This window comes from Nyctereutes procyonoides, unplaced genomic scaffold, assembly GCF_905146905.1.
Source record: "Nyctereutes procyonoides isolate TBG_1078 unplaced genomic scaffold, NYPRO_anot_genome, whole genome shotgun sequence".
In the NCBI taxonomy this organism is placed as follows: Eukaryota; Metazoa; Chordata; class Mammalia; order Carnivora; family Canidae; genus Nyctereutes; species Nyctereutes procyonoides.
The window spans coordinates 62052282-62123230 of record NW_026575126.1 but is presented as its reverse complement, the minus strand read 5'-3'; the positions used below and the strand labels follow the sequence as shown (position 1 = coordinate 62123230).

Sequence of the window (70949 nt, the reverse complement as noted above, 5' to 3'; positions counted from 1 at the left end):
GCAGGACTCTCTAGTGGTGGCCATGTGTCTAAACCTATAAACGTACAGCATCAAAAGTGACCCCCAACACAAACCATAAACTTCAGGTGCTGTGTCCATGTAGGGTTATCAATTTTAACAAAATTACTGCTCTGACCAGGGTGCCTGTAACTCCTGTGAGGGCATAACTTCCTCTTTATCTCACTATGAAGCTAAAATTGCTTTTACTTATTTAAAGACTTAGTTAAGAGAGAGAGCGAGAGAGCGCACGTGCACATATAAATGTGAGCAGGAGGCACAGAGAGAAGAATCCCAAGCAGGCTCCGTGTTGAGTGTGCAGCCCAATACAGGGTTCAATCTCATGACCTGAGCTGAAACCAAGAGTTGGACGCTTAAACCAAGGGTCAGACTGAGCCACCCAGGGCCCTGCTGAAACTGCTTTTAGAAAACAGTCTTTAAAACAAATGGCAATCCACAGAACGGGAAAAAATATTTCAGAATTTTATATACGATAAGGGATCGTCGACACCTAGTATAGAGAACTCACCAACCTGACTTAAAACATGACTTGAATGGACACACAGACACACAAATGGCCCATAAGCCCAAGAAATGACGTCACTAATCATCAGGGCGACGTGGGTCAGATCCACAGTGAGACCCCACCTCACACCCACCACGGAGTCCTAGACAAAGTGAGTGTGGGCGAGGACATGGAGAAACTGGAGCCCTGCACACAGCTGGGAAAGGCAGTCTGGCAGCATCTCAAAAATTAAACAGTTTCGATGCGACCCAGCAATCCCAGCACTGGATGCAGGGGCTCAGATATACACCCCCCGTGTTCACAGCAGCATTATAGAGTCCATCATGGAGAGATGGGTAACACGGTGGGATCCGTCCACACAATAGGTCACTGTTCAGCCTCAGAAAGGACACCTGCCACCACAGGGATGTACCCTAAGGACGTGAGGCCGAGTGACACAAGCCAGACGCAGGACACACGTGGGGACCCCATGCACACGAAGTCCCGGTGTCCTAAGACTCACAAAGAAAGTAGATGGCAGGGCTGGGGGAGAGGGCAGGGGTCAGTGTGTCACGGGGACAGAACATTCTGGAGCCGGTTAAGGAGAAGGCAGCCCAGCAGTGGGAATGTACTCGGTGCCCCTCAAGTGGACACTGAGAAATGGTTAAACAGCAAATTTTAAGACATGCGTATTTTACCAGAATAAAAAAGCAATCTGCCTTGATTCTGAGGTCAACGGAGAGGGAGCACTAGGGATGACAGAGCCTCTAGGCTGGGTTTGGCCGGCCCGAGATGTGGGGCCCCCAGAGAGCAGCATGAGCAAGCCCGGCAGTGCCAGGGGAGAGACCCAGTGCGGGCCGGGTGTCACACAGCCAGGCCCACTGTGTGCCCTCCCAGTGGGTGCCCCCTGCTCCCATCTTACCTAGCAAGCCCCCGTAGGACGACGTCTGCTTGGGTGGCACACCGAAGAACAGCTGCCCTATCCTGTCGAGGTACTGGAGGAGGCAGGGGCATGGGGTTACTGTGGGGCTGGAACATGCTGGATGCACAAGACCTCCCCCCACCCTCATCTCAGGTCCTGTCCTGTCCCTGAGGGCCACACAGGGACTGGGGATGTCTCCTCTCCAGCGGCTACCCAGCCCCACCCACCACTCACCTCATTGTACATTGGGTCCCGCCGGAGGGACGGCTGGTACTGCTCACACAACACTGTGAACACCGTCAGTTTGCCTCTGAAACAAGACAATGGGGCACACAACTCTTTCCAAGTGAAAATCACAGAACAAGAAAAGCGCCCGTACACACCCCCTGCACACGCAGGGAAGACTCACCCGTCTACAGCCAACAGCAGAAACCAGATGAAGTTGAGCAGGGGCTGCACGAATGGAGGGCCGTTCTCAATGGATGGGTGTTTCTGCGTGTACGTTGTGAAAACCACTGACGCACTGCTTTTGTTTTTTAAACAGAGAAACCTGGAAGTCATATCCTAGTAAGAGGGATGCTGAAGGAGGAAATGGCAGCACTTCTACAGAAGCTCACATGCTCGCTGGACACGGTGCCTCCAGGGGTGCAGAAAGCTGTCGGACAGCCCCCGGGCCGCCGCCTGCCCGCATGATCCCGCAGCTCTGGTGGCCTGAGGAGCTGCCGGACCAGGCTTGATGCTCAGATGAACTGCCCCTGGTGAGCAGGGCACCTCATGATTCCCACAATTTACAGGTGAAGAGATTAAACTGGGGAAGGTGACCATGTCCAAGGTCCAGAGCTATGACACTGCAGGGAGTTCTTGGGACTACAGCCTGTTTGCACCCATCAGGCCTGTCTGCATGAGCAGTCAGCCCAGGGACCCCTGGGAATGAGGCCGAGGGTGCCCCCAGACACTGTGCTGGGTGGGACGACATCCCCACAGTGGGATTTCACCGTGAGGAGGCCTCCACCTTGTGATAGTATAGGGAGGGACCTACGAGAAGGTGTTTGGTGGACTCCAGGGACTCTGCACCATATGCCACACGGCCAGGGGCAGGGAGCTCTGGGGTCTGAGAAATGTTTCCGTTTTACGGTAGCAGACACCAGCAACATGTCACTGTGTGGCGGACGTGGAAGCTCTGAGGTGCTGTCAAGTACAGCAAGCATTCTGTGACCCCAACCTCTTTAAACTCATAAGATGCTCCCTATCTCAATGCCTGGCCACCAAATCCAAATGTTTCTTCAGTTAGAGCACACTCGAGACGTCCTGAGCTCAGGCGGGTGGTATGGGCCCACTGGAGTGCTCGCTGCAAACCCTCCCTCCTGTGCTGAGGGTGCCAGCACCACCCTGGTCCTCAAGGAGGAGGAGGAAGCGAGGAGGCCTGAGGGGAGGAGGACAGGCTCGGGCTGCAGCAGGGGGTGGCGCTGGGGCATCACCACTCTCACAGGAAACCTTCAGACACACGAGATGTCTCAGAAGGTAGAAGCAGCCTCAGGGAAGCTGCAAAAGCATGCACACTCCTCATTCCAAGACACCCATCAAGTTTATCAAATACATGTGCCCTACAAAAAATAGTGGCCTGATATTAAAAAAACCAAAAACAGGGAAGAGGCAAAGTGAGAAAACAGAAGCTGGGCGGAACGCTCGTTCAGAACACTCACTTCCCTGCTGCCTGACTGAGGTCTCACCAGTCAGCCCAGGGGAGTTAAGGGGATAGCATGCAGTGTCCCTGACAGGTCTGCGCAGGCACAAGGGATGGAGCCCCGGGCAGCTGTGCCAGCCCAGATGTGACCGAGTAAACGTGGGTACCTACTGTAGCACCGCCTGGGCCACGAACATGTCCACCTCGCTGCGGAAGCCTCTGGAGGTCGAGTACTCCACCAGCATGTGGGCACAGCCTTCGCCATCCGCAGAGTGCAGGAAGTGGTACCGGGACTCACAATAGTTCTGCTCTACAAAGGGAAGGGGGGGCACCGACGAAGAGAGACATGTCAGCGTGCCGTCCCCTGCTCGCATTCACCTGCCTTCACTCTGCATACCTGGTCCACGCATGGGGCAAACACACACAGTGGGGGAGGGTGGGCTTCCAGCTGAACTGCTCCGCCCCGGTGCTCAGGGTCCCTGCGTCTGTGCTCATGTGAGCAGACCCACGAGGAATGGCCCACAGGGGACCCTCGGACTCACATGGCGGTAGTTCCATATGCTTCTGATGAAATGAGATGCAAGGCACACTGACCTCCACACGCAAATGCCCTGAATCTCGTGTGGCAGCTAGGACCAGGTCAGGCCACCTGTTCTCTCAAGAGCCTCACGGCCCCCGCCCTCCTGACACGCATGTGCTGAGCCCTTGGCCGGCCAGCCCTCCTGCCTCCTCCAAGGCACGTTCCACGTCCACAGATTCAATCACCATGTTCACGGTCCATCCCCCACAAAAGGCAGAGCTCCCCCTAGGCAGGGGAAGAAGACCTTCTGGATGAAAGTCCCTGTGAGGAGGGATAGGTCCTGCGTGCAGCAGGAACACGTCTCATCCCCACGGTGGCCCCAGAGGAGACCAGGGGGTCCCCCTCAACATGGGGTCACCTGGGAGCTAGTCAGAAATATGGAATCTCGGGCCCCAAACTGGAACCTGTGCCCCAACAGGTGACTCAGTGACATGCTCATCTCAGGGGCCTGTCACCCTGTTCCCTGTGGCTACACCTTTCAGCAAGGCATGAGACTTTAGTGCTAACAGCACAGCAGGGGACAGGCAAGGACGTGCTAGGGGGTGGCTCCTCCAATGCTCAACTGTTTGTAAGCGTTTGTTAAAAAAAAAAAACGACAAAAATCCCAATCTTCCCAATATCAGTAAATGACTCAGGCTGTAAACCTACTCTCCCCACTCATCACTTAAACATCTGCTACCCCGCACACTGCGGATTCAACACCCCACCCCTCCATTTCTGGCTGCCAGAGCTACACGGGCGTGCTCAGCAACCAACCATGCACAGAACACCCAGAGTGGCAGGTGGGCCAAGGCAGAGACCCAGACCACCTCCCCACACCCGGGCTTGTCTCCTGGAGCAGACTGGCCCACGCCCCTGTCCTGCTCCCAAGCCACCTGGTTCCCATGCATGTCCAAGGCTGAGGCCCCGTGCCTTAGCTGCCTGACACCTTCTACTGGGAACACCTGCTCCTGCCTGGGCACAGCTGCCCTCCAGACCTCGGCACCAGCTCTCAACGCCCAGCACGCTGCCTTTAGGACCTCAGAATAATTCTGATTCTGCATTTCTTTGTGTACCTGTGCTGTTTTGCCTCTCCTCACTCCCTTGGACCCCTCAAAATAACCTTTTGGTTTTAGAGTATCATAGAAGAAAAATTAGGCAAAACTACACCCACATTCTGTCTAAGCACACAGCTCCCTCCAAGAACTGGACTGGTACCCTTGCAGGAGCATCTTGGGCCAACTGTGGGCTCAGTTCCAGACCACCACAACAAAGCAAGTTCTGCAACAAAGTAAATCAAACTTTCTGGTTTCCCAGTACACATAAAAGCTATGCTGACACTAAAGTCTGATAAGTAAGTGTGCAAGAGCATGGTCTGAACACCAGGTGCTAAGAAATTGTAATCACCACCTGAGTTTTTGGGGTCTTCTCTATTTGCTGGTGGAGGGTCGTGCCTTGACGATGGTGGCTGCTGACCAATCAAGGTGGTTGTGCTGAAGGCTGTGGTGGTCATGGCAAGTTCTTTAAAATGATGTCTGCTGCACTGAAGGACTCTTCCTTTCACGAGGGATTTCTCTGTAGCATGTGATAACCTTGTACCAACAGGAGAACTTCTTTCAGACTGGGTGTCCTCTCAAACCCTGCTTCTGTTTTATCAGCTCAGTTTATGTGATTTGTCACAGCATCTTCACCAAGTGTGGATTCCATCTCAAGAAACCACTTCATCCATAAGACGCATATGCTTGTCCATTAAAGTGTGAGATGGTAGTTCAGTCCCACCTTCACGCTCTTCTGATTCTAGTTCTCTGGCCATTTCCATCACATCTGCAGTGACTTCCTCCACAAAGTCTTGAACCCCTTGAAGTCATGCATGAGGGCTGGAGTCAACTTTTAACAAACTCCAGTCACTACAGATATTTTGACCTCTTCCTATGAATCAAGGGTGTTGGTGTTCTTAGGGGCATTTACAATGATGAATCCTTTCTGAAAGTTTTCAATGGGCCTTTCACAGAACCATCAGAGGACTCCCTGTCTGTGGCAGCAATAGCCTTGTGAAATGTATTTGTTAAATAATAACACTTGAAAGTTGAAACGACTTCTTGATCCATGGGCTGCAGAATGGATATTGTGTCAGGCATGAAAACATTTATCTTGCTGCCCATCTCCATGAGAGCTCTTGTTTGACCAGGTGCAGTGTCAGTAAGTAGTAACATCTTGATAAGAAGCTTTTTTCCTCAGCAGGTCTCAAGAGCAGGCTTAAAATGTTTAGTAAACCATGGTGTAAGTAAATACACTGTCATCCAGGCTTTGTTGTTGGATTTACAGAGGACAGGGAGAGTAGATTTAGCATAATGCTTAAGGGCCCTAAGATTTTCAGAATGCTAAATGAGCATTGCTTTCAACTTAAAGTTACCAGCTGTATTAGCCCCTGACAAGAGTCAGCTTGTCCACTGAAAACAAGCACTGACTTCTCTCTAGGTACAAAAGTCCTGAAAGTCCTAGACAGCATCTTCTAATATCAGACTGTTTCATCTACGCTGAAATCTGCTGTTGAGTGCAGCCACCTTCAGTAATGATCTCAGCTAGATCTTCTGGGTCACTTGCTTATCATGCACCTAGAGGGTTACAGAGAAGGCTTCCTTCCTGAAACCTCATGAACCAGCCTCTGCTGCTTCTCCCTCTTTCTGCAGCCTCCTCACCTACCTTAGCCTTCGTTCACTACTTGGCTGTTTGATGCAGAGGCCTGGCTTTCAGGCTACCACAGCTTTGGACAAGCCATCCTCATTGAGCTTAACCATCTGTAGCTTGTTATTTAAAATGAGAGACATGTGACTCTTCTTTTCACTGGAACATGAAGAGGCCACTGTAGGGTCATGAACCAGCCCAATTTCAATACTGCTGGCTCTCAGGGAACAGGGAGACTCAAAGAAAGGGGGAGTCATGGGACCGGCTGGTCGGTACAGCAGTCAGCACACAAACATTTACTGATGAAATTCACCCTCTTCTAGGAACACGGTTCCTGGCACCCCAAAACGTACAATATCAAGGATCCCAATCACAGATCATTGTAATAAATTATAATGAAAAAGCCTACATGATCACTAGAATTACTGACTGTGCCAGAGACACCAAGTGAGCAAGTGCTGTTGGAAACATGGGTGACAATAAACTTGCTCAAGGCAGGGTAGCCACAAACCCTCCGTTTGTAAAAGATGCGGTATATATGAAGTGCAGCAGAATGAAGTATGCCTGAATGATGGAATACCACACAGCAAACGTGCCATGTGGATGCAAGCTGTGGATAGCAAACCAACACGGCAGCAGGTGGCTCTGCCTCATCGGACGCACCTGCCTGGAGCTCCCACTCCACCACCCCAGAGGGAAGCCTGGTTGTGGGCCTGTCCCTGGGCGCCACAACAATGTGGACACGAGCCATGGACATTCTGGGGGAGGACAGGACATGGAGTCTGTGCTTCTCACTCGGGATTTGTGCCTCAAGCACTATGTGTAATTGCTATATTTTGAATTTTAAAATCGTACTATTAGACATACATGCCCTGTAGCTGGCTCTTAACCAGTGAAGCCTCTGAAGGACTGCTGAAGCGTAAGTTTTGCTTCTCAGCTAGGGACACAGGGTCATGTTCCACTTTCTGCCTGGCATCTCCCCACACACTCCAAAAATATAGACTGGGCCAAAGGAGTGCTAAATAAATGCTCGCTGGCAACACAGGTTTGCCATAGGCGCTCCTGACTGCAGATCCGGCTGCCCGGGAAGATGAGGCAAGAGTCTAGGGCAGGGGCCTTTGGGGCTCCCCACCTGCCCCCCGCCAGGCTGGCCAGCACAGATGGCTTCCTGCCGAGAGGTTTCCTGGCAACGGCAGTGAGAGCTTGACACCCCAGCATCCTTAGGGTGGGACAGACAGAAAGTACACAGGCACCACGCTAGCTGTGAAGGCTGGGGTGGCCCAGGTATGGAGGAATGTGCGCCAGCAGGGGAGGGAGCCCACACTCGCCTTGGCCCGGAGGTGCCAGCTGCTCTCTTAGGCCCCACGTCCTCCTTGAGTAGGAGTGTGGAAGGAATTCTGCCCTCCAAGAAACTTCCTCAACAGTCTGGCCTGTGAATTCATTTCATCTTACAGGGTGAGGGTAGGGGTGGCATGTCAGTGTGGAGGGGGATGGAGGAGCCTCCTGCCTCGTGGGTCACGGGGGGGGGGGCGCACACGGCGGAGTGAGCGCCATGGCCCACAGGGGAGATGGGAGGAGGCCACATATGCTCACACAGCGGGCTTCCCAGCTGGGTTCGTGGCAAGCGCCCACCACACGTGTGCGTGCCACTGCACAAGAAGCAAAGCAGGAAGGTGTCCTGGGCCCATGGGCTATGGAGGAGACTGACCACCTCCTATGATCTGACCACCATGCCACTTGCTGGAAAGAGGCTGTTTCCAGGAGGAGCTTGCTGTCACAGAAGTTACTGGCAGAAGGTCACCTTCAAGCAAAGGAGGCGGCCCCTCTGCTCCCACCAAGGTACCTGCCAAACATCACCTCCCCTTCGCCTGCCCCCAACCCAGTGGGCAGCCGCTAACACCAGAGCACACAGGTGGACCCCCGGGACGGCTGACACAGTGTGAATGAGCTGCCTGCACAGTGCTCTTAGAATCTTCTGAACAAATGCTGTTCCAGGGCACCCAACCAAATGCCTTTTCCTGTGCCTGAGCAGCAGACTCAGAGCTCCAGGTGTGAAGCGCACCCAGAAACTGCCAGGAAACCCTTCGTAGACTGAATAGTCCCCACAAATACTTCCTCAGAAGCTGAAATAGATGTGAAGAAGAAAATACAGAGCACAGTGCCCTCAGAGCCCTCAGAGAACCAGTCCGGGGAGGATGTCCCAGAAAGGAAACTGGTTGGGGGACAGGGATGGCCAAGGCCGCCCCACGGAAAGCAGAATCTTCCCTCATTACTTGTGGCCCATGAGTTCAACACAAAAGCCAAAGGGGAGCATAAATAGGGATAGCTGTTCCTGGGACCACCAGCGCCCACCACCAAGAGATGCTCTGTGCATGGGGGTACTGGGCCTACCTTTCCACAGGGTGAGGGCCAGCAGTTGGTGGAGCCGAGGGTGACCCAGTTTCCCAGATCCTCCACTGGACCACTTCAGGGCTCGAGACACAAAAGCCACCCGCTCTGGAGAATTTGGGTCCATCAAACTGAACAATTTAGCCAGATTTTCTAAAACAACACAAACACAGATTCTTACCCAAAGAAACAGTACTTCTCAGCTCTCTGTATGCTGCATCTTACAAAAATTCACTAAAATAAAAGTTACTTCACTTCAAAACCTGGGAATTGGCATGCTGTGGTGTCCTCGTGCATGTACCCCTCCTGCCCGCCAGGTCCCAGGGACCCTCAACCGACCTCTCAGCTGCAGAGCCAACAGCCACACACTCCTTTGTCAAGGAGCTGAGTGGGGGTGTGGGCTATAGCAGGGAGCTGGCCTACAGAGGAGGAAGGTCTGGGCAGGTAGGGAGGTAACATGCCGGAGTACAGAGGCCAGGAGCAAGTCCCTCCTCCATCCTTCCAGCCAGGCAGCTCCTAAGAAGGACTTCCGCATTGGACATTTACCACACGGGGCAAGCTGGGCAGCCAGGTCTCTGGGACACAACCGGAGCGTGTGTTTAGGGGTATCACTACTCCATGTGTGAAGGTACCTCATGCATAGTAAGAAAGCCTCACCCAACAGCTCATCGGCCACCTCGACTTCAGCCTTCTCCAGTGACTCTAAGACCAGCATGGACAAGTCCGCAGCACTGTTTTGCTACAAAACATGGAAGTGAGTTAGGATCACAAAAACAGAGCTCTGGCTGGTTCTCAGAAGACACGGCAAAGCTGGGTGGCCGCTCCCGTCTCCAGCTAGAAACGCATGGTGGTGCAAAGCTAAGGAGACTCCTTTGAGCCCAGAGCTCACGTGGCAGTGCGTCCTGAAGGATGGAGACCCCAGCTGACATGCAGTGCACCCTCAGGTAGCACCCCACGACAATGAGGACAGTCGCCCAGCCGTGGACCGCACCAAGAACAGTCCACGGTTCTCCACCACGCCTCTCCATGGATAGTCCTCTTCCAACCCGCAGGCCCCAAACAGAGAAAGGGACAAGCCCGCTGCGTACTTGGCCGTGGCTGAAGAACAGCAGCGCCCCTGAGCACATGAGCTCCCGTGCCTCTGTGTGCTTGCTCTGTGACATGTATCTGTAAGAGAGAGAAAAGGAGCAGAGCCCCAGTTAGGTCCAGTGAGGCAGATGCTTCAGTGCAGACATCCTCCAACACACTCTCTTCATTACATTCACCCGACCCAATGGCTATAGTTTGGAGATTAAATGCTCAAGCTAAAATGAGTAAACATGAAAGCTTTACAAAGCAAACAATCCCGTACACACACTTGAAGGGATACAGGCCTCCTTCCAAAGATGGAGTGGAGCTCTGTTCTGTTTCCTGAGGCCCACCACCTCACCCAGTGGTCAGTATCCTGCCTACTCTGAGTCTGTCCAGGCTCCACGTTGGGGTGCCCTTGGGCCCCTGCTGTCAGCAACTTGGGCCTCTGGGGACCAGCAGACCCATGTCCCACATCTGACAGCAGCGCTGGCAGGGATGCTGTCCGTGCCCAAACGTGCCTGGAGCAGCTCAAGGGTTTCAGCAGAATGACCCAGAGAAAGCCTGGGTGACTTCCACCTTCCAGCATAGGCCGTGCCTGGGTGGAAGGAGGGGCATAAGGGATGGAGTGGCACACTGGGGCCCATCAAAGAACCAGGGGTCAAAGCAGCGCTCAGAGGCTGGGACAGTGGGAGCTCCTGGATGGAGACTCAGGGGGGATGGACACACAGCACTCACTGTGATGACTGCACCAACAGTCTCTGCGTTCCGGCTCCTGCCCCCGCACCACTAATGGAGGGCCCTTCCATCCTTTCCTACCCTTTCCCACTCTGAACACATTTCTCAGTTTCCTGAGCTGCAGACACAGAAGCACAGAGCAGCCAGAGCCTGACAAGTAACTAAACACAAACAACGGGATGATGATCTGCCTGCAACACACCAGCTGGGCCTGAGAGAAAGTCAGCAGGAAGCGGCTCCCCAAAGCTGACACTGGATTCACTGGCTGGAAGTTTAACTTCATGATCATCAGAAAAAAAATAGAACCAAACAGTCTGTGCCTCCTGGTCAAGACACAAAAACTAAAGAATAATACTATAGCAGCATCACTGAGGTGCTACCAAGACAGGCAAACACTGAACACGCACACCTGGGAGCGTGCCTGCAGCTCCCCCGGAGCAACAGGTCAGGTGGGAATATGAGTAGCCTAGCCGTTCAATTAACTACAGGAACAGGCTTTTCCTCAAAAAGGTTCCACAACCAGACACCCCCCCCCATCACATGCAGGGAAACCCCACAACCCAGGAAAGAAAACCTCCGCCAGCTGGCAGGGTACACGCAGGGCCTGCAGTTTCTGCAGCAGCACTGTTGCGAGCTGCGTCTCTCTCTCTTTCGCACGCTCACACAACCTACTCCCACACCAACCCAACTCATCCCAGTCTCATCCTGCTGGGAGCCATCCAGCACACGACCTGGGGCCAGCACTGCCACTGGCTATTCTGGAAAGACAAGTATTCAGAGGCACACCCCCTCATGCTGCCATCTGCGTGGACACATACACACTTATCCTAAGTGACCATCTTGCCAGGGAGCTGCTTACTTAAGACGTGACCAAACCCCAGGCTCATCTGACACAGAGCAAGAGACCACCTCTCAGAACACCTGATGAAAGCAATTGCTAAGAAGCAGGTGACAGCAAATCCCTGGGATAACAGGGCCTGCTTTCAAGCACCCGACGTAACTCCCTTCCTGGGGCTAGGGGCCCAAGGGGGATGAGATGATGTGCCATTTCCAGCACCTGTCCCCTCCAGGTGAAATCACCTGTTGCGGTTTGAGGAAAGTCAGGAAAAAAAAAAAAACCCACAAAAAAAAAATAGTGAAAGGCAACCCTGAAAAATGAACGTGCTTCTTTCTGCAGAATTCAGGGTATGGGAAGGGATTTAGTGTCTGGGTCCAAGGCCTGGGAGGGGGGCTGAGAGCAGGAGGAGCAAGAGCCCTCCAGCCAGGGCCCACGCACACAGCTCTGATGTCTGCACCCACACATGTAGCGTCGGCACACCTGGTGGGTGTGTGCTGCTGCCATCTCCCACCTAACAACTGACTGCGGAGGGGGTCAAAGAGAGAGGGCTGAGCAGACTCCCCATGAGGCTCCATCCCAGGACCCTAGAATCACGACCTGAACCGAAGGCAGATGCTTAAGCCATGGAACCACTCATGTGCCCACTTAAGTTTTTCTTTTAAAAATTTTCATTTGATTTAAGAGACAAAATCACACAAGCCTCAGAAAGGCCCTGAGGGGAGGCAAGCTGCTGCAGAGGCATCCCCAGGGGGTGATGGTGGTGGCATGGGCCAAGAGGCCCTCTGGCCATCCCACAAAACAGCCATGGAAGCCAGAAGGGGGATGGAGGATGACAGAGCACCAGTAACCCAACAGGCCTAGAAAACGGACTCCCTTCTCATCTTGGCGGAGGGAGGTCTGAAGACACCGGGCGGCCACCCACTGGCATCAGTACCATCGATGGGCCAGAGCCTCCAGCTAACCGCTGGGACTCAACTGCTACCCACACCTGAGGCCCGCACACCGACCAAGTCCAACCCACTGGACTACCCCATTCCACGTCCCCTTCTCCTTCAATGGCTGTGAAACACGACAATAAAATCAGGGCAATTTGGAGGCGCCTGCGGGGGGGGGGGTTCGTTCGGTGAAACATCAGCCTTCAGCTCAGGTCATGATCCTGGGGTCCTGGGATCAAGCCCCGTGTTGAGCTCCCTGCTCAGTGGGGAGCCTGCTTCTCTCTGTCTCCACCGGCTCTTCTCCCTGCTTGCGCTCTATCAATAAATAAAACCTTTTTTTTGTGTGATCTTAAAAAAAAAAACCAGCAATGCGGTGAACATAGCCAACAGGTGAACGGGTCACAAACTGTGGTCCATCCACACTACAGAACACCACTTGGCAACAGAAATGAGTTAATGCTTCACACGTGGGTAAATCTCCAAATAATCACTCTGGGTTTTCAAAACATACAAAAAAGAGGATATGATTCCACTTACATTATATTCTAGAAAATGCAAATTAACTTATGGGGCCACAGACAGCAGTGGCTGCATGGGGCCAAGGGGTATCAGAGAGATTCTGAGAGAGAGAACAGAACCTTTGTGGTGATGGATGTTCTCCATTAACTTGATTGGCTGCGGTTTCATGAGAGCATACGCACCAAAACTCATCAAACTGCACGTTTCCTGTTAACACTTCGATATAAACATATAAAACCAAGAACCTGGGGTGACCCAGTAAATCAGACTTGTTCAGAGCCGCACACCCAGGAGGGTCTCAGTGAGGCTGGAGTCCCAGGTCTATGGGGATGGTACCCTGGGAGTCAAGGACAACTGGAGGCTAGTTCAGATGGGCCTTATGGATGGCCATGAATGCGACCATTAACTTCATGCCCGTGTGGCCAATGGCAAATGATTTACGTTCCCAACTCCCAAGAGGTGTAGGTGTACCCCAGATACACCACAGGGGAGGCCAAGGCTGGTCACAGGTCACAGAGGACAGGTGAATTCCAAGCCACATCAAGGCCGGGCTGGCGGAGAGCCTGCTTTCCGTCACCACCCCCAAACACACTTTGGCCAGAGAGCTGATCCCCACACAGCACAACTGTCTCTGAACAAGAAACACTGTTTATTTTTGGGAAGATCCAGTTTTGCTGGATCCAGTTTTGCTGATTAATCACCGGGGTGAACATCTACACAGCAATCCCAAGAACAGCAAGCTCCTGGGCCAATCTGGAGCACTGGGAAAGCTCCCCCTCAGATGCACGCACCTCGGGCTGGTGAAGATGCCAGACCAGGGAGGCCTGTGGCCAGCTTTGTTCACTCCTACCCCGTCCTCCGAGCCCTGGAGCTCGAGCATGCCCCGGACAGAACCGCAGAGTCCCAGAGCCTCCCATCCAACTTGTCGCTGATGCATAACAGGAAAGTCTAGGCCTGAAAGATGAACAGGCCCAGCCCGGCGGCCCATCAGTACCCTACCACTACGGCTTGGAGAGAAAAGGCCAGCTAACTGACTGAACCCCTGCACCTGTGGTTGGGGCCCACCACACCGACCCCCCGGGGCCGAGAGGGATCAGACTGTCCCACACACATCGCGACTCAGGTCACAGCAGCAGCACGTCCCAACCTAGCCACAGCTACCGTGCAGCCCACACGAGGGTCACCACGGGCCATACACCTGCCGACGCGTCAGGGCCGCACGGAGAAACGCCCTTTATTTCAGCACGCGTGGTGCTAGTCCTCCTGCACCTGCAAGGAGTCCCGCGCCCCCTGCGCCCCAGGAGACCCCGTGCCCCAGCCCCAAGACTCACCCCACCCCCAGAACCCCTGGCGCCCCCAGCCCCCGGGGCTCGCCGCGCCCCAGCCCCCAGTACTCGCTGCGCCTCCAAAGCATCCTGCACCCCCAACCCCGGGCACTCGCTGCGCCCCGAGGCCCCCGCTGCGCCCCCAGAGCCCCCCGTACCCCTGCCCCCGGGGCGGGCCGCGCGCCCGGAGCCCCCCGCACCCCCTGCCCTCGGGGCTGGCCGCGCCCCCGGAGCCCTTGGCCGCGTGGGTGTGGGCGGCGCTCACAGGCGCGGCTGCTCCACCGCGGGGCAGGAGCACGTTTCACCCGCACGAGCGAGGTGCTCAGGGCCGTAGAGCCCGGGGCTCGGTCCGGGCGAGGCCGCGGATGGGCACCACCGGGCCGGGGGCCGGGCAGGGGAGGCCGGGGAAGGGACGCCGGGGCCAGGGTGGGGCCCCGGGTTGGGGGCCAGGGTGGGGGCCCGCCCGGCGTCCCGGGTCCTCCGCCTCCCGGCCGCCCGCCTGCTCCCACCGCCGCGGCGACAGACAGCGGCGCGGGCCAATGGAGGCCCGGGGCGGCGCGGGGCGGCCAATGGGAGGCGGCCGGGGGCGGGGCGCCGGGCTCGGCGGAAAGCCCTGGAAGGCGGCGGCCGCGGCGCCGCGGCTACCTGAAGAAGAGGGTCCGGTACATTTGGTGCGCCTCGTAGTAGTCGCCCTTCTCGACGCTGGCGCGCAGCTTGCCCTCCACGCGCTGGACACCGCCTCGGTTCCGGGCGCCGTTCCGAGCGCTCTCCTGCTCGGCCATCGCCGCCGCCGCCATCGGGCCGGCGCTCCGCGCAGGGCTGACGCTGTCGCAGGCGCGGTCGGCAGCGCCTCTCGGCTTCCGTCCCGGCGGCCGCCCGACGCCCTCTACGGTGGCCCGCGAGGAGCTGCGCGCAGCTGCAGGCGGGCGCGCCGGCGGGCGGCCACGTGACCCGGGCGGGGGCGCGGAGCCTGCCGGGGGCCGCCACGTGACCGCGGGGCGGGGCCGAGCGCGCGCACGTGACCGCGGCTGGGCGAGCTGGCGCCACAATGGCGGCGGCACGTCACGGCGGGGCGTCGTGTCCTGCCTGCCCGCCGCGGGTGTACCCAGCGCGAGGGACCCGCGGCCTCAGGCCGGCCGGGTTGGGGCCGTTGGGACGCCAAGATTCTGAGATGAAAGTCATGTTTCCGTGCCTTGTGCCGCCGGCCGCACAGGGGAGGTGAGGGGGACTAAAGCCGCGTCCTGTTTGGGAACCAGAGAGGGGTCGGAGTCCAGGTGACAGGTCACTGTTCGGGATCGAGCAGGTCCCCGGCTCCCCTGGACACAGAACCGCCTGTTGGCGCGGAGCTGGAGGGCGGGGGGACGAGGACGGGGACAGGGACGCGCGCAGAGGACAAGGATGGGAGGGAGCACAGCCCGTCGGCCCCTGTGAAGGCTCCCTGGATTGCAGGGGCAGCCAGCTCTCCAGATGCCCCAGGGTATTGAGTTCGGAGTGTTTCCTGTTGGCGCAGGTGTCGTTTTAAAGAAACGTCGACCCGTGGGGACCGGTTCAGTGGGAGCGGTGCCTGTGTGCAAGCGCCGGTCAGCTCCAGGAGCTGGTCCGTAAGGAATCGGGGAGACACAGAAGGGTCGTACGAGCGGCGGTGGACAAATGGACTGGGCAGAGGGGTTTGCAGAAGGGTAACCACCAAGGAATGCTGGTTGTCCCTGGAAATCCTCGGTCAGCTAGGCACCGGCCTCCAGGGGCCCTTCCCAACCCGGGGCGCTCCCTGCTCCTCCCCCCTTTGGCCCCTCGCTCAGCTCAGTGCAGCGCAGCGCAGCGCCTCCGGCACTTCTAACCCTGGGGAGGCTTCCAGATGAGCTTGTGTCCCACACCTGCCTTCAGTGGTGGCCACCCTCAGGATGCCCCCGTTTTCTCTGCCTCGTCCTCCTGTCAGGTGGCCTGTATAGAACAGGTGCCCCCAGGCAAGTAGGGTCTGGCCAGAGCCCGGGCCGCTGCATGCACCCACGGGCTGATCTAGAACCCCCCTCCCATTCCCCACGAGGGACGGTCCCTCCCCCACACTCCCGGGCAGGAACAAGGCAAACAGAAAAGAAATAGACCATTTATTATTCACTGGAAACATCACATGCACTTTTAAAAATTTAAACTCTTTATTTAAACATTTCAATAGCATCTTATCAATTTGGTGGCGGCAAAAGAAGCACTACCAAAGACTTTGAAAAGCATTTACAAAAATACCGTGCACAAAGTCCTATTTTGCATCTTTAAAAATAAATATTCAAAATATTTCCACCCAACTCCCAAATTTAGTTTTATATAGGAAATTTTGATTTATATATTTATCTTGTAATATCTGAAACATCTGTATACATTTTATCCAACTTAACTGCATAGGCATTATTTAATTCCAATTCTAATAGTGAAAAAAATGCTACTTTATGTAGTCGAGGACAGTTGTGCAGTACACACAAAACTCCAGTCAGCACCATCACTTTCTGTTTCTGAAAATACAGTGTTTATGAGAACACCGAAAGAACGGTCTTAACCCAATAAAACTTAAATAATTTTTAAAACATCTGTAACACTTTAAGTGCCTTGCAAATATTTATAAAGTCTGCTCAGTAAAATAGTCTAAATATTAAATATTATTAACAAAACGAGTCTCAGGAATTGAGAATGGCCAAAAGTTGTAGTTAAGAGGCAAATCCCAACTAGAACCAGGAAGAAAGTGCCACCGTGAGAAAAAGGATAACCCTACAGTGTAATGGTGAGCCACACTCGATGGTCTCCTCAGAGAACCTGAAAGGCTGAGAGCACATTAGTGTTCAACTTCGCAGCAAAATTTAAAACCTGATGCCACGCCAAGATTGGATTTCTGGGCTCCTGGGGTCCAGAGTTGTCCCCCCGTCACCCTCATCATGGGCAGAGCCTTGCTGAGACCTGCCTGCTCCATTCACCAGAGCTGAGATCCAGACCACCCTCCTTTACATCAGACCAGCTTCCAGCTCAGGACCACATGAGCCATACTGAGCCTGTAAAAGTCTGTCTGAGAAGGAGCAAACTCAGCAGAGAAGCCGTTATTCCACACCTGGGACTGATATTAACTACTGGTGCTGAACAGGAGAGAAAGTTCAGAACTCTGAAATTTGGTGACATGTTTTTCCCTGAAAGAAATGTGCACTGGATGGAACAGATGAAACAGGTCTGCCCCCAAAGTCCTTTAGAAGGGCCAGTGAAAGGCTAAATACCAAAGCTTCAACAACACTTTGACCTCTAACCTCACTTACTTTGTTCCTGATGGTGAGAAAATACAAGTATCAAGAGCTTTATGTTCAAAACCAAATCCCCAAAATAACATACATGTCTTTGTGAACCGCACGTTCAGACAGATTCCCAGAGATGGGCTGTGGCCAGCGGATCTCAGGGAAGCTAGGCATTCGGCATGCAGTGTTTCCTGTGGACAGAAGAGTGAGCCGGGCGCCAGCTCCCACCGGCAATGGGCAGCATTTATTGAGGGGTGGCATCACCCCAATGCCCTAGGTGCCCTGGTGCGGGAAGGGTTCCAGTGTTTGAGGCTATCCTCGTATATACAAATGTACAAGAACTGACAGGGGAGTCTTTACTTGATGGGTTCTCCATGAACTCTGAACCGATAGAGACATGTGTATTCAGGATGGCCCCAGTTGGAGAAAATCCGCAGTTCCACTATTTGGAAAGCTCCTTCAGGTCTTTTCTGAAATCAAAGGGGGAAGAGTACAGTTAATTCACAGTTAACACCCCAGGCCCAACCACTTCTCCAACTCTGACATGTGACAAGAAGCAGCCACACTGGAAATCATCAGTACCTTTGCTGTCTGTTGTAGGACACAAAGCTCAGATAAAACGGACTCCTAACGAGCCATAGATTTACCTTCAGCTTCAGGAACAGGACACATGTATGCAAAGCAAAATAGATTAGAACGGCTCATCCGGGAAGAGCCAGGAAGCTCAGATTGACTTTTCTCAGAGGGGGAGGCCCATGTTGTACCCCTGGCAGTGCTGAGGTCGGCTGTGTCCTGCCACCTCCACCCGCCACCTCCGACAGAAGGAACCTTACTGGAACGTGAAACATCTGGAGTGACTCCCCTTCTTGATCATACGTAAACTGTCCCAGAAGCTGCCCTTCCTCTTGGTATTCATCTTCTAGTCCCTGAAACCAGAACCATGTAGTCATGAAATAATGGAAGAAGGACCCCGAGTTAGCTAGGACTGCTTCCCCCTGGTGTAATTTCCAGAAGGCCTGTTAAATGCTAGGCCCTTTGTTGAAGGCTTCACATGACTCACAACAACCCTGCCAGGCAGGTATTCTTCCTCCTGTCACACAGGTGAGGAAAAGCCTGCTAGAACTGGCAAGCTAACGAGACTGGGGACAGACTATCCACTGCACAGACCCCTTTGTCATCCATGGGGACCCCGGGGCCTTCAACGCTCCCAAGTGGAACCCTGGGGATACCCAATGAGTCCAGGGAAAGGACAACAGGCCGCCTGGCACAGAGGGCAGATGGGGGTGCCAGGGGCTGGCGTGGAATGGGGACAGAGCCTTGGTTTGGGAAGATGAGGTAATTGGTGAAGGACAGCCATATAAATGCACTTCATCCAGGGAATGCATGCTTAAGACAGGTCAGGGGTTGACTCTGATGTGTGCTTTGCCACAAGGAGGAAGTCACCAGCAGGAAATAGAGGTGACTGTTGGAATGTGTCATCACAGGAAAGGACTGCTCAGTGTGGGATGCATGGAAGCAACAATGGGACACAGGCACATGTGGCCAAACAGCATCAAGCCCAATACTGAGAAGTGTGTCTGTAGGGGACACGTGACATTTCTGTACAAAAAAACCTCAGATATATATAAAGAAGCTAAGATCCCAAAATATTAATGAAGAAAAACCAAAACCAAAAAAAAAAAAAAAAAAAACCACACAAAAACCCATGCATGTAAAATGCACAGCAACACAGATGAAATGTGCTGTTTCCACCTTTCAGGTTAGCATAGATCAGAGTAAAAGGGTGCAGGGAGGTCAGCATGGTTACCTGCAGGCACCAACAGGTCAGCAGCCTGCAGGCACTCCAGACCCCCTATGGCCTCCACCACCCCTCTGGCACCCTGGGTGCTCTCTTTGCAACTTCTATGTTGAAGTCTTCTGTCAATTCAGAAGCATACAGGTGTCACAACTGCCTTTATGGCCAAACGGACACATGCTCTCTGCAAACAGAAGTCTCCAGGTCTACAACGGCTGGGTGGCAGTGAACAAGCTCTCTAAAGCTGCCCTTCGTGTGGGACAGCACTGGAGTGGCCCCCTCAGAATCTGATCTGCTTACAGCACTGGAGGCTGAGGGCGGACAGGAGCCAGTGACCCCAGGAAACTGGTGTCCACGACCACTTCCAATGGGCTCATCTTTGGGAAGGCCCTGGTGGGGACGGTGGGGAGGGAGCTGGAACCCAGCACACTCACATAGACTGCGAAGTCCTTGGGGGCACTGGTGATGTTGCCCGTGGGCGACAGCGTCTTTGGTATGTGCTCCAGAGTGAAGGCGGTTGGGCGGATCTTCATAGACAGCCTCACCACCAGGTACCCCTGGGAGCCCCTGAATGCCCAGCAGTTACCTGGATGTATGTCAGGCTAGGGAAGAGGCACAGAACATCGACAATACATCTGACCCTCAAACAGCATGAGGCCTGGGGCACTGACTCCCCTGCACAGTGAAAATCCCACCTGTATCTTCTGATGCCCCTCACACTTAACCCCAAACAGCCTATAGTTGACCAGAAGCCATAAAGTCAACTTTATGTACAGAGCACATAAAGTTGATCAACACACATTTTGTATGCATGTCATCTGCTGTATTACAATGAAAGAAGCTAGAGAAAAGACAACATTAAGGAAATCAAAGGAAACACATAGCATTGTATTTATAAAAACACACCTGGAAACCTGCCTGCTCAGCTCAAACCTCCCCCTTGTTAGGGGTCAACTGTAAAGGAACAAGTCCTTAAGAATGTGTCTTGACAATTTAAAACTTAAAAAACAGAAACAAGAAAACACTAATACTGAAATAGAAAAAAAAAAAAAAACCTGCTCAGTAAAAAACAATCCTAAGCAAAATCAAAAGACAACCTGGGGAAAGGCATTTGTAGCTTCAACCCCAGAGGGTGGTCGGCTTCACGTCCAGCACGGGCGTGTGCCTCCTCACAGTTAAAACAACCAGCACCCTCAACAAACGTGGACAAGACAAACCTGTTTTTTAAAAAAGTAAATTTAAATGGTCTTCAAATACATGAAAAGATGCTCCACCCTACATAGTAACAAGAGGAATACACCATTTAAATGGTGGGTGTTACCCTTTCTCACCAAAAGATGCCTGCCGTGGGAGCGGGGGAGCGCCGTTTGGCAAGAGCCAGCACAGCTCCTTAGGCATCGACCCCTTGACCCAGCAGCAATCTCCCGCTGTCCATCAGCTACACTGGCAAAAATACAAAATGACAGGCTTAAGGATAGTGGTTGGGAGATGACTTCTAATAGCAAAACAGGAGCCAGCATACCTCCTGACGGGCCTAGCTGATGTGCTGTGCTGATGAGAACACAGAAGGAGCAGCAGGGGAAGGGTCAGGGGCATGGTGATCCCCCCACAACTTGATTATGCTTATGTTCATTGTTGGTTTATCCTTTGTTCTTGGTTTATGCATATTTTCTGCCTGCCCTGTGAAAATGGACCTGGGCCGATCATGCTTTGTCCACAGATGGTGCTGCCGGGGCACTACAGGTACCCTGGGCCATGGAGGCGGGCTTTGCCTGAGTTCCACCGGGGTGGGACCGTTTGATGGGGCCTGGGGGACACTATCTTGGGTGACCCCCTGGGCCAGAGAAGTAGAGCCATTCCCATGTCTGCTGTTCCAGATTCTTTAAAAACTCTCCTTACTTCTAACTAGCCAATCACCTATTCCTCCAATCTCATTACAGGTAACAACAGCTCCAATTCCTGTGGGCATTCTCCTGACAAAGCATTCCCTCATTCACATACATCTAACATCTCAAGTGCCAGCTACTTCCAGATCACTGGATTCATAGCGTAATGGACACAATGTTGTGGGCCAGCGTGGAATTACTGGGAACATCAGGAGCATCAAGCCCTCTACACCGTCTGACAACAGCACCACCTGATAGCCAAGGCAACGCCTGAGGGGTCCTGGGAGCAGCCACCAACGGGTGCCCAGGGGAGGCAGTGGCACCCTAGCAGACAGCCTGGCAGGTGCTTAGGATTGCAGGGAAGCCACCCACATGCACCAGACATCAGCCCGGCTGCCAAGGACAAGAGGACCAGGATGGCACCCGGGCATCAAAATTTTAAGTTTACTGACTTTTTTTTTTTTTAAGATTTTATTTATTCATTCATGATAGACAAGGGCGGGGGGGGGGGGTGCAGAGACACAGGCAGAGGGAGAAGCAGGCTCCAGGCCAGGAGCCCGATGTGGGACACGATCCCGGGACTCCAGGATCATATCCTGGGCTGAAGGCAGGTGCTAAGCCGCTGAGCCACCCATGGATCCCCAAGTTTACTGACATTTTATGTTTAGATTAATCTGTGAATTCTTGTTTTTGAATAAAAAGACAGCTATCAAGAGATGTTTTACACGAGAGGAATCATTTTAATTTTCTTCAAAAAAGTCATAATACAAAGAAGCACGTTAGGACTGAGGGGAAGCAAGCATACTGGCAATTTAAATTCTTCCTCCTCAGTCTCCATGACCAACTGTGTAACACAAGGCGCGCACAAGCTGCTGCGCAGCCCAGGGATAGCCCGTGGAGAGTCTGAAGCCCCAGCTGGTGTGGGGCCTCCACCTGCTCTGCCCCTTCACAGACCAAGGAAGTACAGCCTGACTCACAAGGGGACGTCCTCAGCCATGGCCAAGGCCACAACATGGCAAAAGCAACTCATGCTATATGGACGAACTGGCTGGAGAACAGGCTAGAGAAGAGAGCCAGCTGGGGTAAGAGGGAGAGGGGGGCTGGGTGGCACAGGGATGTTGCTTTGTGTGAACCCACCGAGCTGAGCCCTTGGGTCAGCACCCTTCATGCCACCAGAACAAGTGGCCCCAACGCAGCCCCTGGCTTCTGTCCCAGGGACACAAGGGGAGGAGGGGACCCCCGATCACGACTCACCTGGATCACAACTCGGGGGGACTGGGAGAAGTACCAGAGTGGGATCCCAAACAGGCTGATGAGCGCAGTCTTAGTCTCGTACGTCTCAGAGCAGCGTGTACTCAGGATGCTCCCACCTTAAAGCAGAATTCACAGCTGCCTCAGGGTCTTGCACCCACCTCTGACCCGCCAGGGACTTCCTGGAAGGACTCAACAGTCTCAAGTTTTTAACTTATCCAGAGAACTGTCTACTTCCACTTCAGCCCAGGCTCATGTGGACTCTTTCCAAGTTTGAGGTTAAAGTCTGCAGCTGCTTCAGGACACAGGCTTGACCTCCCAAAACAGTGCCCCATCTCCACTCTAGCAACACTGCCTCTTTCTAAGTAAAGAGCAGTGGCCTTGACAGGCGCTGGAGTTCCCTTACAGGTGCACGTGTGTCATGAGAGGGCCTGCTATCAATAGGCCACAGCGATGGGATGCTCTTAACAGCTGCTCAGGGGACGGGTGGGGGGATGGAGGGGTGTCTGCAAATAGGTCTAAGACTCTATTTAGGGTAACACAAGTATTCTGGAGTGAATACACTAAAAACACCAAATCATAATGCTTTAATAGGCTGAAATTTAGGTTATGTGAATTTTATGTCCATTAAAAAAAAAAAAAGGCATTTAAAAAAGCACCTCAATGGGAATAAGGCAGACAGAAAGGTGTGGGAAGCAACAAAAAATTCTCAAAAACCAAAACAAAATGATAACAGTAATATAATCACAGTAATATAATCATTGCTGAGAAGTTTGTATGGGAAGAGGCGGTAGCCCGCCAGAGCCCCTGGCCCCAGCACAAATGCAGCCGTAGGCCTGTGTGAAGACTCCTCTTCTGATTGTGAGCAAGTAGAACCAAGAATTTAAACAAGATGACAAGTAACTTTGGCCTCAATGATCATCAGACCTGAACTTCTGAACCTCTGGATTACCTTTTTAAACATTCTATCCTCATTTAAAAAAAAAAAAAAAAGTGTCCTTAAATATGGAAAAATTTTTTAAGCTTTTTATTTTTTTCATTTTTATTTTTTTAAATTTTTATTTATGATAGAGAGAGAGAGAGAGAGAGAGAGAGAGAGAGAGAGAGAGGCAGAGACACAGGCAGAGGGAGAAGCAGGCTCCATGCACCGGGAGCCCGACGTGGGATTCGATCCCGGTCTCCAGGATCGCACCCTGGGCCAAAGGCAGGCGCCAAACCGCTGCGCCACCCAGGGATCCCCTAAATATGGAAAAATCTTAAGAAAAAAATATTCAAACTTACAGAGTGAATGATTGCCTTGAGTAATGACAGAATTTTCAGCTCAGCGACATCAAAATAACCAAAATTCTAAATGACATATAAGTCTGTAAGGAACAGTTACACTCCTGACAAAACAATTACCCAGCTAAATGTTTAAGACAGCATTTGAAGTCACTGAATTTCAAAAATGTAGAACTCAAATCACTTAATATTCTAAAAATTGTTCTCCACAAAACATATGCCAACAACAGTTAAGAGCCTTCCTGACTCAGGGCCGACCCTGGGATGACGGGGGGGGGGGGGGGGTTGTCACATGCAGCAGCAGCTCTGGGCCAGGTGGGGCCTGCAGGGACCGGGCTCCTGACCAGGGGCATCATGTACATTGCTCAGCCATAAACTGAGTCACCGCAGCCCTGCAGGGTCCTCTGATCCTTCCACTGGCTGCCGCGCATGAAGAACCTCCTTTTCTGAGACAAAATGTTGGTCTACTAACTGTTGGTCTGCTAGTCCTAAATTTTAAAACTCAGAAAACCAAGATCTTTTGTTACAAAGATGGTGGCAAAACCTTCCCTAAACAGACATGATGTCACCGCTTTTGTATAGTACAGACATTCACCCATTTCCCCACAGAAACATTCCTGTGCTTGCTCCGGGGGTGCCATCCCCAACATCACCAAGGGGGTAGGTGACAGAAACGTGTGGACCACACTAGGCCACCGTTCTGTTCTGATGGCTCAAACACACATGGCCCAGAGGACCCAGGTCCCGAGCTCGTGCAGCACTTCCCTGACTTAACATGCCACATTTCCCTTCCCTTCTCTGAGGAATGGAAGCAGCAGCCCCATCATGAGGGAGCCATTCCCGTGGCTAGCTAGCTACAAGCTGTCACCTGGCTGCCCCACGGAGGGAATGCTCCCACAGGGCTGGGGCAGCCACCTGCAGCAGGCATGGACCCACACCGCTCACTAAAGGCCTAGAGGACACATGTTCATGCCACTGAGAGCTCTGGGGAACAGGTGGAAAACTGCTGCTCTAGTTAGTCACGGCACTTCTACAGGATCATAAACAATCAAATGTTTACTGCCAATGTTTCTGTGGCAGTAAATTCTGATATAGCTAGAAAAACCCAAAGGCTACTCAAATGCCCCCAAATTGGGATGTTGCTGATGTCCATCATTACATGGGCTTATGCCAAGTGATGTGTGAGCCACCAGCCCTTCTATGGGAGAACCCAATCCTTCTGTGGGAGAACCGATCATACCCTAAGGCAAGAGCATGAGGGGTGTACCTAGAATGATGCTCTTTCTCAGCTTTTACAAGTTCTAGCAGGTTCTAGACTATTGGGAAGTGGAACAGGCAGCAGTTGGTCAACAGGTGACCACTGTATTCAGTAACCAGAGCCATTTACTTACCACCGGACTCCAGAGCAAAGTCCACCATGCCAGTCTTATCCTGGGAATACAGCTTCAAGGCGTTGTTCACAATGACACGTGCTTGCTGGACATTGCCAAGTGCAGAAGTGGGGAGATGAAACTCAGCATTAATGGAGAAATGAAGGCCAGACATTTCTATCAAGGACACATTTTCAGTTCACTGTATTTGGGGATAACAGGCTTGGGAGTGTTCAGTCCTATATCCCACTGCAGGGGCTGTCACATGGCTGTGGGATGGTGCTGCCCTGTCACCTGGGCACAGAGCCTCGACAACCAGGAGCCAGAGAATCCATGGGTTCCACAGAATGTGGACAAAGCAAGAACTAGAGTTTGGGATGGAAGCCTGGTGCCATATTCCTGGGAAATGTGCGTGATTTCACAAGGTGTGTGGCCACCCAGGTGGATGGGAACTTTGGGACCGAGAGGGCCCCCCGGCAGCATACAGCAGCAATCACACCATCTCTGCACCCTAGGCTGCACCAAGCACCCCTGTATCATAACCATATCCCCGTGAGACTGTATCTGGCAGCTCAGTCACCAGCACCATCACGATGCGCACTGACACACTGCCAACATTTCTCATCGTGTGCTTACCGCTTCTGTAATTCCGGAAATCCCTGCCTCGTTTGCGGCAGATACTACAGTTTCAGAATCTGGGACCTGCTTTGTCACAGAAATGTAGTGCGTAATGTTCTTCAGGATCTGCAGCTCCAAATCCCGTAGTAAAACCTGCAGGTCATCTCTGCTCACGAACTGAGAAGAAACTGTCTGTAGCAGCCATTTGAGAGAACCACCCTGCTCCCCATCGGAGAACATGAGTTTGACAGTTTCTCGGACTTGGGCGTCTACCTAGAACCATTCACAAGTAGAACATGAAGTTACTGTAGTACTGTTCTAACGAAATCATCCAATGCTTCACCTGTGTCACCTTAACACCTCAAAATGATCACAAAGCTTCTCAAAAATCCATAATGTAAATGTGACAATTCTCTCCCTTCACATGGTATTTGGAAACCTCTCCAAAAATGCTGGAATACATTACAGAGAACAGGAACAGAAAAGCTCAATGCGAACCCAGAGAACCAAGGAGACAGTACTCCATCCGCCTCGTCAGCCTGCGCATGCCCCTCAGCAGACATTTAAACTGAGTCAGGTGCGGAGATGAAGGAGGACGGTCTTCAAACTCAGCCTGCTTAGGGACTGGTGCACCAACTGAAGTGTCACCATATGTATGACAGAAATGCCCTTGTGCATTATGTCTACACACCCCCTCTTCTTGCTTTATAAAGAAAGGGGCAGAGAGAGATGCAAAAGAGAAATGCAGGAAGGCCCAGCTTGGCCACACACAGATCTCTGTGGCATCCCACAGCATCAGTACCCTGCCACTCGGTGAGCTGCTGCCTCCAGCCCTCGGCCCCTCCAGCGCTAACCCTCCAACACTGAGCATGCCCTCCGCATGCCTTTCTGTCCAGCGCTTTCACTTCTGTTGGGGAAGTCCCAAGAGTGTGGCACTAGTTTCAAAAAGTGTGCATCTTCATAACTGGTAAATATCCCAAGACATTCCCCTGACCAGATTGTAGATATTCACAGTGCTGTCAGCCACCAGGAAGCCAGTCTCCCGAGGTCAGCACTGAAGCGACTATCCTCCCTTCCTCCTTCATGCAAACCCAATCAGTGCTACTGAGTGACCTGCTTACGTGCTTTGTCCACATTCCCACTGTCTCCTTTCCTGGCAACTTTAGAATTTCTTTGCAGGGTAGACATAATTTTATCATCTGTATCATAAATACTTTTTCCCAATCTACTATCCGCCTTTGCCTTACAATGATTTTTGCCATTCAAATGTTTGTTTATTCATGTTCATGCAGCTATAAATATGTGGACTCCCTGTCTTGCGTACAGATGCCTGGGACCGACAAAACACCCCTGATATGTGACAGGGTGAAGCAGAGATGCAGAGTGCAATGTGAATCTACTATGCTGAAAACACAAAACGGCCCACCCCCGAGTATGTGTTGGCATGCAGCCACATGCACATGAAGTGTAGGAAGAAGCAGGCCTGAGTGTGAATGTATTACAGGAAATTCCAGGAGAACTGAGTATTAACTATTTTATTATAAATGCTTAAAAACTTTAAATATAGAAAAATAAAGATTCTAAAGAAAGTTAAAATTAACTTAATAAACCTAAAACTTCAGCTGAAGTGTTCTTTTCCTTTTTGTGATAAAACATTATACAACTTGCCTTCCCATGTATGGTATCAACCTCCTCACAGCTGGTTTTCAAATGCTGCCAAGTGGACAGTTCTGATTTCAGATGACCCAGCTCCTCTTCCAGATGCTTAACCACAGAGAGGAGGCGCTGCTCTTCCTCAGCTCCACTGCCAGGTCCAGGGAAGGAGGGTGGGGAAAGAAGTCAGGTGTCATCAGCCATATAGGCTTAAACCAAACACGAGTAACACTCACGTGTAGGAGGAACCAGGGCCACCATGGCCAATAGTATACACACCTCGCCCTGTCCCCATAACACAGAAATGTACTGTCAGCCTCAAGTCAAAATCCCAAAGAGACCTTATGCATACCAACAGTTCACATGTGCGCACACACACACACATGGCCAAGGGCCCATGCAGGCTGTCCAACACATGCTACAGCCAGTGGCTCCCTTTCAGTGCTAGGAGAAAGCTCTCAAAACCATTTAGTATTTAAAACCTGTATCTTTTAAATAAATCAGTAAAAATCTGTCTATCCCAAAACTACAAAAAGATTTCAGAAATGAAAATATTTATCAATAATCACCATAACACTGAACATGAAACTTTCAAGCCAATGGAATAGGTATTAAAAATGTATGGCTTCAGAGTTTAACAATTCTATTTTTATATGGAGACTGTACATTAAAACGTAAAACGTTGCAATACTGTATTTGTTTATAGGCAGGTGTAGATGGTAAGACGATTCATTTCTCAAAAAAACAGACTCCAGGATAAATCTTTTAGGGTTTAGGATTCATCCACTGGCATATCAACACACCTTTTTATGGAAATAAAGGATCTGAAAGGGAGTAAAATGTATAAACACTCAAATCCATCCTTTGGGAAGGACATACGGAATCTGAAACAGGATCTATAAGGTACATAGGAGCCAGAGACAGGAGGTACGACGTGAAAGCTCAATGTCTGGTGTCTGGTTGTCCTCCCCCACCAGCCCCCAGCAGAGCCACAGGAGTCCCACCGAGATGCACGTGGGAGGGGTGTGCAGAGAGCCCGTGAAGATAAAATTAGGGCTGTGGGGGGTGGGGGGGAAGGCAGCTAGAGTGTAGGGGGGAACGGGAAAGTCCACACTTCCAGGAGAATCTGGGTCCATGGACAAAGGTGCCAGAGAGGAGCGGCCCCACACAACACACCCTCAGGAAACGGCTCAGGGGTAGGGCTGTGTGGATGGCCAAACAAATCAGGGTGGCACAGAGCTGAACACGCGGCCGGGACACTGAGAGCCAGGCACAGAGGTCCACCCGTGCCAGGGTCCCGGCTCAATTCCCAGCACTCCCTGGCAGGGAGTCTCTCTGTTCTCGGGTGGCACCAAGGGCCACCCAGAAAGACACTGCTGGGAGGGTTTCTACCAGAAAGCAGTAACCGGCGGTGCACAGTGTCCCCTGATAAATGACTGCTGCATTCCATGTTATACAAAAACACGCAAGACAAAGTATTAATTCATTTGAAAATTAGCCTACCTGGCTGTTCTCAGCTTGGTCTGTTCTAATTCCTTCTGGATAGCCTAAAAAGGACGAGAGAGAACTGTTTCAATACAGGAGTTAGACACTAACATTTCATAAATCACACATCTCGTTGACACCATATTTCTATTGAACTACATGTATTTATCTGTGATTTTTCTTCCAGACCTGCCTGCTTGGCAGTGGAGGGATCTTTTCAAAGTAAACTTTTTAAAAAAGATTATACCACTCATTTTTTTTTTTAAGATTTTGTTTTTTAATTCATCTCTACACCCAATATGGGGCTTGCACCCATGACCCCGAGATCAAGAGTCCCATGCTTTTCCAACTGAGCCAGCCAGGCGCCTCTCAAAGTAAACTTTTAAAAGATATACAATATATACTCAGAGGAGCAGAAATCACACAGGAACAGCTGATGATTTTCAAAATAAGCAGCTCCTGTCACCAGCACCCAAGCCAAGAAGCAGAACCTTGCCAAGCACCTCCAAAAAGTCATTTTTCAACAAGGAAGGAGAGAACCATCCATGGAGGTGGGACTCACCAACATGTCCATTCAGAGACAGGGGGCTGATGCTGCCACACTGCATCGGGAAGCCTCATCAGTTCAAACTCCAGCTGAATGAGGTCAGAACCCCCCCAGCACAAAGCAGAGCGAGGCCTACTCTCCTGGCCTCTTGCTTCCTTCTATGTGCCCCCCACCCTGTACCATAGATTCTGAGGTCACACCAGGTGACCAGAACACACCTGATTCCACATGTAGGACCCCCAGGGCCGCAGCATCCCACGTGCTTGGTGACTCCACAATGGAGCATACCATAGTCTCTGAGGCTCAGATCTGGACAAATATCCCAGCCTCCCTCCTTGGCTTCACCAATACCTGATAATCATAGCTTTTCCACAAGAAAATTAATGTTGTCTGTCAAAGATGCCTGCTCAACAGACAAGGTAACTCAGGGGGGAGATTGTGACCTCGAGGAGAAATGGGCTCAGGCCCCCCTCGAAAAGACACCCCAGAGTCTGAAAGGCAGACACACTTGTGAAACACAGAAGCAGTAAAATGAGCTCCAGGGGCAAGAGGCAACAGTCAGAAAGATTTTTCCTCGCAGGCTGACTGTGGGCACCCAGACGGACGCGGGTGGACGGACGCAGGTACTCTAGCTGAGGAAAGGTCGAGGTGCATACCTCAGACGTCTGCGTCAGCTTTCCAAGAATGTCTTCTAGGTTTGAGAGGCGCAATTCGTGCTCTTGACGGAAAGTCACGGTGTCAGTCTTGAAAAGGAACATACGTGCAAGTTAAGAAAGACCTGGAAGATGCTCCTACACAGAACCCCAAACCCAAGACCACCTGGTCGTAGCCTGGCCTGGTGTCCTGGGGGGGTGGCTCCTCAATGTCTGTACGTCCACCTGTAACCTGAGAGGTCATAGACCTGTGCTCACCAGGAGACACCCCCAGGGACGGCTCCCTGTTGAGGGAGAACGGGGCTACTACGAGCAAAGGCACACTGGACCGCTCACTGCACTCAAATGCACTTGCTGTGCTGCGACACCCAACTCAATACTGGGCCTGGCCCGACTAGTGCACCCCACTGCCGCACGTGTACCAGCTGACTGAAGTGACTTAATGACACCGCACATGTTACCCTCTGGCTTGTGAGGAAAGCATGACAAACCCATCAGGGAAGCAAGGAAACTGCTGAAAACCTGTAGTTTGCTCAACCTACACCCAACAAAGTTGTTCAGGATTCTGAGAAGGTAAAACTACATGCATATTGTCAGATACAGTCCCCAGCGAAGTCAAAAGATCCCTGCCAACCAGACACACAGCAGGGACGAGCACTGTGCGTCCAGTTACTGAGATCCAGGCCAGGAGATATGGACACCGAGAGTTCACTTGGAACTTTCATTATTGGAGGTTCCATTTGTTACTTAGACTCTATATCTCTTCCAAATTACAACCACAATGGTTTACAAAAGTTTGCATAAAAGTAAGGTTAAAAATAAGACAGAAACACAGGGACAAAGGTCAGCTGGAAAGATGAACCCAGGTTGCTGTCATAGAAAGGGCAGCCACTCACTAATCAGCCGTGAGCATCCTCACTGCCAAGACTCTCACTGTCTCCACCTGCCACCTAACTCCACGTCACAATCAGAAGGTGCGCTCTCTTGGCTGCCTGCTGCAGCAGCCATGGCTACATGTGCCACTGAGCACCCACAATGTGGCCAGCCCAGCTGAGACACTAATCTCACACTGCCACATGCAGCTGGTGGCATGTGCAACAGCACAGCACACACGCGCAACACATTCGCCAGGAGCATGAGGGGAGCACCAGGTGACCACAACTGTAAGATGAGTGTGGGGCCACTTCAGAAGCAAGCCTGGGATGGTCCTGTGTCAGGATCAGCATCACGGCCACACCTGCGTACAGGTAAATACTGGAGTATGGTGGAAGAAAAGGATAAATCTGTACTTAGCTCATCTAATTTAGAACCTCAATTTTAAGTGAGCCCAGACCGCATAAGATGTGATGGTTTAGAGTGGTTTAGAGAACACTAACACAAATTGAGGCTTCACTGCTTTTCTTTGAACTGTCATCTCTTCTCTACAAGAGAAAGAAATAAACATAACTAAAGGATGCCAGCTCACCACTTCTGTTTGCCTGTTCCAGGACGTCATGGTCACCCCATCCCTGTGGTGATGACAGTATTTCCGGCTGCCTCTGTTAAGAAACACTCCTTCAAAACAACATGTGCTTCCTGTCATGGCTCTATGCTCACCCAGGAAACGTCCTGCCTATAGGGACAGGTTTCATGATCTGCCATCAAGAACAGTCCTGTTTTGTTTTTCAAAACAGCTTCTCCCATGAGATGGATGAGCATCAAGCCTCCCCACTGCTCCCCCATCCACAAACAACCAGTGAAGTTCCATTCACTCCTTCCATCCAACAAAGCTGTTAAATGGCTACTAAGAACACACCAATCATAACTGCATAACTGTGTCAACTGGATCTGACTGAAATCATCTCAATTTTATGCTCGAGAAACTGAAAATAAGCAGACTGAGGAATCAACGAGGGACATCAAGTGCCAAATGCAAAGCAAACCCAGCTGACAGTGAAACTGCACTGAATTATGTTTAATCCATTCTCAAAGTAACGTGCGGGTCAGGAACAACATGCAGACAGGGCACCAGGTCACCCACAGCAACTCTACCCCCGACATCCACTGCTCCTGACCCCCACCCCCAGCCAGGTGCAGACTCTGCTGGCTCCTGGTCTTGAACGAGAACCAGGAAACCATCCTGGCACTCAGCACCCTACTCCCAACACCTGAAAAGCACGACCCCTTGTCACAGCAGCATGTCTCCTTTCTTCGTCCCCAAAAAGAAAACAAACACCTGAGAACTCCTTAGCATTACCTGAGAGTCCAACAGCCCATCGGCACTAATTTCCTTTAAATGCTGCCCTACCACACGCTGAACCAAGGACAGTGTCGCCTCGCCATCACCATCCATCTGGTCCACCCGTGCCTGCAGTGTCTGAAGTACAGTGGCCAGTTCTCTGAGCTTCTCTTCATGGCTGTGACACTGTCCAGACAGCAAGGTCATCTGCCTTTCTACCTCGCTCATCCGATGTTGGTGGAAAACCTCACCATCCTGCAACAGGGAGGGAATTCCAACAGCAGCACAAATGAAAAATTAAGCCTGGCATCAAATAACCTTAATGCAGTTTCAATCAAAGACACAAAACAGGGTATCACAGCAGAAAGTACCCCACAATGTGTGCAGACATCCTAAAGGACAGGACAGGATGATGTCTGTCATCAGGGATTTTCTTTATGGGGCCGACTATAGGGGGCTTGTCTTTTCTTCTTACTTTCTATATTTTCTGAAAGTATTGCCTACTTACTTTTTTCTTTCTTTTTTTTTTTTTTAAAGATTTTATTTATTTATTCATGAGACACACAGAGAGAGGCAGAGACGTAAGTAGGAGAAGCAGGCTCCCTGCAGGGAGCCCAATGTGGGACTTGATCCCAGGACCGGAGGATCATGATCTAAGCCAAAGGCAGATGCTCAACCACTGAACCACCCAGACTTCCCCATACTACTATTTTTTAAGTTAAAATTAACTGAATGAGATAACTTATGTATGCATTACTTCAACTATCTCAGAACATTTAAGAAGCTATAAGGCTTGCTCATTTGACACTTAACAATATTTTCTAAGCCGGGGCACCTGTTCTCTGAGGAATACAGATGTAGAATGCCAGAGATGGGAGCTTCTGCGTGGTTACCTGGCTCAGCTGAGAAGCGTCAGGTGTGAACATGCTCTCGGGGCTGTCCACCCGCTGGGTACCATATATGCGTGTCCAGTTGAACACAGGCAGGCCTGAAAGGAAGTCCCCTTGGCCCCACAAGGACAGACCACCACCTGGAAGGAGACAGGAACCAACTGCACTTGTGTGTACAGACAGTGCTCTATTCTTTCCCTAATTTACTACTTCATGTATATGCATTAATCATATAAGGTAACTAAGTCAAAGTTTTCTTACCTAGTAAAAGTAATAGTGGAATGAGCAAGATTAAAAACTTGCAGATATTTCGAAGGCACCTAGGAATAAAAAGAAAAATATTAACTTGGATAAAAGAAAAGGCAGGGTGTCAGCATTCTATTTTTATCTCTGGGTGATTTTATACAAAATATCCCCACCCTTATTTTAAAATGAAAATCTGAAGTGTTAGAAATGCAGTTACAGTTGCTTTTTTTAAAAGTAGGCTCTGCACCCAATGTGGGGCCCGAACTCAGGACCCTGAGACCAGGAGTCACAGACTCCCCTGACTGATCCAGCTGGGCACCCCAGAAACACAGCTACAATATCATCTAAAAGCTGTGTGTGCACCTAACCAGGGGACCTGTCTATAAAACAGTGTCTCCTGACCTATATTAACAATCAAACACATTCACTATTGATTGGCCTGGAGCTGGGCACTATGGTCACCCGGGACCAGGGGGAACACTGCCCCAGAGTGGGAGCCAGAGTCTGGTTCCCAGTCCTGACCACACCCCTCCCAATCTGTGTAATCCCTGACAAGGCACTTAGCTCCTATACACTGCTATTTTAACAATGACAGCTGCCTTTGCTTTCTCACAGGTGTGGTTTGAAAAATTAAACAAAAATATGAAAACATTTTGTAAAATATAAAATGATATACAAAAGGCAAGATATTAATATACCAAACCATAAAAGCAATGTAAATATAAACTAAATCATTATAAAATGATGTTTATGGCTCAGGACAATGAAGCATCTGCCTTCGGCTCAGGTCATCATCCCAGGGTCCTGGGATCGAGTCCTACATCAGGCTCCCTGCTTTTTCCCCTCCCCCTGCTCTCTCTCTCTCTCTCTAATAAATAAGATCTTTAAAAAAATAAATGAAATTATATCCTGCAATTAGCACAGTTCTTAAACACTCGAAGTTGACATGACACTTGTTTCCTTACCTTGTAAGAAGAAACACATTCAGCCACGAAATCAAGGTAACAAACTGGTACCATCCAATCCCGAGCCACCAGAATATTCCAGAGGCTGCCTTCCCTAAAAGAACAAACACCAAACGTTCTAAAAAAGTGCTCTTTGGAAAATCAAACTCCTATGTGGACTGTTTTGTGAAGGTCACGCAAGAAGCACAGGGAAATCTGCTAACAAATATTACGTAAGCATATGAAGTTAGGGAGGACACATGTTAGGAAGATGTCAATCATCATAGCATATATTCAAACACAGGAACATCACTAAGCACACAAAACAATGTGTAATGCTGAAACACAACACAAGCTACAATGAGGAAACACCAAATCCATGCATTCTCAATTGCGGTTAAACCGAGCAGCTGGACTGACGCAGAACGCAACACAGCAGAGAATGTGGAATGCTCATGCACCTAGAAGCACGTAGGTTAGCACTTCTCAGTAATCAAGAATGAAACATGTTATATCAGGGAGTAATGCATGTAATCCTAAGATGAAATTTTCATTTGGTTAGCTCGATATTAACTGCAGGTGCCTAACTGCTCAAAGACTTGCAGAGAATGCTGACACAGAAAGCCAAAATAACCACCTGGAGCGACCATGGCCAACCAAAGAACGCACAGCAGTGCCTTCGACACAGACCATCCAGAAGCTCCGATCCTTTGCAGCATCTGCACCAACAGGTGACCTGCGACAGATAACACGTGTGCGAGAGGGCCACACTCAAAATACACCAGAAACCAGCTCTCCACAGTTACAGTACAAGAGGCCTCCCCTAGTATGCATTTCACCAAAATTCTCTCAAATCAGCCAAGAGCCTCTTCTCAGGGAAAAAAAAAAAAAAACAACCAACCATTTTAAGTCCAATCAAGACTCAGATTCACTTATGAAAAGCTGCTATGTGCCCAATGGTTGTTCCCTTCCTCCTGCAGACACTTCAAATGTGACATGCAGACTCTCCTGTGAAACCCCACATGTTCACGGCTGGTGCTGACAGAACCTGCAGCTAAAACTCTGGGGACACCAGTAGGTAACATGCTCCAGGTGAGACCAGCACGACTCATTACATTAGACCAAGATCAAAATGACCAACATTTTCCAGTGAAATAGTACTTTGGGATCATAAAGGCAGTACCACTGGATGATAGAATAAGACAAACTTTGTATCAAACATCACACATTACATAAGGCAGAAAAACTGCTTATGAAATCAGTTTCATTTTTTGAAGAGTAACTGCTGAAATTATATATACCTATAAGGAATTGTGTGTTGACTCCTGATAATGCCTAATTATGAAAAGAAATATGATTTAAGGGAATTTTTTTAATTTATCATTTTATGTTTTATTACCAGTTAAGAGATCTTTATTAAAAACCTGTCTAGGGGGATCCCTGGGTGGCGCAGCGGTTTGGCGCCTGCCTTTGGCCCAGGGCGCGATCCTGGAGACCCGGGATCGAATCCCACGTCGGGCTCCCGGTGCATGGAGCCTGCTTCTCCCTCTGCCTGTGTCTCTGCCTCTCTCTCTCTCTCTCTCTCTCTCTCTCTGTGACTATCATAAATAAATAAATTAAAAAAAAACAAACAAACCTGTCTAGGGACACCTGGGTGGCTCAGCGGTGGAGCGTCTGCCTTTGACTCAAGGCATGATCCCAGGGTCTGGGATTGAGTCTGACATCGGGCTCCTGCAGAGAGCCTGCTTCTCCCTCTGCCTGTGTCTCCGCCTCTCTCTCTCTCTCTCTCTCTCTCTCATGAATGAATAAATAAAATCTTAAAAAAAAAAAAAAAAAAACCTGTCTAGGGGCACCTGGGTGGCTCAGTGGTTGAGTGTCTGCCTTCGGCTCAGGGCATGATCCCAGGGTCCTGGGATCGAGTCCTGCATCAGGCTCCCTGATGTCCTCTCTCCCTGTGTCTCTCATGAACAAATAAATAAAAATCTGGAGAAAAAAAAAGCTGTCTAAAAATGGTGCCCCTTTGGTAAGAAACTTACAGGTATAAATTGGAAAACCTCTAACTTTGCATGTACGTCTCCTTGTGGTAAATGCTCAGGAGACCGCAGTCTACGGGGCGATGCTGTGTGTCCCAGTGGATCAACTCCCCCAAGGGAGGATCACCAGCCTTTCTAAACCTCTTATTTCACCTCAAGCAAGCTACTTTTCAAACAGTCTCTGTATTTTAAGCTAAAGTTAGTATTCCTGTCTGTTTTTCACAAGTACTTGACTTGCCAATACAAACAAGGAATTACGGCATTTGTGAAGAGCACATTAAAAACAAAATAAAAAGGTGCAAACAACAACCTGTGTAAGAAAAGATGTGCCAAATGGCCCCTGTCACCCTTTTTGGACTTGAGGACTGCTGGCGGATAGCTCTGTGCATCTCAAGGAGCTCCTTCCCCTTAGAGTCATTGCCTGTGGGCGGTGGTGACAAGACATTAATTTGACAGATTACTATGCAAACCTGGTCAATCTGAACTGTGCACAACAACAGCAGTTTGAGAAAATTAGGAAACTCAGTTATGCAAAAAAAAGAAAAAAATGAAAGCAAATGCAATCTGGTGGCTCCTGGTGTCCATTAGAGTTCAACAAGTCTGCATTAAGCAAGGGGGTATCTGGTCTGCGTCAGCAGCCTCACATCACCACCTGTGGGGAGCCGCTGCCACTACCCCGTGAGCCCACGTGACATGAAGCCATACTTACACATGGACTCCCCATGCACACTGAGCTGGCCGTCCTCTCTGAGAAGCCCTCCTACATTCACTGTCCCACAGTGATTGGAATGAGCTGCAATACACGCAAAACAGGCTCAGAGACACTGGTCGAGGCTGAGTTCAGATGCTTCCCAGATGCGGTCAGAGAGCATGCAAGGCCAGCCTCCATGACTTAGGTGCAGGTGAGGCTTGCAGGGGAGGCAGGTGGCAGGGCTGTGCTAGGGAGAGAGGTCAAAGCCCCACCTGACCGAACAAGGCACCACACCCAATGCAACACAGAGAGAGGCCCCGCTTAAAAATGGCTGGAAACAACTACATTCTAAATGCCATTCAAATAAAGTATTTCTGCTTTAAAAAGGTAATAATCAAAACTTGAATACTTTTTTTAAAGAAATAACTAAAAATGCTGAAACACGGTTCCACTTTCAGAAAACGGAACCAGAACAAGACACATGAAAACTTCCATCAGCTCCCTCACAGGAAGACCCCAGCAAAGCACCATAAGAAAGGCTGCGGAAGAGCACGAGAGGAGAAACATGGATGAAGCACCACGCTGGGAAAATAGTATTTTCTCCACCTTGAAAGCATTATCAGGTGGAAAAAGGAGGAAAAAAATTATTTAAATACCTTTTGATTCATGGCTTTTTGACTTATAACTTTTTGATTCAGGATCTTTTGATTCATAACTTTTCAATTTGGAATTTTCTGATTCATAATTGAGCTTCATTAAAACCACTCGAAAAAGTTGGACTAAGAATGATGACAAGGATGACGAAGTGTCCTTGGCCAGCCACAAAATCCTATCCATGTGGAAAGGGGCACCGCCTATTGAAAAACCGTGAACACAGTTATTTCTTCCCACAAAGCCATTTACTCCCCTGAAAAGTCAGATAGCCAAATCATTTTAGGCAAAGCAGAACTGGCTTTTTAAACATACACCAGGGAGGATAACTTAAGAAGAGCCGTAATGACACACGTCACTCTGCCCCATGTGGCACAGGTCACCTCCAGACAGAGGCAGAGCTATCCAGCATCCCTGCACTAGAGAGCCAAATGCCAAGCCTGGGTCACAGGCGCACCCCCCACAAGAGCAGTTCTGAGGGACTGCACCCCAACCCTGCCTCCATACACTCCAGAGGCTAGGTACCTGCACAACAGCCACCCCCGTACTCTGTCACCTGCTTCAGGAGCATCCACTACAGCATGTGCCTCAGAGGACACTACAGAGAGCATTGGCATGAGCACCTAGAAGGAACAGGCCTCAATGGACCCCAGCTCTCCTCCATTGTCATCACTGCCCACAGCTTCATAAGACACAATGGAATCTCTGACAACTATTTCTCTGTGAATCTGCAATGTCTAAGGTGATAGTCAACAAATTATGGTTGCTAGAAATTTTTATCCCTGAAAAAAAGTTTTCATTGAGTGTAGACTGGGGAAATGCTTCTGAGACTCATCCACTCACTCTCCTGGCTCAGTGAACCCTGAGTTCAGGTGTGGCATGCAGCCACCTGGAACTTGGAGTCTGAGTGGGAATGATTTTCAAGCAATGTGCTTTTTCATGTTTTCTTTTTCAAATAGCCTACTTAGTAACCTACTTGTGATTTGGAGGCCCTTACCAAAGCACTCATAGAACCGGGGCTAGCCGCAGCCCTCCACCCCAAGCACCAGCGCCAGCTCTCTTTCTCACTGTGCTTCCCAGGTGTCTTTTACCCTGTACTGAAAACTTCAGAGAAACTTACTTGGAGGTAATGCATGGTCTGTTCTGCTGATAAACAGAAATACTGGAATTCAATTTTTAACCCATGGGACTGGCAAAATTTTGAAAGCACAAACAAATGAAAAACTGACTAGACAATATGGAATTAGGATGCTCATATCACCATAGCAAGAGAGCCATCTGGGTCAGTCCTTTGGGAAGTCAATTGGAGAAATCTATTTAAACTGAAATTTACAATAACTTTTTTTTTCAAGCAGTGATATGTATTTAGGAGCTGAAGACTGGGACAGATTTTAAAATATATTTTCTCTAAAGACTGAGGCCGGTTCAGGAAGCCAATGCTGCTCTAAGTGACCAAGACAAATGACAATTTTTCAAAGTAGTGACCTGTCTGTCCTAAGAGGATTTATGTGTTGCCATAGGCAAGACGGAGAACAGAGAATTCTGAATTTGTCTCAGTTCTCAATTTCCTGGGTGCCTCCCTGTGAGGCCTAGGAAGGTCCCTAGAGTCCACCCTTCCATGCTTCCTGGGAGGAACCTGGCCTGTCAGGGAGCAGACACCCCATCAATATCCAGCACAGCTGGGTGTCCCAAGGAAAAGACTTCCATGTCTCTTAAAGCCTTTTTGATGTGAACCAGAAATTCACGTTTTGTCAAGGCTGCACTCCTTCCAAACTTCAAAAGGCTCAGACTCAGAAACTATACTGCTGAAGCGGGTCTGTAAGCTCAAATGCATCTGTTCTACTTCTAGTTTGTCTGCTCTACGGAAGGATTTGCCCATGTACACTAAATACATATACACAAGGAAACACACCCAGAGAACATTTTTAGAAGCATACAAAACAGAGGGGTGCCTGGTGGCTCAGTCAGTTCAGCATCCAACTCTTGACTTCAGCTCAGACTGTGATCTCAGGGTCTTGGTTTGGAGCCTCATGTCAGAATCTGTGCTCAGTGGGGAGTCTCTCTCCTTCTGCCCCTCCCTCTGCTCATACATGCATGCATATGTGTGCACGTGTGCTCTCAAATAAATAAAATCTTCAAAAGCATCAAAGAGAAAAAAATGTGAATTTCCATCTAGACAGACACTGATTAAATACATTTTGATACAACCATAAATGCAATAGTAGATAAACATCAGAACGAATAAGGTCAACCTGAATTGGCATATAAAATAGAGTTGCAAAGCCATATATGTACTATGATAGCATTTAAGCAAAACAGAACAAACTACGTATATCTATGGGTACACAAAAGCAAAACATAGGTAGCAGTCGCACATTGTGAATGTACCAAAAAATGCCACTGAATCGTATTCTTTAAGATGATGGACAGTTAATTTTATGTTATGGGCATTTTATCCCATTATAAAGAGCAAAAGAATTTGCCATGATCTCTTACTAGTAGCACCAGTTCCCTCTAGAAAGGAGACCAGAGGGGGATGGGCTGGGACCAGGGGAAGGAACTTTTATCTGTACTATTCCAAGATTTTACCACCAGACTATTAAGTAAAAACAAAAATAATGACAGAGAATGTGTGTGTGTGTGTGTGGGGGGTAATTTATGCTTGAAAAAGAGTTGTATGTGTTTTCAGTAACTGCGGTAACACTCAACAATTCACGCAGTATGGTCTCCACCAGGCAATAGCAGGAGAAGCCAGCTGGACCCCACACGAGTGCAGTCACCTCTGGGTGGTAGATTACAGGGAACTTTCATTTTCTTCCTTGTGCATGTCTGTCATTTCCAAATGTTCTCTGATAAACACTTTACCCAAATAGGAACAGAAGTTTTTAAATTATTGCTGGTCATACAAATCAGTGTTATAAAAGAGCAATGAACTATAAGCACAGAAGCCCAAAACAGATAAAAATATAGCTTGTTTTCCCCTCAAAAACATTCAAGATCAATTCAAGAAAGTGCAAGACTTCCAGAGGCTACTGCCAAAACCACACCCAGCACTTTTTAATCTGAGCTGAGGTCCAGCCACCAACCCCCATCCAGAGCCTCAGGATGAAGACCATTGGCTGTTGGTAATAAACAGACGTGAACTTTATTTACCATGATGCGGGTCAGCGGAAAGCAGCAAGTGTTTCTACACATGCTCACTGATCTGCAAACACTGTTCTCGCACCAGCTTACAGTTGGTAGAATGTACGTTTACTCAAGCTTCAAAACACAGCCTCAATAAAGCCAGACACATGGCATGTTGGTGGTTACGCAGAGTTCAGAGACAGATGCTGGACCTGGCTCCCAGGCTCCACCCAGATGGTCAGCCCTCAGGAGGCGGCATGGTATCTCGGGGAGAGCACCCTGGTGGCAAGATGCCTGGGTCTAGGTCCCAGCTCCGTCACTTCCCGGTAAGCCTCTTAAGCCGGCCAGACCTCAGTGTGCCGGTCTAGAAGACGTGGGGGGCTACAGAGCTGCTGTGCAGGCCAGGGAGACCCAGAGTACTCTGCGATGCTGGCCTCCACAATCCAGAAGGCGCTGCCACCTCCCCCTTCTGCCTCCCTATTTTGATATATTAATGCTAACAGTGTCAATTACCTTCAGTAGACAGAACCAGAAACTTGAGTCACAAGGATAAAACATTGGATGGAAATAACTCTCAGTCTTGGTAGCGTCCTTAATTACATCAAAATAGTTCTTTGAAAAATACCGAGTGCCCTCAGGTGTAGGGCAGAGCCAGGAACTGCGACAGATAACTGGCCCTGTCCACTTGAATATGCCCTCAAGCCTAGCCAAGCAAACTGGGGCCAAAGCCTCGGGAACCAGCGCTCCCTGGCCTCCCCACACTGTGGGACTGTGTAAGGGAACCTGGACAGGGATCTGTAGCAATGCTCTCCCCCAGGGCCCCAGACAAATATCAGAGCCAGCAAGCCCTAGGCTCAGGAGGACACCCCACGGGCCTGCCTGGTTGCAAAAGCCAGCCATGAACCTCCAGGGCTACCTCCGAGGACCTCCCTATTCAAGTAAGTGTGGCCAGGCCTCTGAAGCCACTACCGCTGAGGAAGGGGCCATGTGCCCACTATGAAGACTCGGTGTGGTGGCTGCTGCCACACCCCAGGCCCAGCACCACACATTCCTGTGGAACTAGCCACAGAGCCGCCTTTCCCAAGGCCAGGAACTCTTACGGAACCACACAGAACACATGCTCCTCAATATCAGGGGCGGAAACCCCTTTTGTGGCAGAGGCAAAAGCACCACCACGAAGCCATTCCTCCCACAAATTTGAGCATCCATGACTTGGTGTCAAAATAGTGGCCACGTGGTGCCACCAGCTTTCCCTGATGATGGGGTCTGCCTTTGCTCACCCGAAGTTCAAATTCCCAGAACTGCAGATGCTCCCAGGTACAAAACGACTAACCGCAAAAAATGTAAATTCAAAGAGGATGAAGAGGAGCAAAGTTAATTTTTGGTGATAATTAATTTCTTAATTATCAGACAATTTTGACTTTAAGTCAATGACAGAAAACACTGCAGATGCTAACAGACCTATCAAACCAGGTTTATAAAAGTGAGTAGAAATATCAAAGACTCACGTTTCTGACCCTGATCCCTTGAGTAGAGCCGTGGCGATGGCCCGTGGGTGGCAGAGTGTGCTGTGAGTGTGTCCTTGCGCTCGGATAGCAAGAGGCAGTCACTACATGTGTAGCCATTGCTTCTGGCGGCTTCTGCTGCCAGGTCCCCATTTCCCTGAGTGGCAGCTTTATTTCCACCTAAAGTTTGCGAAAAGTAGAGGGAACTGGTTTAGTGCAATCTGCAAATACTTCTCAAAAAAAAAAAAAAAGCTTCCTCTTAAAAAGCGTGTAGAAAAAAGGGACTAAGATAATTACCTTTAAGATCTCCATCGTCGTCAAGACCTAAAACATACACACACACGTTTGCTCATGAGCTCGAATTATCAAAGCCCACACACAAAAAAAGTAAAGGTTACAATGGTTAATAAATCAGCATTCTAGGAATGGTCAAGATTTATTCCCTGAAATGCCTACAACTACTGGAAACTCCTTCAGATATATGCAGACATGATCTTGTGACTCAAGGTGAAAGCACATCTCTGGAGACATGACTCTGGAGCAGGTGTGTAGCGCGCGCACACACACACACACACCTGAAGGGAGGGCAGGAAGACAAGAGCCTGGTACAGAGGCGCAGAAGCCCCGCCAGCACCATCTGCTTTTCTGTCACCTAGGATTAACCCTTGCTAGCTGAACAAACCAGAACAAACACCAATCCTAATGCTGCCTTAAATTAGCACACCAACTTTTGGGAGGTAATCTGGGTCTTCTAATCTTCCCAAAGGGGCCAACCAGAACATGGAACGGACACAGCAAGCAGCTGCATGACCAGTGGCAAGGATGGGGTCACACTGTTGTGGCCTTAAGTCAAGAAGGTTCACAAGCCACGCTGCTTCCTTGTACCAACTTGTCTACACAGCGTACTTTCTAATGACTCAAAAATACTGCAGCTGCCTCATTGCTTAGAGCTGTCTGGAACCAGAAGATTTTTATAACAACTGTGATTAACCATCCTACAAAAGTAACGTGTCTACAAAGAGTTATCAGATTACCACCTGACTCCTTCCCCTGGTTCCACGTCACAACAAATGATTAAGCATGAGCACAGTGGAAGTAGCAGTCATAAGCCACTGCCTGCATTCTGTATTTGAGTCTAGAGGAAAGCGTCAAACCTTCTCCCACCCATGAGAGGCAGGTAACTCACCCCAGAAGTGGTCCACTTTGGTCTGTTCACGGATCAGAGACTCATCCAGCACAGGAGGCCGGAGACAGGCCGCACTGGACAGCGTGCTAGTGCCACTCTGGCCCACACCACAGGACACCACCTTCCTCGAGGTGTGATTAATACTGAAAGCTGGTTTGCTTGCACTTCTGCGTTGCTTTACTGTTCTAAGAAGAAAAAAATAAAAGGAAAAAGTTCATAGACTTTTGCTAGCTAATACAAAAGGATTATATTTTACCAACACAAAAATCTTTGAAAATAAAGAGCTTTTTAAAAAGATTTCATTCAGGGCAGCCTGGGTAGCTCAGCGGTTAAGCGCCGCCTTCAGCCCAGAGCATGATCCTGGAGACCCAGGATCAAGTCCCGCGTCAGGTTTCCTGCACGGAGCCTGCTTCTCCCTCTGCCTGTGTCTCTGCCTCTCTCTATCTCTCTCTGTGTGTATCTCATGAATAAATAGATAAAATATTAAAAAAAAAAAGATTTCATTTATTTGACAGAAAGAGAGAGCACAAGCAGGGAGGAGGGGCAGAGGGAGAGGGAGAAGCAAACATCCCGCTGAGCAGGGCTCAATCCCAGGACCCTGAGATCATGACCTGAGCCAATGGCAGACGCTTCACCATCTGAGCCACTCAGGCGCCCAAATATAGTATTTTTAAGGCAAAATTTTCTTGTCTTCTCTACTACACTGAAACACCCATTAACCTGAAACAGAAATCCTCAAGCTGGGGTCCCAGAGCTGCTTCTAAAATTGTACACGGAAGATAGTTTTTAGATTATTTTGAGCCCCACAACCCAGAAGGGGTTAAAACTTAAAATAATCTAATTAAAATGACTTAAAAGTAAAAATGATGATTTATAAATTTAACCCCTCCCCTTTCCACAACATGTGCAGCATGCACACATTCCCTGCTTTATTTCTCCATCCCTGGTAAAGATGGAACTACATTAAGGACAGTGAGGCAAGGCTGCAATCTCATCTCTGAACTCACATTCAGCTCAGATAAAAACAAAGCCCCTGAAAACAAACTATGAATGTTGGCAACAGGTCAGGGCAGGGAGAAGCTCCTCCCTCCTAAGGGAATGAGCAGATGAGAGACAGGACACGGTAACACACCATTGCACGTGAGCACAGAACATCCGGACCCTGGCTGTGGCCTCGTCAAGTGGCACAACACCAGCCTGGCCGCAGTGTCCCCACGTGGAGTCACCCGGGGTCCTCAAGGGCACCTCCTGAGTCTACTGAGCTGCAACCTCCCATTCTCTCATTCTCTAAATAACCCGCAGTGAGTGTGAGACACACAGGCCACAGCAGGAAGAGCATGGCCGGCTGCCAGCACACAGCCTGGCTCCAAGATAGCATTCCACTGCCCCTCTTGGTAGCGACCACCCAATCCTGAGTGAAAGACGACCATTCAGACTGGAAACTTGTCATTCTATGTGAGCAATGGAACATGACCTCTAAAGGACACAAGATTTTTTGCGTTGCTTCTTCTTGGATATGTGCACAGTGAGCTCAGAAATCAAGCAAGCACAACCACGAATATAGGTAAACAGCTAAATTTCATGGATGCGTCTGTTAGTTCACACAGATTTTAATGAACAGACTAAGTGTTAATAATGCAGAGCTCATCCATGGTGCCACACGATCGTCTGGTAAGGCTACTCCCACAGACAACACTGGGAGGTCAGCTGTATAGACGGGCACTGTGTCTGCCCCAGGGTCTGAGTAAAACCCAGAGGAAAGAGAAGATTTGGCCAATACAAGAACATCTATACCAAACAAGCCCCATGGTCCAGAATTAGCTTCAGTCCTGATTTATAGCAAAGCTACGACTTTATGGGTGAATTTGTATGTGTGGACACGTATACCTAGACACAAGAGTGTGGTTTTTCAGACCAGAAAGTGTGCACGTTCAGTTTTAATGGTGCTAGAACGTGCTTAGTAACACGGGAAGCAGCACTTACCGGGCCGCTCTGTCCTTCAGGGAGGCAGTGCTACTGGCGCAGGAGTGAATGTCCCTAGCCTGGCCATCCTCCGTGGCACATGCTGTAGTGACCAGCCGCAAACTACGGCGGGACATTCTTGGAGAATCAAACACGGGGTCCAATCTGTGCTCAGTCTCGAAAGCCAGAGCATCAGAGGAATAACTCGAACTAGAAGGAAAAAAAAACTTTGTCAGTGATAAATAATGTAGACAGCAGTTTCTAAAACATACTGAGCAAATAATGAACATAATGTGTACTGATTTAGTGCAGATCTTAAAAACAGCCATGACTCTTCTACAAAGCAGAAGTCACCCAAATCGGTCGACAACTTATGCTTACTGCACACACACTGGCCCTGCCATCTGTGAGACGATTCCCCAGGCACCCCAATATTTCAGTCCGGGGCTGACCCTAACGCCTGCTTTAGGATAAGTGCTCCCATGAACCTGCACTTATGGGGAACCATGTCAACGTCATTAAAGAACCAGAACACACTTACTAGAAAACACTATGCCTGACAGAGGAGTTAAGGAGACAGTGAGGGCAGGACAACTAATCCCAAAAGGCAGAAGAGCAGCAAGACCCTGAGCAGTACCATAATGTCACTCTGTGTCTAACTCACCACAAAGCCACAGAACAGCTTGTCATAAAGTCACTTCAAGACTCTTCCACATAATCATCCTAAACTAAAACATGCATTCTTGGCGCCATTAGCAAGTTTTTCCAAATCAAGACATGTTACCTGAGTGTCTATCATGTGCCTAAACCGGGATGGAGGCCACACTTTCTGATCTGCCCAGACCATCCAGGGAATGGCTGTGTGGTCATCAGTGAGGACTCCACAGCTACAGTTGGAGATGAGCCACACTCCACAGGGAAGCTGTGGTGAGCAGAGGGGCTTGGGCTGAGGGTTTCCCAGCCAACGAGGGAGACAAACTTGCGCCCGCCTCGCTGGAGGGACAATAGCCCCTGCTCAAGGGGGGCAGACAGGCTGAGGGCCTGGAAATCGACAGAAACCACGATGAGGCTCTCAAGGAAAAGAAGTGGGGTATTATGCTTTATATGATAAAAGTATTTTCAGAATCACATTCACCATAAATATATTAGATCTGACACTAAAAACTCTTCAAGTGAAGCAACAGTAAATAAACACAAGCTGCTCCAGTCACCACAGGGCTGAGGTATCATGCACAAGTTCAGGAAGAGCCCCTTCTTGTGCTCACCAGAGGCTGCTTTAGGGGCTGAAATGTCCCATACTCACCCACGTTGAGTATATAGCAAGGATGCTAAGCGTCATTTGGGTATAATCTGAAATAGTTACTTGAGATGCCTGGGTGGCTCAGCGGCTGAGCATCCACTTTCAGCTCGGGGTGTGATCCCGGGTCCGGGGATCAAGTTCCAAGTTGGGCTCCCTGCGAGGAGCCCGCTTCTCCCTCTATGTCTCTGCCTCTCTGTGTCTCTCACGAATAAATAAATTTATAAATAAAATACGGTTACTTTTTTCCAAAAATATTTTATACAATTACAGTCGTAGTTTAAGAAAATCTGTTTTTTCAAGTCAGAATTTATCATGTGTCTATGGACCAGTGCCCTCCACCAGCACATTCTTCCTCTTCATCTAAGGAGAACCATTGATGAGCAACTTAAATATCAAAAGACAATGATATCTGAGTCCACCCACCTCTGTCCAATCTGGAATATGCAGACAGCAAGCAAGCTGACAGCATCCACAGAACTCTACACCCAGCCCAGCCCCACAGGCCCCAGAGGCTCCAACCTGGGGGCACTGCTACCACTGCGTAATCTAGAAGAGGCCCCAGCATTCCAACACAGAACCTGGAATGCCTTGGCCATCAGAAGGGTGTTCCAGATCCCTGTTAGTGTGATTAGAAAGACCCTGGAAGAAGCAAACACAAGAATATCAAAATAGCAGACAACAGGAACTGTCCATCGGCAGAGGAAGCGTTAAACATGAGGCCATTAAAAATCATGAAAGAGGGACACCTGGGTGGCTCAGCAGTTGAGTGTCTGCCTTCAGCTCAGAGCATGATCCCAGGGTCCAGGATTGAGTCCCACATCAGGCTCCCTGCGAGGAGCCTGCTTCTCCCTCTGTCTGTGTCTCTGCCTCCCTCTCTCTGCCTCTCATGAATAAATAAATAAAATCCTTAAAAAAAAAAAAAACTGCCTACATTGTTCAGTAGAAAAGGACAATATATCTAATAATCTAATATTAGATATATTCTAATATCATCCTATTTATATTATGACAGACTATATAATAGAAGCACATGGAGCGCCCACTGGTTAAGTCAGTGCAGCACGGGACTCTTGATTTTGGGGTCGTGAGTTCAAGCCCCACATTGGCCTAGAGCCTACTTAAAACAAGGAACAAAAAACAGAAGCCCAGATTCTTACACACATATAGGTAGGTAAGGGCACAGAAGAGACCTAGAAAGTCTCTTCGAACTGGTCATAGTTGGTATTTGGAGCTAAAAGCAGGGAGGGCTCAGCGGAAGCGATAGAGAAGCCAGCAACTCTGGGTTCTGAGTTTGGACCCAGCTGTCTGGCAATCCTTCCCAGGGAAGGGGCTCACACAGGCCACTCGGGTCTGGATCTCCATGCTTATCTGGTACATTAGGGACCCACACCTGCATTGGTGCTGTGGTCCAGGGACCCACACAGGCCAGTGGCACCATCATGCCCTAGGCTCCCAACCATCATTCCTACGAGGTTCCTATGGACAGATGTGCCAGAGCTAAGCAGAAAGTGCAAACATCTGCAGGAGACACAAGATACAAGGCACACACCTCAGGCAACACTTCAGCAAGTCTGGTGTTAAAAGTGCAAACTGCAGGACACAAGATACAAGGCACACCTCAGGCAACATTCAGCAAGTCTGGTGTTAAAAGTACTTTATTATAACTTTATTATAACTAGGATATAAAAAGAGTACAAAGATCCCCAAAGGAAATGACAGACTGAATCCTTCAGAGCAGATTTTAGTTTGGTTCCCTCATCAATTAAATGTTGTTCTTTAAAAAATGCCTGTTAGTTAGATGCACTTTTAATTAAAAGACTAGAGAAAAATCTAGCACAGTTGAAAGAAGAAGATACAGATGCTTGGCAGCCACAAGCTGTGCAGCAGGATAGTGCCATGGGGCTTGTGGCCCCCAATCCCACAAGCATCCAGGGCCAGGGCCGTGCAGAACTCCAGTGTCCTCATAAGGGATAGGCATTATCATCACAGCTCCCCCCCATAGCCCCCCCACACACACTGGCTATTTGCCTTTCGGTCCCAGCAGCAGACAACACCCCGGGGATGAACCCAGCTGTGTCCCTGTACCAGATGCTGCAGGCCCCAGACAACCACAATAACGGAGTCCCCAAGGCCAGCAGGTCCTCGCTGCTGCCTGGCACTTCCCGCCTCACCCCTACCTCACTGCCACCCCCATCCCACCCTGCTTCACCCCAGAATTGCTGCTACGGCCCCCTCTCAGGTGGAGCCTAGGCCACACTCGTAATGGCCCTCTCCCTTCCTTCCTGCTACAGCGGATGCTGCCATCCTAACACCCATCTGGGCGCTCTGGGCTGGGTCTCTCCCACTCTCCAGACTTGTCTGCTGCCTCTTCCCTCCCCTTCAATCCTTCTGTGGCTCCCAACCATCTGCATCTGGACACAATCTCATCTGTCTCCATGGCAGGGAAAACAACAATGAAACATCCACAGAGCCAGGCCCTTTCTCTTCCCTGACCAGGCACACTGGTTGAAAACATTGTCTACACTCCTGCCCCACGGGGCTGAAATCACGGGCGATGCCCCAGGCCTGGTGCTGGCTGGAACCCTCCTTCTAGGAACACACTGCCCTCTGGGCATCCCTGGCAGGGACTGTGGTGTACCTACCAGAGGCTGGCACAGTCACACACCCTCCCCTCCTCACCCCAGCTGCCCAAGCTGGGACACTTTTCTAGACTGCCTGCCTCTGGAACATGGGCTGCCACCTGAGCTGGGGTCTCCACATCTTTGGGTGTGTGTGTGTGTGGGGGGGGATTCTGGAGGGCTTCTGGGAAAGACTGCCTCCTGCTCAAGGCAGTGTCCCAGTGGCTGCATCCCCATCGCGTGTGGAGCTGGGGGGTTCCTTAACGACGGTCTGGCTCAGCCTCTGCACCAAACCAGGTGCCAGGGACCCCCCCAATAAGAAAAACGTGCAGAGTCCTGGCAACAAACCAACCAAACCTGGCACTGATCAGACTCTACATCTAACCACAGTGCACAGAAAACACAGAGGAGAGTCCTGTTCAGGTTGATTGAAAACAGAAATGCAGATCCAGGGATTGGCACATCAACTTTGGTATATTACAGATATATCAGAGGTTATTTTAAATTACTAGGAGCTTTTTCGTGTGATACTAGTATTCCGGGTAGTTGTTTTTAAAGTATCCTAATCTTTTTGAGATGTGCTTCACAACAATGCACTGGAGACAGAGGGAAGGGCCTAGTGCCAGAACAGTTGAAGCTGGGGGGGCATATGACTGCCCCCCCCCCACGACTTGCATGCTAATGGTAGTCTTCACAGTAGAAAAATAGTTTAAATAAATAAATGGAATGACCAGGACATTGGCAGATCCTCTGTGTGTCTCCTGAAGTGCTGAGAATGAAGATCAGAGTGGTGCTGGATGCTTGTCAGCCAGGGGTGCAGAGTCACTAGAACTGAGGGAAGGGCATGCAGTGAGGCCAGGTACTGCAGGGACCAGCAGCTTCCAGGGGAGCTGGGGGACTCAGGGAGGGGACACAGAGGCACACATGGGAAGACAAGAGACATAGTGGCAAGGGCAAACTCCTTTCTACTGTCTACCACCTGGCCCCTTGGTGCCTGGGGCACAGCCCTCTACACATCACGCTGCTGACCACACCCTCACCTCCCCCACCATGTCCCACAGTCTTCCGCTGACCGCTCTTTTCTCCCCATCCTCCCGTCTTCCCTCCTCACCCCAGCTGCCCAAGCTGGGACACGTCCCACCCGCAGCCTCTGGCTCAGAACCCCCAGCGCCCTGCCCATCTCTGCCTGGGGCAGGCCACTGCAGCATCACACCCCCTACCTCCTTCCCACCTGCCAGCCTCAGCATCCTTCTGAGCACAGGCCTAATCACACCACTGCGGGCTTAAACCCTTCCCTGGTTCCCACTGCCCTGAAGCCCAGGCCAAGCTCCCAGCACAGGCACTTTCCCCAGGTTGCTTCTCACCCATTTCCACACCAACGCACCCATCTACCTGCAGGAAGGCTGTGGAGTGGGCATGCTGGAAATCATAGTGCTGCTTCCCTAAGGAAGATATTCACATTGTATTTAAAATAGGTTCTAAAAGCTAAAAATAAGTTACCAGAAGTTATTTTTACACTCCACAATACAGAATAAGGAATAATTTAACTTGAGTTGAACCACTCCCTTCTTCTAAAATAAACCAGGACTTTTGATGAAAACATTCAAAGGGTAAAATAATCTAGAATTATGAATAAAAACTCAATCATCAAATATGAAGTTTGACTAATGAAGTTAAAAACACGTTTGTTAAAATACCTTCTAGTTTTCTTAGTTTCCATGATATTTTTACCCTTTAGTAGATAAGCATTGAGAAACCCTGAAGGTCTTGTCAGAACAAAGCTCTCTCCCGCCAGGTCCCGCCCAGTCCCGTACATTCTCCCCCACCCAATCCTGTATGCTCTGGCACTAACCCTGGCTTCTAGCTCTTCAGTTTCATCTTACAATCCTTTGACCTGGGGAACTAGACATGCAGGGGCCACCTGGCCATTTCAGACTCATGTCAGAATAAACATAGAAAACTGAGCATCTGACAAAAGCTGCCCCCAAGACCTTGGGCTTCATCAAAGTTCTGTTGATGATACCTCTTCCTCTCAGAGGCAAATCTGTGAACTACAAAATACTGAGCCATTAATAGAAATCACAGAACCCTGCCCATAACCACAGAGATGTATCCGAGAGACCAGAGCCACTGGGTGGGTCTGAAGCAGCAGGACGCTAGCTATGACTCACCCTGAGTCATCAGAATGTTTGGTTTTCAAAACAACCTCACAATCTCCATGTTGGTGGAGTTTCAGAAAGCCAGAGCACACTGGGACCTCCGCAGCTCTTTCCCTCTCAAAATACCAACTCTGGTTGCAAGCAGCACAGAGCCCCCTCAGCTGCAGGGCTGTCCCAGGCATCCAGGAGTGGAGAGGTGATGGGAACAGTGATGGAGACGGCGCCGGAACGCGAGCACGCTCACCTGAGTGCATACGTGTAGCCAGTGTTCTCAGGCACGCACTGAGGAGGAGTGTACATGTGAAGCCGAGAAAAGTCCATGGTCACGGCCTCAAGTCATACTGTAGAAGGCGGGAAAAAGCAATGCAGGGTGTTAACAGGGTGGAAACACAGACAGGGCCTGTCAGAGCCAACCCCAGACGCACACCTAGGACTCCAACATTACACAATCCAAGTGAAACAAACCTCGTGCCCGTTTTTGTTTTTATTTTTTAAGTGAAGGAGACACATTTTCTCACAGAAACAAGTCCTGTTGTGTTCAGTTCCCCAACACTACACTCCAGGAGTGAAAGGGGGAAACCCTACATTACTCATAATTATGAAAACCAGCACTTGCAAAAAGAATACAGTGACTCAGACTCCTTTTTAAAATGTATTTTTTAAGTTCCTAAAGATATCAAAATGTTCTCATTCTTCTGTAATAAGTTTTCATTGTTATTAACTGAACTAGAACAGCTCCCTCATCCATGGTCAAGCACTCACCCTCGATGCCCACACTGGCCCACACACACAGTACCAGGAAACTGCTGAATGACACACACACGAGCCTAAGGCACTTTTATTTTCCTCCAAAGAACTTAGATTTTTTAAAGTGGTATATTTTTTAATTTTTATTTATTTATTCATGAGAGACAGAGAGATAGAGAGACAGAGAGGCAGAGACACAGGCAGAGGGAGAAGCAGGCTCCATGCAGGGAGCCTGATGTGGAACTGGATCCTGGAACTCCAGGATCACGCCCTGAGCCGAAGGCAGATGCTTTAACCACTGAGCCACCCAGGTGTCCCCGATTATTTTTTAATTATAAAAGTTTGGGGGATGCCTGGGTGACTCAGTTGGTGGAGTGCATGACTCCATCTCACCGTTGTGAGTTCGAGCCACGTCTGGCATAGAGATTACTTAAAAATAAAATCTTAAATAAAAAATGTTGTTGGACGTGCCTGGATGGCACAGTCGGTTAGGAGTCCAACTCCTGGTTTTGGTTCGGGTCATGATCTCAGAGTCGTGAGATCGAGCCCCTAGCGGCTTGAGATTCTCTGTCTGGCTGCCCTCCCACCGCCCCACCCACACTTGCACACACACACACTCTCTCTAAAAATAAATCAATAAATCCTTAAGAACATCAAAAAAAGGTTTGAGGGATCCCTGGGTGGCGCAGCGGTTTGGCGCCTGCCTTTGGCCCAGGGCGCGATCCTGGAGACCTGGGATCGAATCCCACATCGGGCTCCTGGTGCATGGAGCCTGCTTCTCCCTCTGCCTGTGTCTCTGCCTCTCTCTCTCTATCATAAATAAATAAAAATTAAAAAAAAAAAAAAAAGGTTTGAGGTACTCAGCAGATTCAGTCGGTTAAAGTGTCCAACTCTTGACATCCGCTCAGGTCTTGATTTCACATAAGTTCAAGCTCCATGTTAGGCTCCATGCTGTATATGGAGCCTAATAAAAAAATTAAATTTAAATTAAAAAAAATTTTTTTTCAGATTGTCATCTAAATTTCTTTGGAACGACTCAAACCTTCCTCTGGCTAAAAATATTCTCTCTCGGGATGGGATGCCTGAGTGGCTCAGGGGTTGAGCATCTGCCTTTGGCTCAGGGTGTGATCCCGGGGTCCTGGGATCGAGTCCCGTGTCGGGCTCCCTGCATGGAGCCTGCTTCTCCCTCTGCCTGTGTCTCTGCCTCTCTCTCTGTGTCTCTCATGAACAAATAAATAAATAAATAAAATATTCTCTCTCTCACACATACGTACTTAGAATTTTTTAAAAACACTGCATAGTTAAAAAAAAACACTGCATAGTAGTGATGTGATTCATAACCTATGGTTGAAAAATCTAAGGAAGATAAAACTAAAAATAAAGACCAGCCTGGACAAAAAATATTTATGTGTAAATGGCTGTTTTCTATAAACTAAACCAAAAGTTCTCTGATTCACACCACTTTCTCAGAAATAGTCCAAATTTTTTAAAGTAGGCTCCATGCCCAGCACAGAGCCCAACTCGGGGCCTGAGCTCATGACCCTGAGATCATGACCTGAGCTGAGATCCAGTCACATGCTTAACCAACTGAGCCACCCAGACAGTCCACAAATATCTTTTAAAGAATTAAAAAACACAGAAATAAAAAAATATTGTTTACATTTAAAAACTTGTACTGCCTAATTTCAACATACCCCACAAGACTCCTGCATTTTAAAAAAACAGCACTCTTCTTCAGAGACCTAGCCCACCTGCCGGCGAAACACACTTCAACAGGTACGGACTCACCCTCATTTGGCATGCTATTAATGCACACTCTTTCTACAATTAAAATTAAAGTTAACCCTGGCCATTTACCCAAGTGCTGGTCCACCTGTTCTCCTGCCTGATCTCCCTAGTGTCTACTACGGCCAACACTGAAATCCAGCCTTAGGGGCAGCGGGAGAGCAGAACCAGGCGCCTTCTAGCTGCAATGCACTCCCTCCCAGCATGACTCACCTAGCAGCACAGCTCACCTGGCCCAGCAGACCTTGAGCCCCCGCCAACCCAACCCAGCCCAGCCCCGCCCAGCCTGAGCCCCACCCCAGCAGCATCACAATGGCTCCTGACAACCCAGACCCGGAGCACTCCTTCACCAAGCAACCGAGCACTCCTTCACCAAGCAACCGTGAAATGCCAGGCCAAGTGACAATATAAATGCCCCATAATTGTCCTCATTCTCCAAGTGGACAAGGGACTGATTTTTTTATTCTCTATTAGTTACTCACTGATTAACAAAACCCAAACTTCCCACTTCATTCCCAAAGTGACCTTTCACCTTAACATTCTTCAATACCTGCAATAGTGATTATTAAACCACAGCAAAGAGTTGTCCTAATGGCTAATTTCTACCAACTACACTACAATTAGTGTCTGATACGTCCTTAGTGACTACATCCTGAAGTTTACAGAGGTCAGTGTTATAAGGAATGGCAGACGCCCTAAAGCCAATACTTGAGCATTTACTTCCAAGATCAGGACCAGGACACAGAGACAGTAGAGCCTGCAGCTAAGAGCAGGGCAGAGTCCTGCAATCTGGGCTTGCAATCCCAGCATCGCCCCTAGGGGCTACTGTGCGGCAGATTGGGACAGGGCCAGTTCTCTGACAAAGCTGCCAGAGGATCCAGGAGCTCCAGCCTATGACTCAGCTCAGAAGCAGCAGTTACAGAACCTGTGGAGGGCATATGTAGGAACTCACATATTTATTTGAAAAGTTACATTTATATGTGCTCACATTTTTAGCTACCTGAAAGAGAATTTGGTTAATTTCTAATGCATGACAAATGGTGTTTTCAGAAGCTAACAGGAGGTGCAGGACCAGCTACAACCAGATTTTTCAACCTAGTTCTTCCCATCAATGAGCCAGATGACAAACCTGAGCCATACCACCTCTAGCCAAGTTTCAGGTTGGCCTTATGCCACAATAAATTTAATTTGGGGGCACCTCAGTGGTTCAGTCGCTTAAGCATCGGACTCTTGATCTCAGCTCAGATCTTGATCTCAGGGTCATGAGTTCAAGCCCCACGCTGGACTCTGCACTGGGCGTGGAGCCTACTTAAAAATTGATTAATTCAGGTAGCCCAGGTGGCTCAGCGGTTTAGCATCACCTTCAGCCCAGGGCTTGATCCTGGAGACCCTGGATAGAGTCCCACATTGGGCTCCCTGCGTGGAGTCTGCTTCTCCCTCTGCCTCTCTCTCAATCTCTCTCTCTTTCTCTGTGTGTCTCTCATGAGTAAATAAATAAAGTCTTTTAAAAAAATTAATTAAATTTCTTGGCTCTGAAATAAATCCTATCAAAGAACCAAGCAGAGCGACTGGTTGTCATAGGAATCCTGGGAATGACAGGATTCTAGCAGTGACTGTGTCAAAAATCCAACCGGAGAGAACAGGGAGACACAAGCAGAGTAACACCAGATAGTGGTAGATTTCTGGTAAAACGTGTTAGGAAATACAAAAGTAATAAAAATGCCCAAAGAGAACACCCTCAAGAGAGTACCAGTAAGGGCAGACACCAAACTCTAGGAACAGACACCTGGCAGCATGGCTCTGCAGGACAGGAGGGACAGTGGAGCGGACAATGACGGTCACAGCTAAGCAGCTACTATCGCACAGCACAAGGGCACCACACACGTACCCACTTTTTCCAGCTCATTCTGATTTCACTCTTGTAAGGACATGAATTTTATGTCATGTTTTCCAGTGAAGTGCGGCTAGGCTTTGCTTAATTCAGACCCGTGGCCCCGAAGGGTGTTTGCCATGGCTTAGTCCACAGACCAGAAAGCCACTTCTCTCCTGGGGAAGCGCAAGAGGACCACACTCACACAAAGCAGAACCTGCAAAGAGGCAGGTGGACATGGAGGCTACACCACACTTGAGTCAGAGTTTCTGAGGAAGGATGACTGCTGTTCTCTTCCAAGTTTACTGCAGCACAGAATTCCTGGGTATGACAGCTAATCGTACCAGAATTTATGTGGGTCCTCTCTTCATTGACCCTGAACAGATCGTGATACAGCTTCAAAACACTTGAAATCACTCTTCAGTTCCCTCCATGAAACGTGAGCGTTAAGTACAATGACTGGATGAAAACAAAGTAAAGCAGAAGAGGATGAAATGAAATTGTGTGCACAGGGCAGTGCCTGGCACACAACGCTCAAACAGGAGCTTGAATATTTGGTAGAATAAAGTTACACAGCCTATGTTCTCAATCCTTGACACACAGATTGTTTTCCTTCGAGTGACCAACCCCCAAGATGAAGACTGACTCAACCCCAGGCCTAAATGAAAGACACAGTCCACCGCCAGCATAGATGGCTCCAACTGGGAGCAAACAGGTAGTTGCTCCAGCCCCTGGCCCCCATCAGAAGCATCTCAGAATTCCAAACAGCAAACATGCAATTCTAATACCAGATCTGCTGATAAATGAACGTGAGCACTAAGCATTTTCAAAATGCTGCTCCCAGCCTCCATGTCCATCCCCATTAAGTAAAGACCACACGTAACCCTAGAGCTTCCTGCTCCTATCGTGTGGCCCTGCCTCTACCAGCCTCAGCCTGAGACTCAAGGGAAAGCTGATTTGCTCTCATACAATAGGTGAAAAGGCAGACTGAAAATGCCTTCAATGGCATCAGAAAGCCCTGGAAAGAATCTGAGGTCAACATCTTACAATCACACACGCTCCACTGTCCTCATTCCTGCCGTCCTTTCCAGGCTGTCCCCTTCCCCTCGTTCTGTTCTGGCTGCTAGGGCAGGACTGTCCCGGGTGGACAGCCTAGCACAGTGCAGGAGGGCGCCTCCTCTGCCCTGGTCAAAGAGAGCTTCTTCAGGACTCTGGACTCTGAGCTGCCACTCCTAACTAGGAAAAGCACACAGCTGAGAGGACACATGGCCAAGAGCAGCATCTGCAGGGGGAAAGGGCGCTGCTGCTGGATTGCTGTGCCTTCTGGTGCCTCATTCTCCTGCAAGCACAGGCAGAGGAGAGGGCCTCTGTTCATGCTGGACCTTCGTATCTTTACCAACACACAGTTCTTAGTAGGCTTCGAAAATCAGAGTTTAAGAAAATGTTTAAAGAAAGTTATAAAAATAAAACGAGTTAAGATTATTTTAAGTAGGCTCCCCACCCAGGGTGGAGCACAATGAGGCACTCGACTCAAGACCCTGAGATCAAGAGTTGGAGGCTTATCCCATGGAGCCAGCAGGAACCCCACGTCTTGGGTTCTCCTTCAGTGCCCTTTGGGTTCCACTAGGCTTCTCCTTCAATGCCCTTTGAGGACATGGTGCTATGCTGACATCATACGGTAGAGACGAAAACATAAAGCTGTTTTGTTCTTGAATGCTTTAACCAAGAATGAATTTTAGTTCTGTGAGCACATATAATTTGAATTTTTACTACCACAATGTCTGTACTAATCCAGTAACAATCTAGAAAACATGCCTGGAAAAAATCTCAAAATTGATAAGTCACGCAAGGATTAAAAACAGAGAGCTTCAAGAAAACGGCAAAACCAAAGACACAGAGAAAACTAACATTTCTGAAATAATACTAGTGCACAGTATTTCCTTAGGAAATGCTGGAAGTTTTAAAGAAAAACTGGAAAAAGGAACCCTGGAGACCCCAAATAGCAACATCTTCTCGACAATTATGTTATATTAAACAGTGCCTACAGCACTGTGTTTACAGAGAGGAGTAGGTTATAAATCAAACTTTTTCAGCTGATTGAGTCACTGACAAAGTGGCTGAGAGAATGAGCCCAGGCACAACAGGCCACTGTAGCTTTCTGGTCGTTTGGTTCAGAAATGACCTGCTCCGGTTCCGCCGGAGGCAAAGGTCAGAACCTGTGGCTCTTGCCCATAACCCATCCCCGGGGACAGAAGCAATCAAAGGGGACAGCAACAGACAGGACGCTCCTCCCAGCTCTGGGCACAGCTCCAGACGCCATCTGCCACCAGTGCCATCCCAGAGGGAAGCTGTGTGCTGACGGCAGCAGGCTCCCGCAGCACAGGACAAGCCATAGTGGCCCTGGCACATCTGCAGACGCCAGCAGCGGGTGCTCAGCTGGCCAGGCAGTCCCTCAATGACCTTCCAGAGAGGTACTGGGGGAACATGCGCACACATGAACACCTGACAAACACTCCACCACCACCCTTGCCGATCCTTATCACCCAGGGCTCCGTTTTCAGAGAGCAGCTACACTGGGTGCTTCGTCTGTCACATAGTCTGCAAAGAGGATTAATTTTCAAACTAAAATTCCAAGGCGACCCTTTAAAAATTAGTAACTAGGGCAGCCCTGGTGGTTCAGCAGTTTAGCGCTGCCTTCAGCCCTGGGTGTGATACTGGAGACCCGGGATCAGGTCCCGCGTCGGGCTCCCTGCATGGAGACTGCTTCTCCCTCTGCCCGTGTCTCTCTACCTCTCTCTGTGTCTCGAATAAATAAATAAAATCTTTAAAAAAAAAAATTAATGACTAAATCTGTTTTTTCCCTTGAAGATTCTACATAAATTCAAGTTAGTTCACACAGAGTGTCCAATTAGTTTCAGGGGTAGAACTTGGTGATTAGCCAGTTGCATATACCACCCAGCGCTCTTTCCATCATGTACCCCCCTTATGCGTGTCACCCTAGAACTAAATCTTAATGTAACCATTCTGCTCAATCTTAATCCTATCAAAACTAAATGTAGAGACTAATAAAAACATTATTTTTGCCTACAGACTAAAAAAAGTCACAGTTGGTCTAAGTAAAACCATAAAAAAGATCATAATTTAGGTTAGAAATGAGTTTTCCAAACATCACATTCAATGTAATTACTTCTACCACATAAGAAATAGGAACTGGCATCCATCTGTTTTTATTTTGAAATAAAACAATGTCAGTCTGTGAAAATCTGTGACTTATACTAGGGAGAACCCTAAACATGAACCGAGTATTTAAAACAATGAATTGGACACTAATGACTAAGATAAAAATACTTGGGAGAGGGGATCCCTGGGTGGCGCAGCGGTTTGGCGCCTGCCTTTGGCCCAGGGCGCGATCCTGGAGACCCGGGATCGAATCCCACATCAGGCTCCCGGTGCATGGAGCCTGCTTCTCCCTCTGCCTATGTCTCTGCCTCTCTCTCTTTCTCTCTCTGTGACTATCATAAATAAATAAAAAAAAAAATAAAAAAAAAAAAAATACTTGGGAGAGCTTCACAGGAAGCTACGTGCTATAAGTACTTGAATATGCCTTTAAACTTGAAGAAAAATACCACTAAATTCAATGGTAAAGAATCAGACTTTCTACTCCTTACTTACCCACTTCTGTACCATTCAACATTTTTTTAAACAGTGGGTATTCTTACAACTTCAACAACTAACCCAGATAACTATTATTTTCCAAAAAAATTTTGTCTTCATCTGTGCAGCAGCCTGGGGGCAGGCAGACCCAGAGGCTCCATCCTGGCTCTACTTGGCCAGAGAACCCTGAGCAGAGGGAATGACAATGTACTCACACCTCCATGCTGCCATGAGTTGGGAATAGACAGCGCTCAAACTCAGGCTGTTATTGGAGAAGTCAGCCAGTGAACACGCCTAATCTGCTCAGTGCTGCCTGGCACAGGATAAAAATACGCTATAAAAGTTAGTTATTACCAGCAGCAAGTCTGTACTGAAAAACGGTAACTAGCCAAGATAGGATGTTTCTTTCCTTTTTGGGGGAATGATGAGACAACAGGAAGAGATGTGGGCTGGATGAGCTTGTTTACTTAAGAAAATAGCTCTGACTTTTAGGGAAGAGAATTACTTCTATGTAAAGATAAGTTATCACACGCTTACATCTCCTGATGGTAAGTACCCAATAACTTTTTTTTTTAAGATTTTATTTATTTATTCATGAGAGAGAGAGAGAGAGAGAGAGAGAGAGAGAAGAGAGAGAGGCAGAGACACAGGCAGAGGGAGAAGCAGACTCCATGCAGGGAACCCAACGTGGGACTTGATCCCAGGTCTCCAGGAAGAGGCCCTGGGCTAAAGGTGGCGCTAAACCGCTGAGCCACCCGGGGTGCTCCCCAAGAACTTTTTAATAAAAAAAACCATTTCCTCTGACAGTGGTATTATCATAGTGTTTCAGCAAAAGCCCAAAGTCAACTTATTTCATACATGTTAATATAAAGGGTCTTTCTTCCTAGAATCCAGAAAGCATGACAACATAGTTTTACAGTATTTGCTTCAAACCCAGAATGCACTAAATTTCCTTACAACCAGCAGTTACAAGGACTGCCTGTGACGCGGTTTCTACGGCGAAGATGCTGTCCCCAAAGAACGCCTTCAAACAGCAGCGCTGAGCAGGGACTCTGGGGGCCCTTCTGGCACTGGGAAGGCCAGTCTGGTATGTAGCCAGATGGGGGGGAGGGGGCTGCCTTTTTCTGTTTCTTTGTTTTTTGTTTTGTTTTGTTTGTTTTTTTACAGGATATCAATCTCACCCATGGCTAGGAGACCCCGCCGTGTCACTGAACTGGCCCTGCGGTGACTTGGGTTGGCCTGTCAGTTCTTCCCAGACTTAGAGCCTGCTCCAGCCCAAAAACACGTAAGCAGTCAGCTATAGATTCTATTGCTGATTTGACTTAACTAATCCATCTGTAATTCATATGTATACAGTGAGATAAGCATCTGATTTTACTTCATGTTGAGCATTTCTATGGGGATCATCTACAAGTATCCAAATCACCTAGCAGTCTGTTCCCCCCATTCCAGTGGGTCACTCCCTCTTCCTTCCAGTTCCCCTTGCTATCCATCTCCTGCTGGTTATGGCCAGAATACTGCCAGAAGGGTGTGTCTACAAAGAGATCAACCACCTCACTGCCTTCACATCCCATCATGGCTCCCTAGCACCCACAGATAAGACCCAAGAGACTGCACCAGACCCTCCATCCAAATGTCCCACTCCTCTCTGTGTCCCATCAATCCATGGAGTAGCTTCACTGAGGGCCTGGACTTAGAAAACCCTCTTCTCTTCATCCCATTTCACAGTTCCTATGCCCTCTCCCCAGCCTCACTCCGTTGGTCTCTTTCCACACCAAATGCTCCTGGCTACCTTCTAGTCAACCTGAGAATTCAGCTGAGATACCACCTCCAGGAAGCTCTCCTGGAGCCCCAACCCCCCATGTCCAAGTGAGATGCTAGCTTTAGTGCTCCCCAAGCACTCATCTTCACAGAAACTGTAATGATTTATGAGCAACTAGACCCTGTACTCTCTGAGGGCAGCATGCACTGCTGTGCGTGTTCCTTACTTTGCCTTTAACCTGAAAATTCAGTGTCTGCTGCTTGTCTGACCACATCTCGCAAAACCGTGCCAAACATATGATGAGGGGAAAGGGTCATGCACACCTGGGCCTCCTTACTCTCTAACGGATTCAACTGCTTCTCACGTGTCCTCATCGCAGCAGAACAGCTCTATCAACTGTGCTTTATTTCTAGCTATGACTGGGAATGAGAATTAAACAGCAATTACAGGATTTTATTTGTACTGCAAATGTAAACATTTAATCCACACTAGTTCTTTTTTTTTTTTTTCTTTTTCACACTAGTTCTTAATTAATAACCCTTTTCATGCTGTCCTCCCAAACAGGAAGCAGCAGGCTCGGAGTCCATGTTGTCCGGTACTGAAAAGGTTTACAGTGTAAGTAGAGAGTGAAGAAATCATCAAATTGATCTGTTTTCCATATTCTATATATAGCTCACATCTTCCAGTAATATTAATTAAAGATCCAACAAAGACAATGACTGAAAAACAAAGCAGCCCAGCAAAAAGCACAGCTGTTTTCAGGCTACACATGTTCCCAGGGGGAGCTACTCATCTACACCTGAGTGCTTCCCCCTACTTACCCAGAGGACCTGGGTTCTATTTCACACAAACATCCAGTATGAATCACATAGCTCTTAGATCCTAAACTAAAATTTGCAACTGAAGACCATTCACTGAGTGCCCCTATGTGACTAAATGAACAACAAAGCACGCAAATAATAAGCATGGTTAATTACAGATGTGACTCAAACTGCAGAACCCTAATGAATTACATGAGTTAATTAACAAAGTAGAACCAATCATAATACACAATTATGACAAACAGCACATCTTAAGCAGCAATGCCATGTTTTGTATTCCCATCTGCCAATCCTGCTTAACTTTGGTTCAATGCAATGCAAGTAAACTGTTTCAAATGCCTATCAGTAGGTCCAGTCTCCTCTTGAAATCAAGAGGGGTGAACAATCCAAACTGGCAATGAGTTCCAAATTTGGGGATGGAAGGCAGGAAGAAAAAACAGAGCACAGCTACCCCACTGAACTATGTGCAGCAGCATCTCAGCTCCCACATCACTCCTGTTTGGATACCATCACTGTCTTGGGTGTTCCCCTTCACCATGTGCTCAGGACCACCCTCATGGTCCTCGTGGTGGGCCTCACAAGCACCATGACTCTTGCTTCACCTTGCAATATTTAAGAGTTGCCATGCTGAAAGGCGGTTCCATCCTGTGTCACTTCCACCAAAAATGCTGCCTGGCATTTGCACTGTAAACAAATTCAAATTGGCTCTATTTTCAGAATCTAGAGACCATCTGATGATCATAAATTCAGAACCAGGAAACAACGGCTATGAGCAGACACTCCATGAAATGCTAGTATTCTCTGAAAATAGGTCACCCAGGAATTTCCAGTTAGAAATGGCACACCGAGCAAAGGTGGTAGCTCCCACTCTCTTCCGGCACCCCTCCTAAAGAGAGATTGTTTCCTAAAGGCACATAACCACAGAGCATTAACAGAAGGAAGAAAAGACAACAGCAGCAAACATGGAAGCTAAAATACAAATGATGAATGAAAACATAGCTAAGCCAGAAAAAGCTGAATCACAAGCTTGCAGTGAGTGACACTGAGAAATAATCCACCTAAGAAATAGTCCATGGACACCCCCCCCCCCCGCCAAATGATTATAGTTAGTGGCACCCATGTCCATTTGGAAGGGAGTATGTAGACTGGAGCTCATATACAGCAGAAATCAAACGCTGAAAGTCTGTTTAAAAGCAGTTAGGCAAAACCAGATGATCACCCCAATCAGTGCAGGAAAGCACTTGTCAAAATCCAACAGTATTTCATGATAAAAATGTTCAATAAACCAGGAGTCGAAGGGAATCTCTCCGACCTGATAGCGGGCATTCTGACACCCACAGTGAACATCACGCTCTGCGGTAAGAGACCGACAGCTTCCTCCTTGGATCAAAAAGGAAACACAGATGTCTACTTTCTCCACTCCCACTGGACATGGAACTGAGTTCCAGCAGCAGCAGTCAGGCAAGGGTAAGAAACAAAAGCCATCAAGTTGGAAAGGAAGAAGTAAAGCATCTCTAGTCACAGATGGAAATCCTAAAAAATTCCATCATATATATAGGAAATCCTAAAAAATTCACACAAAAAAACGTAAAAGCTAACAAACTCTGCAAAGATGAACGATACAAGATCAACAAACAAAAATCAGTTGTAGTTTTATAAACTAGCAATGAACAATCTGGAAAGGACATTAAGGAAACAATTTCTCTTACAACAGAATCCAAAAGAACAATAAACTTAAGAATAAATTTAACCAAGAAAGTGTCAGACTGGTACACAAAACATCACAAAATATTGCTGAAAGAAATTAATGAAAAATGTCTGCAAAGACATTCCTTGTTCACAGACCAGAAGACTTAATATTGTGAAACACAGCAAAACAGTCCTAAGAGATCGACAGATTCAGCTCAACTTCTATCACAGCCCCCATGGCCATTTTTTGTAAATATGGTAAAGTTAATCTTTAAATTCATATGGAACTGCAATGGATCCCAAATAGCCAAAAACAATCTTGAAAATGAGTAACAAAGTTGGAAGACTCACACTTCGTGATTTCAAAATGTACTACAAAACAGCACTGTTCCTGGCATAAGGATAGATATAGAGACTAACAGAAAAGAACTGAGAATCCAGAAATAAATCCATACATTTATGGTCAACTGATTTTTCTACAAGGATGCCAAGATCACCAATAGGGAAAGAATGATGATGAAATAAATGGATGTCCACATGCAAAAGAATGAAGTTGAACCTCTACCTCACGCCACATGCAAAAATTTACACAAAATCGATGAAAGATCTTAAATTTAAGAGCTTAAGCTTTAAGACTCTTAGATATAAACATAGGGGGGTATATCTTCATGTTCTTGGATTTGGCAATGGTTTCTTAGATATGACACCAAAAGAATAAACAACAAAAGAAAAAATGGATAAACTGAACATCAAATGTAAAATTTCTGTGCATCAAAAAATACTATCAAGAAGGCAGCCCAGGTGGCTCAGCAAAGCGCCGCCTTCAGCCCAGGGTATGAGCCCGGAGACCCAGGATCAAGTCCCACGTCAGGCTCCCTCCATGGAGCCTGCTTCTCCCTCTGCCTGTGTCTGTGCCTCCCCACCTTCTGTCTCTCTCATGAATAAATAAAATCTTAAAAAAAAATACTATCAAGAGAGTAAAGAGACAACCAAAGAATGGAAGAAAATATATGCAAATCATGTATCCGATAAGAATCTAATGCCTAGAACATGTAAAGAACTCTTACAACTCAACAAAAAGACAAACAACTCAAAAAATAGACAACCTGAGTAGGTATTTCTCCAAAGATACACAAATAGCCAAAAAGTACATGAAAAGATGCTCATTAGTCATTCAATAAATGCAAACAAAATGAGATACCACTTCCTATCCACTAGGAAGACTATAATAAACAAAACAAAGCAAAGCATACAACAAACGGGGGAGAGAATATGGAGAAACTGGAACCCCTGCACACAGTTGGTGCAGCCACAGTGGAAAATAGTTTGACAGTTCCTCTATATATTAAATAGAGCTACTATATGATCCAGCAATCCCCACTCCTAGATTCACACCCGAAAAACTGAAAACAAGTAATCAAAAACTTGTACTCAAATATTCCTAGCAGCATTATTCATAAAAAGCAAAAAGTAGAAACAAATGTCCACTAAGAGATGAATGGATGAAAAAATTGTGGCATATTCATGCCACACACAATGTTATTCAGCCAAAAAAGGAATAAAGTTCTGATATGTTACAACATGGATAAGCCTTAAAAAAAAATCATGGGCAGCCCCGGTGGCGCAGCAGTTTGGCCCCGCCTGCAGCCTGGGGTGTGATCCTGGAGACCCAGGATTGAGTCCCACATCGGGACTGCTTCTCTCTCTCCCTCTCCCTGTGTCTCTGCCTCTCTCTGTATGTCTATGAATAAATAAATAAGTAAATAAATCTTAAAAAAAAAATCACCCTAAGTGCAAGAAGTCAGACACGATAGGCCACATACTGTATGAATCTGCGTCTATAAAAAAAAATTCAGAATAAGTAAAATCACAAAAAGAAAGATTAGTGGATCCTAGGGGTTGGGAGCAGTGGGCATTGGGGAAGTGCCTGCTAATGGGTACGGGGCTTCCACTAAGGGGGCAAACAGTTCTGGAACAAGGCAGTGGTGATGGCTACACAGCACACCTAATGCCCCTGAACTGTACACATCAAAGTGGCAAATTTTGCTATGTAACAAAATAGTAGTTAGTTACCATACATTAATGCCTTCCCACCTTCCCTGCAAAAAAGCCTAAAGGATGAAACCAAGGGGGTCTCTGCAGCAGAGGATAAGTAATACTATGTTCCAGTATGTCCTCCCGAAGAGGGAGATGAGTGAGCACCTTAGTAATTTTTGAGGGCCACAGCCACACTCTTCTATCCAATTTCAAAAACAAGGCAGGAGGGCAGCCCGGGTGGCTCAGTGGTTTAACGCCGCCTTCAGCCCAGGGCCTGATCCTGGAGTCCTGGGATTGAGTCCCATGTCAGGCTCCCTGCATGGAGCCTGCTTCTCCCTCTGCCTGTGTCTCTGCCTCTCTCTCTCTCTCTCTCATAAATAAATAAATAAAATCTTAAAAAAAAAAAAAAAAGGCAGGAGAGTAGAAAGTCCTTTGTTGAGAATAAGAAAAGCCCAATAAAAGGACCTTAAGATAATGAGGCTGAGGGTTCCTCGAGGAGACACTACCGCTTTTATGAAATAAACATACTGCTAAATTTTAGAGGAAAAAAAGAATCACAAAAAAAGCTATGGGCAATTTAAAATATGATGGCCAAAATAAAAATGCTAAATAAAGGAGACTGAGGAAATCTACAAAGTGAAACAAAAAGGCAAAAAATGGAAAATGGGAGAGATAAAGATTTTATTATTTTTAAAGATTTTATTTATTCATGAGAAACACAGAGAGAGGCAGAGACAGGCAGAGGGAGAAGCAGGCTTCCTGTGGGGAACTCAATGAGGACTTGATCCCAGGACCCCAGGATCATGAACTGAGCCAAAGGCTGACACTCAACCACTGAGCCACCCAGGTGTCCGAAAAGATTTTATTTTTAAAAAAGTAAAAATGGAGTCCAAAAAGTTCAGTGCCCAAACAACAGTATTTCCAAAATACAGAAACGAGAGAAGTTAAACAGGAGAAAAAAATTGTCAAAGAAAACTGTGAAAAATTCCCCCAGAACTAACCATCATGAGTTTCCAGACTTAGAAGAACTATGCAATGTCCCACGAAATGGATGGAGATGAACGCAAACAGGAGTTTTTGAGCTGCAGACCCCGGGAGTAAAAACAGTCTGTGCACAGAGGGTTAGACGCAGAGCAGGCCTCCCTGGGCAGCTGGCAGCTGGCGGGGCACACCAGAGTGCCCAAGGTAAGGGGGAGGCCCCACCCCTCCCCGGACACACTATCCTGGAGCCCTAAGCGGGCCTCAGGCTCACACCTGTGGGCCTTGGAGAAGGGCCCCACAAACACCCCGCCCGCGGGGCCGACGAGGTGGAAGGGCGGGGGCTCCCGGGTGTTGGGGGGCGGGGGGCAAGGGCTCCCGGGTGTTGGGGCAGCGGGGGCTCCCGGGCTCCCGGGTGTTGGGGCGGCGGGGGCGAGGGCTCCCGGGTGTTGGGGCGGCGGGGGCGAGGGCTCCTGGGTGTTGGGGCGGCGGGGGCGAGGGCTCCCGGGTGTTGGGGCGGCGGGGGCTCCCGGGTATTGGGGCGGCGAGGGCTCCCGGGTGTTGGGGCGGCGGGGGCTCCCGGGTATTGGGCGGCGAGGGCTCCCGGGTGTTGGGCGGCGGGGCTCCCGGGTGTTGGGGCGGCGGGGGCGAGGGCTCCCAGGTGTTTGGAGGGCGGGGGCTCCCGGGTGTTGGGGCGGCGGGGGCTCCCGGGTGTTGGGGCGGCGGGGGCGAGGGCTCCCGGGTGTTGGGGCGGCGAGGGCTCCCGGGTATTGGGGCGGCGGGGGCTCCCGGGTATTGGGGCGGCGGGGGCTCCCGGGTATTGGGGCGGCGAGGGCTCCCGGGTGTTGGGGCGGCGGGGGCTCCCGGGTATTGGGGCGGCGGCGAGGGCTCCCGGGTGTTGGGGCGGCGGGGGCTCCCGGGTGTTGGGGCGGCGAGGGCTCCCGGGTGTTGGGGCGGCGGGGGCTCCCGGGTATTGGGGCGGCGGCGAGGGCTCCCGGGTGTTGGGGCGGCGAGGGCTCCCGGGTGTTGGGGCGGCGGGGGCGAGGGCTCCCAGGTGTTTGGAGGGCGGGGGCTCCCGGGTGTTGGGGCGGCGGGGGCGGGGGCTCCCGGGTGTTGGGGCGGCGGGGGCTCCCGGGTATTGGGGCGGCGGCGAGGGCTCCCGGGTGTTGGGGCGGCGAGGGCTCCCGGGTGTTGGGGCGGCGGGGGCGAGGGCTCCCAGGTGTTTGGAGGGCGGGGGCTCCCGGGTGTTGGGGCGGCGGGGGCGAGGGCTCCCGGGTGTTGGGGCGGCGGGGGCGAGGGCTCCCGGGTGTTGGGGCGGCGGGGGCGAGGGCTCCCGGGTGTTGGGGCGGCGGGGGCTCCCAGGTGTTTGGAGGGCGGGGGCTCCCGGGTGTTGGGGCGGCGGGGGCGGGGGCTCCGGGTGTTGGGGCGGCGGGGGCGAGGGCTCCCGGGTGTTGGGGCGGCGGGGGCTCCCAGGTGTTTGGAGGGCGGGGGCTCCCGGGTGTTGGGGCGGCGGGGGCGAGGGCTCCCGGGTGTTGGGGCGGCGGGGGCGAGGGCTCCCGGGTGTTGGGGCGGCGGGGGCGAGGGCTCCCAGGTGTTTGGAGGGCGGGGGCTCCCGGGTGTTGGGGCGGCGGGGGCGGGGGCTCCCGGGTGTTGGGGCGGCGGGGGCGGGGGCTCCCGGGTGTTGGGGCGGCGGGGGCGAGGGCTCCCGGGTGTTGGGGCGGCGGGGGCGAGGGCTCCCGGGTGTTGGGGCGGCGGGGGCTCCCAGGTGTTTGGAGGGCGGGGGCTCCCGGGTGTTGGGGCGGCGGGGGCTCCCAGGTGTTTGGAGGGCGGGGGCTCCCGGGTGTTGGGGCGGCGGGGGCGAGGGCTCCCGGGTGTTGGGGCGGCGGGGGCTCCCAGGTGTTTGGAGGGCGAGGGCTCCCGGGTGTTGGGGCGGCGGGGGCTCCCAGGTGTTTGGAGGGCGGGGGCTCCCGGGTGTTGGGGCGGCGGGGGCGGGGGCTCCCGGGTGTTGGGGCGGCGGGGGCGAGGGCTCCCGGGTGTTGGGGCGGCGGGGGCGAGGGCTCCCGGGTGTTGGGAGGGCGGGGGCGAGGGCTCCCAGGTGTTGGGGCGGCGGGGGCGAGGGCTCCCGGGTGTTGGGGCAGCGGGGGCGAGGGTTCCCGGGTGTTGGGGCGCGGGGGCTCCCGGGTGTCGGGAGAGCGGGGGCTCCCGGGTGGGCGCGGGCGGTGACGACGGAGACCCCGGAGCAAGCACGCGTCCCCGCCACTGGGGTCGGGCGGAGAGGACGCCCCGGGACAGGCCCGCTGCAGACTCTGGCAGGTGCGCAAACGCACAGGGCCGAGGAGGGGGCGGCGGCCGTTGGCGGCCCAGGCGGGGCCCGAGGCTCGGCCCGTGCCCGCCCCCCGCGGCCCGCAGCTCCCGCCCGCCGTGAGGGACGCCCCGGCCCTAGTCGGGCCCCTCCAGCCCCACTCCGAAGCTCACCTGCCTCGTGCCACAGGGTCCACCCACGGCGCGACCGCTGCAGCCCCAGGCCTGGTCCGCGCCGCCCCAACCCGATCCCAGAGGGGACCTTGCGGACACCAGCCAACCAGCGGCCGCGCCCGGGGGCGGGGCGGGAGCAACGCCGACTTCCACCAACCCTGAGCGCGCCACCTGAAGCCCCTCGGCCAATGAGGAGGCGGCCTAGCTAGGAGCCCGGCCAATCGCGAGCTGAGGCCGAGTCCCGAGCAGGGAGGTGGGCGGGCCTGCGAGGCGGTGCGCCGGGCCGGGCGGCGTCGGGGGCGTGCGTTGCGGCGGCCGCGGCGGGAGCGGCGGGAGCGGCCGCTGGGGGCGGGGCCTCGTCACCGCGCTGCCTCGGGCCTGCGGCGCGCGGGACGGCCCGCCCCAGCTGCTGCTCCTGCACCTGCGCGCTGTGGGGCGGGGCGGAGGCGCCGGGAGCGAGCTCGGAGAGCTCGGGTGCCCTTGCACAGGGGCGGGCCGGGAGCCGGACCGCGGCGGCGGGGAAGACGGTGGGAGAAGACGGTGGGAGAAGACGGCGGTGTTGCCGGCGGGGGCGGGGGGGAGGGGCTGCGCGTTCGTTACCGCCCCGCGCGTGCGCAGTAGCGGCCGGCACAGGGGGCCGCGCAGGTGACCGTTTTGCTCCCGACGTAGGGGGATGGGGAGGAGGACAAAACTATCCCGGGCAAAAACAACAAAAACGGAGAGGGACGTATTACGCTCACCTGCAAAGGATTTAACAGGTGAGACGGGCCGTTGAGAGCAGGGATGATACTGTGCCCCCGCAGACACAGATGTGAGGAAACCCGGCAGCCCCCCTGTGTCTCGCCTCTGCCACCTCGGGAGTAGCATTGATAAGGAAAGAGGCCGAAGCCAGGGACCACCCGCCCGCCGGTGCTGACTCAGATGAGCACCTGAGCTAGGGGACAGGTTCCACACTTGGAGTCCTTCCTGGGACCCACCCCCACCCTCACTGGCTTCCATGAGCTTACGTTGGCTTCATCTGGACTCAGCTGGTTGGTACTGACACCAACTGGACTGAACTGGCTGGAACTGGTCTGTACCAGTGACCTGGTCTGAATGAGTCCGTCTGTTATCACAGCGGTGCTCCTTGGAGGAGGCCCTAGAGGGGAGAGATCTCTCTCTGGCGATGGGGCTCTTCCACTGCTACTTGCCCTGCTTGCCTGCCCCCCCACCCCACCCTCCGCTTCCCCCTTCCCTCTGGCTGTGCACCAGCTACTCCACCCAGCCGTTCCCACTCACCTGGCCCATCTGTAGATTCCTTTATTTCAAACCCAGCGCACCAGCTCCTGAGCAGCATCTTGGGTGCATGCTCTATTGTCCTTACTGGCGTTGCACTGATTGAATGCATGTTTATTGGATGCCTATTGTAGCAGGTGCTGAGATGCACCACTGAAAATCATATTCCCTCTCCCATATTCCAGAAGGCAGAGCTATACAGTAATTGCACCATGTGTTTCTGTGCAAGCTTTACAGACTGTGTTCTGGGAATGTGGTAAGCAGCATGGAGAAAAAGCAGCAGAGACAGGGCTAGGATGTGGGAGATCAGTAAATTTAAATGTGGCAGTCAGGGAAGGCCACTGTGGTGGTGACCATTG

General features: G+C 50.0%; 2 protein-coding genes across 13 annotated transcripts in view; both read right to left on the bottom strand.

Moving 5' to 3' along the window:
* The window catches only part of GET4 (guided entry of tail-anchored proteins factor 4), an 18328-nt gene extending 3268 nt beyond the window's left edge, over positions 1-15060 (bottom strand). The window contains exons 1-9 of one of the 4 annotated variants that reach the window (XM_055339786.1): positions 14429-14658; positions 13630-13792; positions 9829-9907; positions 9398-9479; positions 8744-8893; positions 3280-3418; positions 1834-1974; positions 1659-1734; positions 1425-1497 (exon numbers count right to left, since the gene is read on the bottom strand). In XM_055339786.1, coding sequence (XP_055195761.1) covers positions 1425-1497; positions 1659-1734; positions 1834-1974; positions 3280-3418; positions 8744-8893; positions 9398-9479; positions 9829-9907; positions 13630-13775 — 886 coding nt within the window. In that variant the 5' untranslated portion in view covers positions 13776-13792; positions 14429-14658. Of the gene's footprint in view, positions 1-1424; positions 1498-1658; positions 1735-1833; positions 1975-3279; positions 3419-8743; positions 8894-9397; positions 9480-9828; positions 9908-13629; positions 14099-14428; positions 14659-14808 lie in introns of those variants that run through there. The other 3 variants (XM_055339785.1, XM_055339787.1, XM_055339784.1) reach the window with 3 other exon arrangements.
* Positions 15061-16294: 1234 nt separating this feature from the next.
* Positions 16295-69428, bottom strand: SUN1 (Sad1 and UNC84 domain containing 1). 9 transcript variants are annotated; one of them, XM_055341029.1, is made up of 23 exons: positions 69316-69428; positions 51742-51838; positions 45442-45630; positions 43459-43643; positions 42570-42596; positions 42276-42452; positions 37647-37844; positions 37009-37092; positions 36610-36720; positions 34904-35002; positions 34288-34381; positions 33338-33396; positions 33080-33237; positions 32205-32441; positions 29972-30058; positions 28787-28830; positions 27295-27434; positions 25649-25899; positions 25034-25118; positions 22365-22480; positions 19659-19826; positions 18263-18355; positions 16295-17899 (listed from the first exon to the last, which is right to left on the bottom strand). In XM_055341029.1, the coding sequence occupies exons 2-23, from the start codon at positions 51816-51818 to the stop codon at positions 17786-17788; spliced, it is 2793 nt and encodes a 930-aa protein (XP_055197004.1). In that variant the 5' UTR covers positions 51819-51838; positions 69316-69428; the 3' UTR covers positions 16295-17785. The 9 variants fall into 9 exon arrangements, with proteins under 9 accessions (XP_055197004.1, XP_055197005.1, XP_055197007.1 ...); XM_055341030.1 differs by having other exon boundaries at positions 33080-33216; positions 69316-69427; XM_055341032.1 differs by lacking the exon at positions 51742-51838.
* Positions 69429-70949: the final 1521 nt, after the last annotated feature.

Coding starts and splice junctions, on each gene's coding strand:
- SUN1 (XM_055341029.1), bottom strand. CDS start 51,818: ATGGACTTTTCTCGGCTTCACATGTACACTCCTCCTCAGTGCGTGCCT. Junction 22,481..25,033: donor CTTTGCTCTGGAGTCCGGTG/GTAAGTAAATGG, acceptor TTCTGCTTTAAG/GTGGGAGCATCCTGAGTACA. Junction 18,356..19,658: donor CCAAGGACTTCGCAGTCTAT/GTGAGTGTGCTG, acceptor TTCTGGTTTCAG/GGACTAGAAGATGAATACCA.